This window comes from Haliotis rufescens, unplaced genomic scaffold (genome assembly GCF_023055435.1).
Source record: "Haliotis rufescens isolate VD_foot unplaced genomic scaffold, xgHalRufe1.0.p SCAF_7, whole genome shotgun sequence".
NCBI lineage: Eukaryota > Metazoa > Mollusca > Gastropoda > Lepetellida > Haliotidae > Haliotis > Haliotis rufescens.
Genome location: NW_025964361.1, coordinates 35,792,709 through 35,864,797, shown reverse-complemented (window position 1 = coordinate 35,864,797; position 72,089 = coordinate 35,792,709). Strand labels below are relative to the sequence as shown.

The window sequence follows — 72,089 nt, the reverse complement described above, 5'->3', positions numbered from 1 at the left end:
GGTACATTGATTTTCTCTTACACGAAGTTCGTTTCCATCATCGATAGCAATTTAAGACATCAAGATATGATTCATGAAATATGATTCACGATAAAAGCAATTATCTTTTTTTTAAAATCCAGATGTTCATGTGGTTATCAAGGACATTGCGATCGGTGACACCCGACGAAAGAGACAATTGATTATTCGACAGGTACCACCTTTATGGACAAGTTCACACTCAAATGAACCCATTTTTCTTGTACCTTTTCAACATGAAATTTGTTTACTTAGTTGTTTCCTAGCCACAAAATAACCCATACAAATATTTGAATTATTTTATTGGTGTTTTGCGTTAAAGCGTTTCATATTTTTCATATTTACCGAGAGTTCTATTAAAGTACACACCATGGCTGACGTTAAAAGGAGAGAGTTGAGTACAGCGTGTGAATGGTAGTGGCGTGAAACACATCCCATTAAGAATATGACACTATTGTTTAAGATGAATTTGCTGCTCAGGGTCAGTCACTTCCCACTCGAAACCGTCAATGTGTGATGTAAATATGAAATGTAGATTATGTAATGACTTTAATGAGACTGGCCAACACATTGTCGGTGGATGCCCATCTTTGGCAAAAACACAATATCTTAAGCGATATGATGGAGTGGCTCGATCCTTTTATTACCGTCTTCGCCATGCTTACGGTTTTAACACAGAGGTCCATCCATGGTACGACCCAGAATATGTAGAGAGCGTCATGGAAAATGATAAATACAAAATTCAAAGTCAAATAGGCCCGTATACAGCCTCAGACGTATCCAGGCCAACAAACCTGATCTTGTCCTTTTTGATAAATCCAATGAAATCATTTATATTATTGAATTTTCTGTCCCTTTTGACACTTATGTGATTGACGAGATTCAGGAAACACATGGAAAATATGCAGACCTTGTTTTAGAAATGTCCCGCTTGCATCCCAAGCACCAAGTTGTCCGGTTCCTCAGTGTTCTCGGTGCCTTATGTTTGGTACCTCCCAATCTGTTGACTGACATTGGTAATGCAGAGGGCTGCAGTGTTGGGGAGTCTTCACATTCCCCGAAAACGTTCAGGGTGGGTTCGACTATAAAGGCAGCGCTTCCTGGGAGAAGTCCAATTCGCTGTCTGGGCTGCGTGTAGAGGGGGCAAGGGCCCTGAGCTGATGATGAGCCTAACCAACCTGACTGTGCCAGGATCACCCAAACCCTCTTTGCTGCATGTATGCCTGTAAACAACTGAGTCTTGACCAGGCAATCCAGTGATAGTGAACCAGACAACCCCGTGATACGATAGCGTGTTTACTGATTTAGTTGAAACGATATGTTAAGTTTTAATCAAATGGTTTGCTACTCACAAAAGCTTTACTGCACTTCAGTCCATCACCGACTTCACAACCAAATTGACAGGCCATTCTTGTTAAGGAACTAACCGAGCTTCTGCTCAATCTCAAGATCGCACTACTCGTTTACTTACTTACATTGGGAATTTAACGTGCGCTTTCCGCGCACAGTACTCGTTTAACAACGACCGCCGTCATATAGCAACAACCATGACCAGTTCTTGTGACAGAGTTCGGGCATACGCCCCAAGAGATTCCATTTTGATTTGTCAGGAACATATCATACCATGATCTCTGATTGTTTTCTGGGATCGGATGGTTTAATGACCTGTCTGTGACTGGAGCCATCATCAACCGAATTCCTTTTCTCGTGAATGTTTGTCTCCAATCTTTCCTAATTCAGTAATCATACTTTACTGAAAAGCAAACCCACATCGAAACTATCGAGGTACCAGACCTTTTAGAACGCCATTTTGTGTGAACTTTCCAAGGTTGTTTAACGCATTTGTACCTTATACCTAGTCTGTCTTACAGACCCTGATACAAATATATATCAAATACATCCCATGAAAGTCTATAATGTTTGGCAAGTCCAGATCACTGCAGTATCTGAAAATGAAGAGAGTCACTGGGCTCCTTTTTATTATATTTTTATTAAGATAACTGAACAACTGGTATTTTCTGTACGATATGTTCATTTCAGAGACTAGATATTAGTCTACCTTACACCTTTCAACAGAAATTTTCTTTTATTTAAATAAATGTTTCCCGTTGTTTATTGGTAAATATTATCGTTTCGTTTTACTGGGGATAAACACACATATACGTTAGTCCACTATGCCAGTCAATATTTACCAGGACCAGATATCGTACAGACTGACTACAGAGGAAAATATTATATTTATCGAAACCTTCCTTAACATGATATAATTCGATTAAATCTTACCCCATGTATTCCATTTATGCAATGTCGTAATCATCAAATTCTGTCTTCGAAAACAATTAATGAAGTTAATTTTCATACAATATAATTTATGATATAATCTCAGTTTGGAACAAAATATAATGAGAACAAAAAAATAATTTGTTTAACCTTGACAAAACATTTGGTATGTACAATAGTAAAATAGCTTAGAAACTCTTTTTTAACCAAGTGAATAAGAAATTGTTTATTTTCTTATCGTTATGCTTTATGTAATATTAACAAATTACATTTAGATTGATGTACTTGACATATTCATAATGCGCCAAATTTACGCCCTAAAGTGTGCTTACGCACTATATCATTACCCCTGTCAGTGGATCAGTGTGCACTCGATTTTCATTCTCAGCTCCCTGGGAAGTATACAACCCAAGCTGCGTGTGAGGCATTAGACGTTTAACAGTCACATTACCATCTCATCCTATCGGGTACCCTTTCACTGCTGGGAGAACAGAGTATACCTCGCGTATACTCCAATAAGAAAGTGGAAGTAAAAAACAAATATATGAATATAAATCAATTGGGTACGAAATACGATGATGTTTTCTTTATAGCGAGATTTTTTTTAAATTTTGGTTTTAATGAAAATAACGAACATGTACAGACTTAAAACAGTAAGCTGAAATAAACTGGTAGCTAATATTAATAATTAAGCACAATCAACCTTTTAAGTATGTTTTTATTTTAACTAACTAGGGTTAAGCCGTTCAATATGGTACACCTGATTATATACACTGATGTGTTGTGGTTGATAAAACAGCTTTTACGATTAGGAATTGAATAACCTCAAATTGTCACATATTTCCAGCCCGTTTATCTAGACTGATTATGTATACACACACACATATACGCAATAGCTGGCACTGTCTCCTCCGACATAAGTAACCTGTGTATTCGAGCGTTGCATACGAGCATCCCCGTCAAGCCTCTAACAACCCGTTAAGGGTCTTAATTCATTCCGTCCACTGGCGTAACAAGCCTCATTATTCCTAAGCCGATAACAAACACTCCTTGGATAGGCCCCTGACACTGAGAGTTAATTCTCTGTGTCGACCCAATTGTTTTGACAAGATAATGGAAAAGATATATAAATTCCGACTGGACGCCGTTGCCTTACATCCCTCTCTTGAGCAACATAATCTAAGCAAATGCAAACAGTCCGCGATCTAAACATGCAGAGCAAGGCATTGAGTATTGACTATCTCCACATGACCAGCACACCTGTGAACGGGAAGACGAGGTTGAGAAGTGACATGGCGACACCGTCCGGAGCTGTACCCAACATGAGTAAGATCTGCGTTTCGTGTTGCGTTTTGAATTGTGCCGGGGATGATTCCAGCAGTGACGAGTGGGATTTCAGCCATGACAAATCGCCGGATCACGCAGTTCCAACTTTAACTTCGGTGTCAAAGAGGCCGGAATTTCCCAGTCGTCCGTTAGTGCGCATGCGCAGTGTGGAACAAATTGAAATGGGTGTTGTTGAAACTTTACGACGAGAAGAAGCAGACGTGATGAAAAGAAACGATGACCTTATTCGACGACTATGTGGCAGTCTACAGAATTGTTCCGAAATCCAAGAAGGCGGCTCCCCATCAAAGGTGAAGGACAGCCGATGGAAGAAAGTGAAGGTGAATTTGAAGAGCATCAGACGTATTTTGAAGAAAGAAACATCATCGACACAACATCGTTCCAAAGTTCCCGACATCAGCGAGCCCATCTCCATACCCGCAGGAACAGTGACACCGTCTAAAGTGCGGTTACTTCCCTTGGCGGTGGTGCCACACCCTGAGGAAACGCAAGACCAAGGAATGGACTCAGGATGTTTTGTGTCGCCGGATTTGGAGTTTCCAAGGACAGTTCTCAAAGACGGCAAACAGTGCACGTACTGTTGATATACTTCTGCTTTTAATTCAACGTGGGTGAATTCTAGGGCCATCTTGGGTTCAACATTTGTGCTAGATCTGTGATGTGTTATAAGATGATGTAAGTGACGAATTGTACATTAACACCATAATATTTATCAACATGTGCCAATCGCCCCTTAGAACAATTTAATATTCCCTATATAGATGATAACAATTTGCAGTGGGATAGAGTTTCCTTGTAGATAGCAGCAGTGTGCTCAACAACTTTTTTGTTTTATTTTCTACATGTTTTCAGCTTCTTGTTATCATCTAATTGCTTCATTCCCACTGTGTTATTTTAACCCAATGAGGTGTTGTTTTACTTAACTGTTGTTGCTACAAACGAACGGTTACCCCAATCAATAATTAACTGTTACTTCTCAAAACAATCATCTGTTTTACACCATCATACTGATCCAATCAACAATGTGCTTTGTTCAATCAACGACCGGTTTGAACCAATCAAGCTTTGTGCTTTTTCAATCAACTGTACATGTGATTGTTATTTGTAAATACATATGAATTGCTAGAACTCAGTTTCATGTTGTATATATATACTCTACAATCAATGTGTTTAATAAGGATGCTATATATAATTTGTAAATAAAGAAAATCGTAAACAAGCTGACTATTTGTTTTCGCTCCTGATAAGGTTTATTTGTTTGCCCAATGAGACGAATATGTCTTGTTCTCAATTTCGCAAAACATCCTTTTATGAAATATGTCGACACCGTCCACCTTAATTCATATCATACCTAGGGTATGATCGATTGAGCCACGCCACCAAGTACATTATATATGTACGTCCAGAGACCATATACCGATATATGGTCTCTGGTATGTCTCACACAATGTCGATGAAACGTTAGATTGTAGCGTCCATACATTCATTCCGTGACGCGTGTATTGTTTGAATACATGAAACATATATTTATTTATTGTTGTTTGTACGGAAATCGGTTACGATGTGAGTATCTATCGCACCTATGGCTCTCCCGACAAATGTGCGGGAATTTTATATAAAGCTTTTACAACTTATGGGTATTCAGTAATATAAGTGTATTCAGGGCATTGATCTGGTGTTATTCTACCAATCGATTCAACGTTATGGAACCTTTTTTTCATGTTTGCCCTTTTCCACTTCATTCTCAAGGGTCTGGGAGACAGACTACCGTTATTCTTGACAGTGTACATAAGCATGGGCGGATACAGCTTTTTTGAAAAGGGGGGTGCACAATTAAGATCTATTTATTGTCTTTGGTGGTAATTTATACAGAAATAAAGATATTTTTTTAAATAAAAGGGGGGGGGGGGGGGGGGGGCGCAAATATGGGAAATTGAAACTGGCTCCAGTCTATAGTAGACTGTCTGATGATGAGTATCATTGTGTGTTTCATAAATCAGCTGGTGTGACGCAGACAGGCTGACAGATGGATGTACAAGGTACGTGTTCTCCAGCCGGGATTACCCTGGTGACGGAGTACCGTCTCGGGGTATGACTACAGCACATTTTTATCAACATGACCGACTAAACCTCTTAGTGCTATCTGCTGTACCAACACGCCATGCACAAAGCTCTCAGTCGTATCGCTTTATCAACACACGTTGCAGAGACAGTTTGCATCAGAGCAGTGCTTGTCACCCGCTGTTTGCTTGAGTGATTATCATATCAAGGGAATTATGCAATAAGGTTTTCCTATAGATATTTGTTCTGTTTCCAGGAGCGACCGGCAATAGTGTTACCAGATTTGTGGCTTATTCATTTCTCTTTATTTGGGAACAACCATTTGATTTTCGGGGGACGGTGGAACTCGCACTGTAGGAAACATATACTGTTCCCTTTTCTTGAAGACAAGTGTCTGAAGTATACATTTCGTGTTTTTTTTAATTTTTTAATTTAAAAAAAAAATTTTTTAAATATTTTATTTGGTGTTATTTTAGTGTGTGTGTGTGTGGGGGTGGGGTGGGGTGGGGTGGGGTGGGGTGAGGGGGCTACCAGTTAAGGGGGAACTCGCACTGTAGGAAAAATATACTGTACCCTTTTCTTGAAGACAAGTGTCTGAAGTATACGTTTCGGTTTTTTATTATTATTTTTTTTAATAATTTTTGTTTTGTTTTTGTGTGTGTGTGTGTGTGTGGGGGGGGGGGTTGTGTATGGGCGGGGGTCCACCTAGTCGTATTGAGTTAAGAGTGGATTCATAATGTACAATGTCATCCCTCAAAAAAATAAAAAAATAAAATGAAGTGAACAGCTTTAAAACGGACGATGTGGTGCCATGTATTGTGTCAATGTATTGTTTTTTCACACACATATAACACAGACATTAATCATTCAATTTATGATAGCTCCTGACGGTGATCCTCCTTGTGGTGCCTTTGCTAGTAAGATTTCCCTTTTATTAGACTAAATTGACCACCAGTTTATGTTGCAAAACGCAATACAGCTCTCAAACCAAAATACCACTCGAAGTCAGTTTTCTGTATATAAGTGGGGTACCCATGTGCATCCACCTCCTCACCATAGAATTGAAGTAAATTGCAAGGCAAAATAAAGTATACACCCATGTCTGATGGTGATGGTGGCTAAACAAAGGTGATGTATTTGATCCGGGTATCATGGATGTGTTTTGGACCTTAAGGTTGCAGTGTTTCGGCGACTGTTTTCGGCCTGGTAACGTTTTGATGATGTTGGTAGATTTTTGGGCAAATGCAATTTTCAAGTGTATACTTTCTTTTTCCCCGGCAGTTTATGTCTCATTTATATATCCACAAGCACGTATAACTGCATAACTTTACACCATAACTTTTCTCTCACCAAAGTTGTAAACGTCTCACACGTGCATCAATTCAAACTTTCCTCCCATTTCAAGCTAACACGCCGTTATAAAACTGTAATGTTGTTCAAAGATCCGTAAAATCAAAGTCACACACTCACATTGTCGTTATTTTCATATATGTTTTCCAATTAGTTACCATGCTTGATAATAAACTTTAATAATTTATAACAGATATCGACTTCTCCACAGATCAGCTACATGGATGTTGGTTTGTCACAGGGGCACGGGTGGCCCAGTCGTCTTAGGCGCCGCAATTCGCTGTACAGAGTTACGTCCCTTGGGCACGCCTGAAACCTATGATAGTGGGTGCGAATCCCGGTTCGCCCCGATTATGTTTCTAGGTTTGTCAGCGTCACACCCGTGCTCGTTGGTTTCACCGAAGTGGTAAACGTCTGAGACGTACATCACTTCGGGCTTTCCTCCCACATCAAGCTGACACCGTGATATAACTGAAATACTGTTTAAAGCTGCGTTAAATCCAACTCACTCACTCACTGTTTAGTCACAATCGTATTTGGATACCATTCAGGTTTTATGTTTTTTGTTCAGCCGCGACAGCGGCCTGTAAATAGTCGAAATATTGATTTGGAACACTGTGTGCAGCGAGAGGGTCAGTCATGATCGAACAATATCTGTGGGGCTCCAACAATGCTTCGCGTGTGTCTCATGTGTAGGTTTTAACCACCTGCCTGCCCCACCTGACATCATGGATACTGTTACGTAGGCATTTTGGCATTTGTTTCCTGTTTTAAATGCCTCTAGTATGAACAGTATTTCGGTTATATCACGGTGGTCGGATGAGGTGAAGTGAAGTGTGGTTTATCTTCACGTTCAAGAATCTTTCACTTATATAGCGACGCGCATGCATGTGGTAGCCCGCTTATGCCGTTTTCACAGTGCTAGCCCACTGAGATCCCACGCCATTGCCTTACATATTTCTGTTTATTTCTCAAGGAATACTGCTATCCAAAAGGATCTTGTTTGGCAATAAAGCTGTCAACAGTTCATCAGTCAGGGGCTCACGACCAACATACATACCAATGTCCACTCCCCATGGCACAGGTCTCATCTTACTAAATTTATGAACAAACAACTCCAGCGTCAACACGCTGATTAGCCTTGCTCCAAGTCTATACTGAATTATACAGCCATGGATGTATAGTCACTCTATCTTTATAAAAGGCAAGTCTAGATAAGCTGACAGTACGCCGGTCTTTAATCAGGGGGCGGTCGGGTAGCCTTGTGGTTAAAGCGTTCGCTCGTCACGCCGAAGACCCGGGTTCGATTCCCGACATGGGTACATTGTGTGAAGCCCATTTCTTGTGTCCCCCGCCGTGATATTGCTGGAATATTGCTAAAAGCGGCATAAAACCATACTCACTCACATTAATCAGGACAACTTGTTCTTATCATTTCTATAATCTAGGAATTATGATTCGAGGCTTGTACATGTCTAGATGTTGAGCTGCCTCATGAAATGGAATAACCTTCATGTTAAAACTCAAAAAGTACAAAACATAACGTGACGTCACATATACCCCATATATGCTGAAATGGACAGATATTAATATGATAATGTGTTTCTAACAATTCCTTATTTTCTACCTTTTATTTGTTTCCAGAATGTTATTACATCAAACGTTTGTCAGTACAATTCTGTAGGTAGGTATTTTAAGAATGGACAAATAAGCTTCATACTTATATACTGGTTTTTCAAGATCTATGTTTCAAATTTACAAAAATGTAAACTTTGGTCACTCCACATCTGACGGTCAGCTGTTACCACCATGCACCCTTAAAAAGGGATAGGGGACCATGAAATATATATGTTAAAACCAAGTATTTGAACAAAGATATGTATTGACGACAAACATTTTATGCAAGATTGGGTGAGTGAGGTTTTACGCCCCGTTTAGCAATATCCCGGCGGGGGAACCAGAAATGGACTTAACACAGTGTATCCATGTATGGAATCGAACCCGGCTCTTCTGGTGTGTGATATTGCTGGAATGTCGCTAAAAGCGCCGTAAAACAATACCCACTAAAAATAAAGTTTTACTTGCAATGCCCAGTGTTAATGTTCACGTTCGCCTAAATCATAATGATAGACGTTTTGGGAATCATGTTATCTTCCTGATACAATAACCTCAACCAATATTACCGTAATCGACGCAATAAACGCCCAGGGCGCTCTCAAAATTAAGAATAGGGGGCTCTTATTAGAATATTATTTTGGTGTAGAAAAAACATAATGAATGATAAATTTCGTGGTTTATGCTGTTTATGTACGACAGATATATTTTTCCAGAATTAAATTCCCCATAATTAAGGGTGCATATAACACACGATTGTGTATTATACGCGAATAAATAAGTCTTGTATACATTGATCAATGGAAAGAGTGCTAATCGGGATTGTTCACTAGCCAATATATTAGCAAATATCGCCGTGGGCGCTTATTAGAGCGGGGTGCTTATTAATGTCGAATACGGTATATTAATATACACAGTCAAGCTTTCGGCCTCCCAGCCTTCATAAGGCATACTCTGCTCAACCTTGAAAAAGGATCTCTGATGAAGACTGATGAAGGCCGAAAGCTTGACTGTATATGTATGTGTTTAATTGAATTCCCCCGTGGGAAAGAACAGAAAGAAGCAATATGATATAATTTTCATTAATATACTGATCAACTTGCAATGAACAACGACCTAAATCACCTCTTGCTACGATGCTTGGAGAGATTGTCCGAGATGAAGAATGTTATTACAGTAACTCTCATAGACCCGCCCTGCAAGCATGTGTCTTTCTTGACTCTGATTAGTACAGTGACGTAGGTTGCGTTTTTCATCATCATAAGTTGAGCATGTAGAGCGTAGTCTCTGATGAATGGAGTGAGTGGTTTTGTATGTCTTCCGAGTTCTTGTTCAATTCATGGTTACTTAATCTTAGTTTGTAAAAAAATGCACTTGGTATTTGTTTGTTTCCTGTACATTAACATCTTGAAGAAATTTCCTGAAGGGGAGTTGGATTTATACTTTATTGTATCTTTGAATGTTGCTGATGCGAGTGTATAGAGTATATATGGTGTACCAAGCCTAATCGTTAATTTACCATAGACGTACTTTCATTAAAAGCGCTCTGAAGCATGCTGCCTTTTGAAGAACCAACATGATGATATAAATTCATTATTCTGTTATTAATACTGTTTAGATATGGGGGATAGAGCCCTAGTCCTACTCGACTTGCCCAGCTGTGCGCTGTTTTGCTTGTTACTATGTTTTACGGAATCAGAGCTGCAGTTCCTCGGGGATGAACTGAACAACGTTTCAGTAGCAGCAGCATCGATTCTAAACCCCAGATTTCACAATTTTAAAAGATTACTGGCTCGATTAATGTTTTCAATAATTAAACAGGTATATGAAGGTTACAAATGGTAGACTGGGGCTTGTGGTGGACTCCTAGTCATTCTTCCACGAGTGAGTGAGTGAGTTTAACGCCGCTTTTACGGTATTTCAGTTATATCACGGTGTCAGCTTGATGTGGGAGGAAAGCCCGAAGTGATGCACGTCTCAGACGTTTACCACTTTGGTGAAATCCACGAGCACGGGTATGGTGCTGACAAACCTAGGAACATAATTGGGGCGAACCGGGATTCGAACCCACAATCATAGGGTTCTGGCGTGCCCAAGGGACGCAACTCTGCACAGCGAATCGCGGCGCCTTAGACGACTGGACCATCCGTGCTCCCCTTTCTTCAGAAGAGGCTTAGCACAATTTGTACCGTACAACGTTTACCGTTTGCTTCAAATGTTATACCTAAATACTTATATCTCTCCGTAACTGGTTTGTTTTGTATCACCCATGCCCAACGCATACTTTTCTTTTACTTTACATGATTTGCCAAACAGAACATTGGTTTTGTCACTGTTAATCTTTAGGTTATTTTTTTACATGAAATACTCTTAGACCATCAAGTAACATTAAGCCTTTACTTTTCTTTGTCTGTAAATAGTACCGCGTCATCAGCAAACAACAAATGTGTGTGATTGAATATGGTTTTACGCTGCTTTTAGCAATATCACAACGAGGGAAATGGGCTTCACACATTGTACCCATGTGGGGAATCGAACCCGGGCATTCGGCGAGACGTGCGAACGCATTACCCACTTGGCTATCCCATCGCCCCTTAGGTACCGAGAAGCTGTAGATATGACAGCTGATTAAATTGCAAATCATTACTACTTTATTTTTACCTGCTACACAGTCGGATTCCTCAGGGTATCACTTACAACACTCTGCATCTTATATCCGTCGTCGTGTAAACTGGTGAAAATACTTGCATAGAGTTGCGCCCCCTGGCAACCAGGATCCAGTATTCTTGGTTTCGAATCACAGATTTGCGCTGATTATGATCCTTCGTTGTTGTTTTTTGTGTGTGTTATTTCCCAGCACCATACCTGTGCTCGTAGGTTTTACCACGACGGAAATCGTTCGTCACTTAACAAAACACGAACATTGTAATCGTACTTTTCAAAATTATTGGACATTTTAACATACTCAAAGAAATAAGTCCAGATATTCGTGCTTGGCAAAACTCCTTCATCCACACAAGATCTTTCGCCATATATATAAATTTTAATTTACGTTTAATATGTAATGTTTTACCCGCTCTCTCCAATTTGTAAATTGAACATTACAGTTAATGTTATCATATGTTTGATTTTCAGTTGAAACTATCTTAAGTTAGCGATATTAGTCAGCACTCAAAGTACTCTTCTACATGTTTTTATTTCTTTTAAATACAATTTGATTTATACTATTGTTGGATGCGTCGTCAAACAACAAATACTTCTTTTTTATTGTAATTGTGTGAGTGGCGAGTGCCCTTTTCGCGAACACCTGGTGTCATCACCGAACTGAACTCGAACTTAGGACACGCACTGCAAGCATGCAGCACGGCAACTTCAAAAGCTAACGAGGGGGCACCCGTAAAGAAAATTAAGCAAGCCTTGCAAAGGCTTCGTCCTACACCACACGCCACTATTATAATGTCATATATCGCTCATTTTGATGCAAAAGATGACGACACAGTCGTATCCAGAAAAGCGCCAAACAGCAAGCGAGCTCTCTGTTGTCCTCAAAACTTGAAATACATTCTCTTTCTAGAGTTCTATTGCCACACATCCTTTGAAAATTTGCATTTTGTAGCCCGTTTGTAGATATAATTATTTAAATATGCCTAATTGCAAAGACTGTAATGTACTGTTCTAAAACAATTTGCGTCCGCGGTAATGAGACACTCAAATCGGCTGTTTCAATCAGAGGGGTTTTATTGTGAGTTGCTAAGCTCTGATTGACCAATCAAAATCGAGTATTTTCCATATGCATGGTAGAGTAGATAATTTGACGAAAAAAAGAAGTAACTGTTCAAATGTTATGAACTCTTCCAGTGTCAGCCAACCGTCACATTCATCGAAATGCATAATTGGAAGATGCGTGCGTAAAATAAGACATTCGTGTGTACTGTGGAAGTTGGCTCCGGCAAATTGGCAGTTTTATAATTCAAGTGGTTAAAACGTCAATTATCTTGTCCACAGAATCACAGTTAATGATGCATATAAACTTTTAGTGATCTTCTTTAAATATACATAGGAACAATGTCTCCTTTTCACAAAGGGCGCTAATTGTAATATCTAGGCCTAAAATGAAAATAAGCACTTTAAGGTGCTAAATCTAACATTTGAAGCCTCATGCTGCGCGTTCGGTTCCAACTTAAATTTAGCGCAGTTAAATCTACATGTAACCTAGCTCTACATCAAAAACACATCATGTTCATCTCCTACTAAAATCTCTTCAAAAACTGAAGAAATCTAGATTTGCCTTACTTTGTATATTTTTTTAGTTCTGAGAGATTTGTAATAGAGAGAAACTGAAACCAAAACGAATTATATACATTAGCTGCAACCCTTCACTGGATCCTAAAATATCTGAGAGCAGTCTCACACTGGATCGAGGGGACTCCCTCAGCCCCTATGGCATGAACCCGTTCACGACAGGATAACCATGTATATACTGGTATGTGGCATGCTTTGAGTTACTCAAACAGTATACTAGTCTTTCCGGGGACCGTTCAACAAAGCGGTCTCGCTACGTCAATCCTATGTTCTGTTTTGTTTTTTATAATTATAATATTTTTACAGTTTTTTGTTTTTTGTTTTGTTTTGTTTTTATTATTATAATATTTGTACAGTTTCGGTACTTTTGTCATTGAGTAGTCATTAAGTAGTCCAGCAAGTAAGGTTCTCCGTAACCATGACAACCTGTCAGGAAGACTACTGGATGATGAGGGGCTTCAGTTAATATTGAAATATCGAAAATCGAAACAAAATAAGGAGTAAACGAATCAGCCAACACAACGCATTTTTTGCTTACATTATTGTTATAGCTTACATTATATTTCAGATTGGCGGGCATATTTGTAATATACCTTTCACTTTTTCAGCATCACATTCATACAGGTTGTCATCAAACGGCATATACACGTATGACCAAACTAAACACCACTTGTGTTTCAGATAACATGACCCAAACAAGTATGGGTCCATGGGTACGGGTGTTTTTGTTGTTTGACACTTTTAAATACTGATGTAAGCTGCAATGTTTGTTTTTTCTTCAAATTTGTTGGCCAACATATCTACAGCAACGATGATATGTGGAAATGTCCGATGTTAAATATGGGGTTCTTGGTGACTGTTTCCAGATGTCGGAAAGCATTAAAGTGAAACAAATTGGGTCCGTTGTGTTATCTAAAAAAAATATTTTTTGGCCTAAGTTAATAAACAGACGCCAAACTTCTCCGGTTGAAAACATGACAGTAATGAAGCGCACGTAAACTGCCCATTTGCTACATGAAGCACTTTCGTTGTCACCATTTCTCTGAATAACGCAAAGTGATATGTTTATTGAGCATCTTTCTTTCATTTCTTTCTTTCTTTGTTGTTTAAAACCGCACTCAGCAATATTCCAGCTATATGTTTCTGAAGGTTTGTGTTAATAAAGTTACACTCGTGTGTTTTCCACTTTCTTTCATAATTACGTTCAATTATTAAAGTTTTTCCATTCTGTCGCTGACGTGTGCACAATGACGTCGCATGACGACTAGCTGAGCTCCGTCTCTTATACCAGTTGACGACGCGCATAGATTACCAGAAACCATATTATCACAATGGTGACATCACACAAAGTGGGTAAGAATGACGTCACAATAATCAACGACACACAATATGATGACGTCACAGTTAGCTTCCATGATACGCGATCGGCGAAGTGAAGTGTGCAGTGACACTACGCACAACTGCTGCGTAAATATTTACGTTATAGGAGGTAACCAGGCTGAACCATAAACAATGCAGGGCCGTGCTGAGTAAGTATTAATCACCATACCGTTCAGGTATTTAAAGATCAAACGGATTATCTTTGAACCCTTATAATCTTAACCGGATACATCATTGTCAAATAATAAAGAAGTGCAATTTGATTAAACGATCTGGGTTTTTTACCGTGGTATGAAGAAATATATAAACGGGGAGTCAAAAACAGTTACACGGGGTTTCAATGTAATTAGATATTGAAAGAACTGTTTTTAAATTTGATGATGTCTATTTAACCATCACTCATTTCTGCAACAGTTTTTAAAACAATAGACCCGTGAAGATTCCGGGATAGAATAGGTCTTCAGCAACCCATACTTGCCGTAAAATGCGACTATGCTTGTCGTAAAAGGCGACTAACGGGATCGGGTGGTCAGGCTCGCTGCCTTGGTTGATACATGTCATCGATCCCAATTGCGTGGATCGATGCTCATGATGTCAATCACTGGATTTTCTGGTCGATTATTTTACAAATCGCCGTCGTATAGCTGGAATATTGCTGAGTGCGGCGTTAAACAAAAAACAAACAAACAAATTTAAAACAATATTTCTATGAGTAATTTTCAGTTAAAACAAAGTTAGTCAATGAAGACTGGGGTGAGAAATGAATTTGCAACCACATGACCCCTGCCATGTTTAAAATGTTATAAATGTTTGCCGAAAAAGGTAAATTTATTGATTTTATTGATAAGATGTCTTAGATACCCATCAGCACTTGTGTAATGTGCGACTTTTCTTTTTCTTAATTTATAACATTTTTAGATCAAGTTATATTTAAAAAAAACCAAAACATTCTTTGAGTGCTGACAGCGCCAAAGATATAACAAATTAAGATAATACTCATGTAATTTGTTGTTTTTGGCACTTGTAAAAAGTAACATTGATAAGGACCATGGAATTATATTTCAATTTAAAAAGAAATATATTGAACGAAATGTGTAGACAAGTACTCATGTTGATTCATCTGACAGGGCGGTCATGAAATGAGAACATTTTCTTATAAAAAAGAACCCTTTACCATATACGGTTGAATCTGTCTAAACCGGACTAAATGTGTTTCCCTGCTGAGATACCGATATTATTATCCAAACACGAAAAATCTTAATATAATGTTCAACCTGGTTCGTCATTGCCTTTTAAATAAAAAAAATCTGGTTAGTGTGTTATATAATTATACATAACATTAGCACAGTACACGTTTTCATACGAACAAAATCTAATTTTTATCTTGTTTATCACGTCTAAAAGGTATCAATACGGTTTGAACAAAAGCTCCCTTGTGCATGTTGAGTAAAGCTGTCAATTGCTGTGTCGCGTTGCATGTTTAATCGAGGGGAGATTGACATTCGCATGGACAACGCGCGGAATAATACGACACCCAACAGAAGATAGATCGCGTTTACCGTTACACATGCTTTTAATATTGCGGTATCACAGCAGCTATCCCCCGTAGGGTGTTTGATTATATAATAAACCTCCCTTTTGTGAACACACGGGATTGTGATATTAATTCAGTTGTTCGTGTTGGAACAGGCGCCGGTCTTCGGATTTGGGGAACATCGGGCGGAAGTTACACGGTCGCAGTTTGCTGAGCGGTGGGTTATGTGGGGAGGCCAGGAAACGATTCATTACCCCAGCTGAGGAAAAACTACTGGACGCGTTGGTGACAGCGGAAAACACAACCATGCCACAAAATCCGTCATCGAAAAAGAAAAAAATCAGACCGAGTTCGGCCGCGGCCAATCTTCAAAGCCATCCAAGCTTTACTTCGGGGTTATATGGGAGTTCGGCCCGACCGTCTACAGCCCTCGGACATGACCGGGGGTTGTTCGGCCAACGCCCTGCTACCCAGGCAGGGGGACCCCGACGACCGTGGCAGTTTAAAGGACAGACAGAGACCCAGCCCGAGAAAGAGGTGGTCAAGCACGGTCGCCGATTGACCCTTGGGGCAGTGGACGGCATCGCCGAGTCGGACAACGTTACGAGGCCAGGACAAATTCACGGGTCTATCGCACAGCAGCTTAAAAATAAGGTGAGAAACGGTGTAAAATGGATATTTTATGTGCAATATGTGTTTCGCTGGGTGGTATTTAATTCAACCGCGATGTTAAAAGGTATGTTATTATTGTTGACTTGATGCTATGGTGTGAGCATGCGTGCGTGTTGCTATCAACTCGTGTCGTCTGCTTCATGTGCTTTAGTTGTGTTGTGTTCTTTAAATTACACCGTTGTCGTGTTTTCATTTGACAGTCTATTTGGCTGAGTTGTTCACATTCCCCTGAGTGTTTTCCTGCCTCGTTCATTATTTATTAACCAAGCTGCGTGTTTTTTGTATGTCGCGTGCACAGCCGAAACTAGACCTTCGTTCCCTATTCAATATGGCGTTTGTTGTAGCAACTCGGCGTCTTGCCCACTTCCGTATTTTGCTGGCTTGTGTTCCCAATCGCTCAGCCGTCCACTTAGAATGATCCGACGCCTACGTTGTGTGGCTCCGGCGTCAAGAAATTGATCTGCTTAGAAACTTAATCAGCAGGTAGTCGACAGCCAGTATATTGCCATTACAAATATTAACGGTCCATTGCACATGATTTCCAGGTCATTTCTGAAACAAAATAAAATATATTTATCTTCTTGTAAAACTTTTAAAAAATGATGAAATTGGCTAACAAAAAGAGTCGAGACATTTTTTACCGAGGGATGATAGCTCAAGCCGTCATCAATGGATTATTTGTTTTCCTCTTTTCAGGAGTGCAACTGGATATTTTAATGTGTTCAGAACACAGTGACACTGCGTTACACAGCCTGCTTTGTTGGTTATGCATGTAAAAAACACTTGAGTTTTATTGCCATTTTAAATTATTGTGCAAAGCAACAACGTTTGACATCAAAGGTGAAATATCATTTGGGAAAAAAGCCTTTTGAATAATGGCAGTTATGACCTGAAATATTACCATTGTTGTTGAGAACAGTATATTCATAATCTATGCCCTATTTTACGTCAGCAAGTAAACTTAAATTACAAGAGGCAGTATATATGATCTCATAAATACCTACTCAATATGACTAGTCTTATACTCAACACCCATTATAAATCAGTACAAGTGATTCATATTTAGAGATGTACAATAAATTCTGTGCTTAACAGTGACAGTCTCCAATTTTCAAGGATATTAACTTGAGATATAATTATATTATCCTCAATCATGTTGATACATTACACTGTTAAATAGTTTGTGTATTTATAGCTTGGTGACAGATTTTGAGAATTTTTAAGGGTATGAACACTGTATTTCAAATTTTGACAACAGTAGGAGGTTGGTTCTATTCCTCATCACTGAATTAGGATGGGGAGTGTGATATGTTGTTTATGACACATGTTCCATTACTTACGTAGCAAAATTTCAACTTTGTATACCTACACACAGGAAATATTGACTGTACAAAGTAGCATTTTTGGCAACAATTTTACATCATCAACAATGTTGTAAAACTGGAAGTGTTGAATTACCTGCATCATAATATAGGGAGGCACAATTCACTACTAATACATTGATGCATCAATAATATTCTGAGTTTATACGCTACATGTTTCATGTATCGATTCATACTTGAATACCATATTATTTCACGTATGGACCAAGGCCTGTGAAGATCCGGGTTAGGTCTTCAGCAACCCATGCTTGTCTTACAAGGTGACTAATGGAATCGGGTGGTCAGGCTCACTGACTCGCTTGTGGCGTGGATTGATACCGGTACTTAATTGATATCAATAACCAGATTGCCTGGTCCAGACTTGATTATTTACAGACTGCTGTCATATAGCCTGATTATTGCTGAGTGTGGTGTTGAACAGCAAACAGTCAAACACTAGCATATTTCGTGAACAGAAAAATTTCCATTTTATTTAATAATAGAAAAATACTGTCCTTGTGTTAACACGCAATTTTTATCTGAAATAAAGTATTGATTAAATGAGACATTTTTATTTTTCAAATATGAGACCAGACATTCAGGAAGTTTCAAGCCTTTTAGATAGTGTTTATGCCCTATGAAATAAAACTTTTTTGCAAAATTGCTGCAAATTAAGTTTCGCAATACATATCATATCTTGAACAAAGTATTGTGATACATATTGTTTCTGGAGATAATCTTATGACGTCACTATCATGACATGAGTTTTTAAGTAATGTATATAGGTTTAATGACAATATTCTTTATAAGAACTGGAATAAAATCTAAATATTGTCTCATGCATCATGACCATGATGACAGTTAGAGCAGATATATAGACATTAATATCATAATTCAGGTAATAAAATGAATAATCATCTCTTAATTTTCCATCTCACAAAATAAACCTTTTTCTGTTTATTTTTTCAGTTCAAGTAAATTAACAATTTGCATAGTTGTCTTTTTACTCTAAAGATAAACGGCATCTTCATTGTTGGTCTAAAACAAATTTTGAGTAAAGCGGCGGTTAGTTTGGCGTATGTCAAAGAAGGTGGCAATCCCCTTTAGTACACTGGATGCTGAGCCATGATACGTGGTATTCTGGATGCCACAGTACGCTGAATACCTTTAAATGTACGCGATACCCATATTAAGTGTTAAAATTCTTTTTTACATATTTTTTCTTGCGAAGAGTGATAAAGCAATAAAATAATTATCCCTAAGCTTTTGAGGATGCATGGTCGTGCATTCTTTCTGAAAATCCCAGTCTAATTTACATATTGAGTTTGTTTGACCCTGTTGACTGGTGAGTTTTCTGGAAGGCCAGGTTTTTTAACTACCCCACTGGTTCTGTTTGCTGGTAGATTGGCCGTGGACCAATAAACTTGAAAATGATTGCATGTTTTTGTAAACTCATTGTCTTGTTTCATTTCCTGACACAGGGGATTTCCTCCCACACTAGAGAAGTGGGTATGCATGAATCATGGGATGTCTAAAAAGAGATCAGGAAGGCTTTCACAATTATTTTTGAATCATGTTTTTTAAGAAAATATCTCATTTGAAACAGTTGGTTGGAATGTAAGGGTGAGATGGTTGAAGTTTAAGTGTGAGTGAGTGAGTGAGTTGGGTTTAACGCCGCTTTGAACATATTCTAGTTATATCACAGTGTGTGAGCTTAATGTGGGAAGAAAGCCTGAAGTGATGCAGGTGTCTGACATTTACCACATTGGTTAAACCAATCAGCATGGGAATGCTACTAACAGACCAAGAAACATAATCAGGGTGAACCGGGATTCGAATCCATGATTGTAGTTACTCTTGTTCCCAAGGGATGCAAATCTGCACAGCGAATTGCTGTGCTTTAGACTTTGTCACCCGTTCCCCCTGAAGTTTAAGACCCGGAAGTAAACCTTACATTATGTAAGGCGTTGTCTGTATTCATGTAGAGATTATTGTGCATAATGTTAAGCAACACATGACTTTCCACAACAGTGAGTGAGTGAGTGAGTGAGTGAGTGAGTGAGTTGGGTTTAACGCCGCTTTTAACAGTAGTCCAGTTATATCACGGCGTGTCAGCTTAATGTAGGAGAAAGCCCGAAGTGGTGCAGGTCTCAGACGTTTACCACTTTGGTGAAACCCATGAGCACAGGTATGGTGCTGACAAACCTAGAAACATAATCGGGGCGAACCGGGATTCGAACCCACAATCATAGGTCTCTGGCGTGCCCAAGGGACGCAACTCTGCACAGCGACGCGGCGCCTTAGACGACTGGGCCACCCGTGCCCCCTTTCCACAACAAATAAAAAAAGAAATATATGACTTTTCAAAATTGAAATTATTGCTAGTTCTATTGATAAGTTCAAACATGTTAACAGGTTGTTATTATACAGATTTTACACGATAAGGAGAGGGCAATTTGACCCTGTGAGTATTCTGGTCCTCAGGAACGAATGCTGGTTGTAAGAGGCAACCAAATGGAATAGGTGGTCAGGCTTGGTGACCTTTGTTAACTGTGTGGGCTGGTACCCTGACAGCATGGATCATTGCTCACAATATCAATCACTGGATTATCTGGTCCAGACTTAGTTATTTAAGGGCCGCCATCATGTTGCTGCTGCTGAGTGCAGTGTTAAACAAACAAACTTGTTTTGTGGATTTGGACAGTAAACATGGTAAATGCATGAGGCAAGAATAGTTACTAAGGCTTGGAGAACAGTTACTAAGAAACAGACTTAGATACATGTATTTTATTGAGAAACTTAAGAATTCAGATTTTAAACTTTAGTTCGAAAAATGATGTTTGAAAGTTATGCATGCTATTAAGTATATTTTAATCAATGATAATGACTTTCAGTTTCGGATTGTGCAAATATAGGAACATGTCATCTCTGTAATACAGATTAGAATATGTTCATGTTAATAAAAAGGTTGTGTTTCCAGTCAAACAAGGTTGAAGAAAAGAGTTTGGTAAGTTGAGAAATTTTATAAGGCTTATAGTGATTATCATTATTATCACATTATCAGCTTCAGTTTCTCGTTACAGTGACAAATGCATGCTTTTATGAGTTTACAAGTTTATTTTATTTGTTTAATGTTGTTTAGTAGGTCACTGTGTTCATTCAAATTGACAAAAAGGAGGGGACATATGTGGCACACAAGGGGCAAAAAATGGAGGTGGAGGGGTCATTTTATTGTCGCTGAATTTGATTTCTTTTGTGCTTAATGCACTTTCAAAAGTCATTAACTTCCTTTTTCGGTCAAAAAGCTACCAAAGAAATAAAGCCAGCCTCTAATCATGAAATTTGGCTTGCTGATCTCCAAATTCATGAATGTGAGAGTAAGCCTTCAACTTCCCATTGCAAGCTTTGCCGTCTTCTCCCTTACTTTTTTTCGGGTAAAAACTTAATTGCATCTTTATACGCTTGACACCACTTCTATTTTGTTGATGTTTCAACATGCAGATTTCAGATTTGCAAACAAGCAAACAAAACACTCACTCACTCACTCACTCAAAACCCACCCACTCACTCACTCACCCACTCACTCCACCTCTTGTTACAAGGGGTGGCTACAAAGAAAGTTATTTGTGCCAATATCTGCTTGAATGGGTGACAGTCAGGAAAGACCACATTTTTATTCATTGACTTTAAGTTTACTTTTCGAAACGGTTCACAACAGGACAAAAATATATTTCCAATGCTTATTTCTTTTGCTTATTTGCTTCAAATATTTTTTCTTCGAGTCTAGTTTTGCCTGTCGAATTTACAGTTACCAGTCTTCCATCAACAGTTGTAGCACATGTATAGACAGTTTAGAACCAGCTTCTTTTATTATTCTTCATCATAGATCATAACTAGTGATTTTCATATCACCGCACCCTGATGGTTGATATTGCTCGGACTCAATTATGCGTTAGTTGCTGTGATACAACTGGAAAATTGCCGACAACAGCCTATAACATGAAATACACAAAATTGTATAACCACTGTTGTTCAGTTAGGCTTAAGAGATAACAACAATGGTGTCTGACTGATTCTCTGAGACTGCTGTATACAGGCATGGTCCTACAGCCATTGTTAAGGTTCTGATCAACATAATTACCTGACATTGACATTATTAGTTTAATTAAGACGTAAATGATTGATGTGTTTCCAACTGACAAACACATTGTCATTTTGGGGCTATTCCTTTGGTAACAGTGTTACTAATTCAATCTGTGGCTAATGATTTTTAACTTTTGGGTTACCCAGTTTAGGATAACTTGACCGTCCTTCCTAACTTTGGACACAAACAGTCAGTAGCAATTCCTGACTTACCAATGCAGGAAAAACATGCACAAATTCTTTGTGTTCTTGTTCGATTTCAGAATGGAAACTATTTTGCCAATTTTTTTTTTAACTTCCAATCGACCTATCATTTTTTTTGTTCCGATGGAGGACAAATTTAGGATTTTCCCCCTTGGAAATTGGAGTCTTTGTATGGTTGTTATATTCTTACATTCAGAGGTATTCAAACATCGGATTCAATGGAATAATGTCAAACCATGTAAAAAAGGCGAAGCCATTTACAGAGCTCCAGATAACTTTTTGAGCAATTGAGTTTTTACTCTTGGGTTTCTATTTTAATTGGGTTATTACATTTTTCATTGGGTAACCAATATTTTTTCACTCATCCATTCATCACGTTATTGGGTTTTTCCCAAAATAAGTGAACATTTTAAGATTTAAAAAAAAATGAAATAATGTTTTAGATATATGTGACGGTTCTAAATATATAGGCTTGACTCAGAAAGTAAATTAGCTCATAATTGTGTTTCGGAAATTAGCTAGGTTGTACGCATGCTGAAAAAGCTTGAATGGGTATTTACGAGTGCTGTTTTTAATGCATGTGTTTCTGTTCGCAAGATAATTGAAAGTAATTGGGTTTTGAATATTTTGGGGGAATATTTTATGCAAATAAGCAGCTTATCTGTAGCTCTGTATTTAAGAATGGACTTTGTGTTTATGGAGGTATAAACGTAAAAAGCGGTGTGCATACTGCAAAGTGCCAAATATCATCCTCTGTAAATGCATGCTGAAAGTATTTATGAGCACAAGAATTGAAATCTAGTGATATTTAAAAAAAATCTATTACAGTTTTCGTTACTGATTACTTGATTGCAACAAATACCAATCAACCATTGACAAGATACATACATGGAAACAACACTTTTGGAAATAAAAACTTTCGGGAAGCCCACATTTAGTTTGGTTATGGAGCTGACAAGAAAAGGGCAACAACTGTTCCTGGCTTACGACGGGGGCATATAACTCTGCATACTGAATTGTTTCGCCTTTGGACCACGTGGCCACCAATGACCCAGCCAATAACAACATGGCCATGACAGTTATGTTGAACATCAGGATAGTTCCAATATTACTGTAATATCCAGATGTTTTTACAATGTTGTTTTTAATTGTAGGCATCACATTATTCTCACTAATTGTGTTCAGTATTGGGGAAACACCTGCTATTAGACATGCATTTCTATGGTAGCGTGTCCATCTGTCACAATTTGTATAAAGTGAATGATGAAATTGTACATGTGCCATTGGGCTTCCTACAGAAATTAACTGTATGCCCACCTTGGTGATTTCACTGTAGTAACTGTAAATTAGATAACTTTATGTAACAAAAGATACTCACTTCAGTATTGTCTCCATCAGCATTTCTGTGTATATCTAGTTGACAAAGATGTCTTTCGAATTAAAATATTTGGAGACCCTCCATGACATCCACTCTGTTGTTTACCGCTGGGAAATGTGGTACCAAAGAGCAAGGTTATCTAATTTTCTCTCCGTGTCTGAAGAATCAATAGTGATTGGCTGCATCTTATTGTGTTGGAGATCAACTGTCATGTTAATTATTCATGTATCTCATCCTCTGATTCCACACATGAGACCTCATTATAACTTATACCCACTGACCACCGATTTCAATGACCAGGACCAATGGGGCCAACTGACACTAGTCATTGTGTAAGGACAGCTTGGTTTCAATGGGAATGGTGTCATTCGTGTCCATTTGGTTGCATAAGAGGATGATTCCGTATCGCAGCGTTATTTTGAAACTGTCCTGGTTAATTGATGATGGGTGCTAATATGCAGCTAATTGTACAAGATAAGCGATGTAGGTGTTAATTTTTGCTGTGGTCGCATGGTAACAAGCAGATGTAGCAAGTCACCTACCATCAGTTCACCATTGTGGTCAACCAAGTGTAGAAAGATGCTTGTGGGATTCGCTAGACTTTATTGATAGAACAAAAACTTTATCTTCTGTCTGGTATTGACTGATGATCGGTTGAGAGACTTCAAAAGACAGACTCAGAGACCTATGTCTCCAGATACTCTGATGGTCAGTGAAGTGGAGAAGATGTCTTTGGGTTCAGGAACACATCCATACTTCTACTGCTAGAGTACAGTGAATATGGATAAGGCACGATATTTAGGGCTTGCGGCTGATTTTGTGAATGATACACAGATCAAGAACTGGGAGTTTTCAACTGCACCCAAATCCTCCATTTATGAGAAGAATATATCTTTCTGTGGAGATGCGGAAGAGAGAGCTGCTCGTCTAGCACTAGCAGAACGGATAAGGCTGGGTAGGAAACTGAACAAACATAGAACCAAGCGATGGGTAAGTGGCAACTGACAACGCCGTTGAGCTATATGGGTTACTAGAAAGCCCCCGTATAGATTACTAAACAAGTCCCTGTTAGATATTGTTTTTTAAAGTATGAGTTAAAATCGATATCTATTATGGATGAGTGTAATAATTTGTATATTACTCACTTTTGGGTTACTAGAAAGTCCCCGTATAGATTACTAAACAAGTCCCTGTTAGATATTGTTTTTTAAAGTATGAGTTAAAAATCGATATCTATCATGGATGAGTGTAATAATTTGTATATTACTCACTTTTAAGCTCAATGTTTAAGAAAGACATTGTTTGTTCATGGGTGGCATATGAATACAACATTCGTAGTTGATGATTCGACCATAGACCATTCTCTCAAGGTGCAACCTGGCAATGAAGTGTGCAGCTTTCTCCAAGTTTGATTTCAAGAAACGATAAAGATGCAGATTTTGTTCATAATGCCAGCATTTATATACACAAACAATACCAATTTGGAAACATCTACATTTTATGGAAAATCCAGCTTCAACTCGGTAAAGTGTAGGTCACAGAGGGGCACCCACATGAGGGAAAGCTGCACAATCTGTTCAATTTTGGAGCATGAAATATTCACAACACAAGATTGCACCAGTTGACATGAGAATGACATTTCTAATGATGTCATCTTGGTCAAAGGGGCACTACTCTCATTTACAACATGAAGTTCAAGATCGTAAGTAGAAGTGAGGATGAATGTTGTGATGATCTTTCGACATCTTGTTTTGTTTATTAGTGATGCTCTGAACCTATATAAAGCCTTGATGCTTGCACTACAATACAACAGTGAGAGTCTGTATATATACACTCTATATCAAATGGGACAGTGAGGAAGCCTCATGGTTTATGCTATTCCTCATCATGACGAAGACCCAGGTGTGATTCTCCATGTGGGTACAATGTGGGAAGCACATTTTTTATGTCCCCTGCCATGATATTGCTGGAATATTGCTAAAAGAGGCGTAAAACCATACGCACTCACCATATCAAATGTATTTGTTTACGAGTGCTGTGATAGGCAAGTACAAACACACAGAGATAAAGTTTTGCGATAATGTCTGTGCACTACTGGTTCTGTTTGGGTTTTTAAAAAAAAAATAGTAGTGTCTATCCAGAGTAGATTATCTGTCTAGGAGTTGAGTAGATGTTGCAGAGCACAGATAATAAACACTGTTTAATAAAGGTGTATTGTTATTTAATGGTGATATCTTCACGGGGGGCGTAATAAATCCAAGTGTGCAGTCTTTGGACAGTGGTGCCTGTGTTCCAGTTAACTAGGCACAGATGGGTTAGTGGTTAAAGGTAATACATTTTCAGTGGAGAGTTGTGTCCCTTCCTGTACCAGGATCAAATGGTCATAGGATTTGCATCTATTATGACCATTCATCCCTCACCTCGATAACAATGACTGTGGTACATGTTGTCTACGTCACTGTAAGCTTTCTTTCTCCCACATTGAGGTGGAAAGCTATGATGTGAATGAAATGCTCTTCAAAAAGGTCTTAAGCACTAGTGAACTAACCCACTCCAGGTTAAGGATTTAATTGACCATGTTGACATCTAAGTTGTAGACTTTCAAGATTGTTTCATCAATATGGCTGTAACAAATCAGGTTATACAGGAATTTGGTTTGTAATATGAATGTTGTCTTGGCTGTTTGTCACAGTATTTGAATTTCTTATTAATGACAAAATAACCAAAAAACGTTCTAGGATTTATTGGCTATACTTCCTCAAAGTAATGGTCAGATCATAATGTTTAAAGTGATCCAAAAGACTGTGAACTAATCAACGTCCCAAGAGTTAAAAGTAAACAAACTGTTAAAAGGAGAATATTTTATTGTGGTAGCACTATATTATATATGGTTTCTTAATCCTTAAGTATATAAATGTATGATGTGGTACATTTGTTTTCTGTTCTCTGATCCCTAGGTCAGACAGTAAGTGGAACTATTCTGGTCCCTAGGAATTCGAGACAACAGTAACTAACTAAAACTAGTAACACCTAGAACCTATTCTAGGATATGTGTAATATTCAACCTAGAACCTATTCTAGGATATGTGTAATATTCAACCTAGAACCTATTCTAGGATATGTGTAATATTCAACCTAGAACCTATTCTAGGATATGTGTAATATTCAACCTAGAACCTATTCTAGGATATGTGTAATATTCAACCTAGAACCTATTCTAGGATATGTGTAATATTCTGCAAATAATCCAAGTTTGTGTCATTTTCTGTCAGCTTAAATGGTAACCTTAGATCACACAAATGAAATCATAGAAGATAAAAAAAGAAGATTTTGTCCTGCATGTTTGTCTAGAACCCAGTTCTTTAAATATTAAACGTCAATGCCAGGAAATAATAGTCTTGATTATCTGCCAAAACAGATTTCTTTGGACGTTAAAGGCAATATTGTGGTGAACATTATATGAATGAATCGGGTAAGCATTCCTTAGCTAGGGCTATGTTGGTCATAATGATACCCTCACTTGAGGGAACAGCACTCTGTTGACTCAGTATAATTTGTTTCTGTGTATGAATTAATACCAATCAATACACCATTGCAGACAACCAACTGAGGATTCAATCAAATTTATTTATACCAATAAGTAATGAGAGGGTCCGGATGGATCTTACTAACAAAAAGAAACTCAAATACACTTTTCTATTGGCCAAAATTTTATAGTAAGAAATTTATATTAAAAGAAGAGGAAACACCGCTTACCATAAAATAAGAATTTACTGCTTACTGCAAATGTAGAAAGCAAGTGACCAAAAATAGTCTTCTTGTCCCATCCATCAGGACCCTCAAATAACTCTTCTGTTACTGTCTACAGGGACCTGTTCCCTATCGACCGCATATTATGACAGTTGCTGTACAATATTTCTTTTTACATGTCTATTGCTTGTGACATGCTGCTGAAATTTCTGCATTCTAGATAAATCATATGTGATTGTACCCACTATAATGCATAACTGGTACATGTACTTAAAACCTGACCTTTCTAACAATGTGGCAAGGGTGAGCTGTTAAGTCAGTTTCTTGAGCTTGTTTCACTTATTCAAAGGAACAGATAGAAGGATACATGAGAAGATCCGTGTTAGAATTGGTCTTCAGCAACCCATGCTTATTATAAGAGGTGACTAACGGGATTGGGTGGTCAGGTTCGCTGACTTGGTTCATGCATGTCATTGTATTCCAAGGGCATAGTTCGGTGCTCTGATGATGTCGATATCTTGATTGTCTGTTCCAGACTCTGTTATATACAGACCACTGTCATATAGCTGGAATATTGCTGAATTAGGTCTATTAGACAAGTAACAAACAAACACACAAACAAGATAGAAGTATAACACTGATTAAGTGAGTGACTTGCTTCAGCGAAATAGCGATGAGAACAAATTATGAAATAATAAACATGTTATCCATACTTCAAAGTGTTATGCAAAAGCAATCTGTCAAACTCATCTTATAATGAAATGCTTTTTTGCTTCAAATTATCATTTTTTTAAAGTTTTTTTTGTTTGTATTTGTGTTAAGACTTTTCTTTTAATTGTTGTTTTAGGAAATTAACATCATTATAAGCAAGCCTGAAAACGTATCCCTGTCTCACATTTTGACCAAAGCTTCCAGAAAATGAGAACTATGGTTGTCCGGACCTAAACAAAAACCATAACATAAATCTGGGCGGCTTATTAAGATCAAGTTCCATCTTAAGTACAACAGTAATAAACACTCCAGAAAAGAGCAGGGCTTATAAGTTGAAGTTAGTGACTCACTGTGACATAAATCACTGTTTGATGTCAACAAAGGATATGTGAATATAGAATTTATACCATCTTTGTATAGATAAGAAGCTTATTGTAGCATCTAAGTGACTGATATGACAAGCACCTCAGTACGCGGGTAGTGTTCTTGAGTTATGTGTTGACTACAGCAGTGGGATCCAGGGTCATGTGCAGCTCGTTGAGAGCACTATGTTTGAAGTGATTGTACATAGCAATGAGGAGTATGTCATCTTCGAGTTCTCAGGATATTTTTTCAATGTAAGTTGTTTTTTGCTGCAAATGAAGAATTTTCCTACAGTCATGTTTTTTGTTACGAATGGGTTTGAAAATGTAAAATCTGTATGGCTCTTTGTTTTATGACTTTATTATTATAGATAAATGTCATTTCTTATGTAAGCTTACATATAAGTAATAGTTCTCACACTGCAGGAGAAATTTAACTTTTGTCCATTACTATGTATATTGGGTAGATTGCTTTACACATTCAGCCATATCTGTAGGGATATGTTCTTTTTATGACTGCTTGCCAGGATTCTGGGTTAGATCAGCAACCTATACTGGTTGTAAGAGGTAATAAAATGGATCAAATGGTTAGGCTTGGTGATCGTACCCTAATGATGACGACCGTTGCTCATTATATCAATCACTGGATTGCCTGGCCAAGACTTGATTATCTATATGCTACAAGATGAATATTTAGTTGGAATATTGCTAAGACAGACATATCCATGTGTGTAAGAACCTATGAAAATATCTAGACAAACATCTAGTCGTTGAAATGAAGATATTTTACGGGAAATACTGTTGCTAACATACCTTAATAAAATATAATAAACAGGAGTCTGAGGACTCTCTTAATGTTCCCTGAAACTGCAGTAATCTAGACTTGCAAACTATTATGGACTTGCATTAGCTCTTTTGGATAGATTTGTTCCAGGGTCCGTATGACAATTTGGGCTTTCCTCACATGCTGTGATGTAACTGAAATGCTTATACTATATCACTCAGTCACTTCATGTTGACCATTCCTGAACAGAAGCTAGTATGACCAATCATACCTTTTATGTTATGGCTGTTAATTTCTCAGTCTGACATTTCCATTCAGAGTTATTTGCCCTTTGCTGTCAGTTATTTCTTTTTGTCAGCTAGTTTTACAATAGCCATGAATCAAATTCCTTTAAAAACTATTAGGTTTCAGTATTTCAATTAGTTTCAAGTGAACACAAATGTCTGTGGGTTTACCTTCCCCGGTTGCCATTTTTAATGCAAACCATCAAACTCTTGAAAGGTGTATGGTTACCGAATCAGTATATCAAGGCAGCCATGTATTTGACTTGAGATTTAGACATTTTCAGAGGGCTATATCTGATGTCCTTCCCCACTACCTTGTACAATGTTGTACTCATAAGATCAATAATACTTTACATTTTTGATTCACGGTGTGCCTGATCTGGGAAACACTGTGGTGGTCCTTTGGTTGGTCCAGCCAGAAGTGGAATGTCTTGATCCATAGCCTAGATTGATCTTTAGATTTGGATTAGGGTTTATACAGAGATAGGTATGATAATCTTTTTCATGAACATTCTACAGTAACTAGTTTTAATCATGTGTTTAATTTTTTTAACGTAAAACACTGCATACTAGCTATGAGATTGTGGTGGTATGGGGTTTGTTAGGCTTTTAGCCACTTGGTCGAAGCAGAAATGTAGTGAAATAGTAGTTAAATTTATGAAATATATAAACTTAATTACTGTGAATGATACAAAAAGACAACATTTGGATGGTAGACTGTAAACCTTAGGGTGAAGCTTTTAATATGTTTTGGGGTTCCAAAGCATGAATATGGGAGTCACAGGCTGGTCACTTAATTTCAAAGAATACTACCAACGTGCTTGCTCAGAAGCCTGTGATGAATGTTGAGATTAATACAGACACCAAAAACTTCGAGTATTTCCTACCAGAAAAGAAATGTTATATGTAACATGCAATCTATAATTTTGATAAATTTATCGTTTCAACATGTTCAAAGAGCTGTACGTTTTTGTATCCCAGTAGGGCAGGACATGCCTAAAATACCCTTTTCACGAACTCTTGGTGTCATCACTGATTTTCAGTGTTCCATTCATATGATTTTCACCACAATTTTGCCTTTTACCTTTTATGCCGAATGGAATCTGTTTTGGAGATATATTTTATTTGTATAGGATGCACTATTTTGCGTCCTGTAAAACTCAGCAATTATGCATTGTTCCAGGTCTACTGTAAGATGTATGGAATTATCGGTATTGTAAAAGTACATACCATCTCTGCCCAATGCTGTGTATTAATCAACCATCTTACGTCAAACACTGCACTCCTTCAACTACGATTTCAGTTTCAAATAATAGTATCCATGGAAAATCAATGCACATAGTTGGCAACTTCAGTGTGTTGTTAAATTGTAAATAACGAATAGATATTCTGGTTGAGCGCACTCTATTCTTATCAGTAACAAAATCCATTACTCTATAACAAGCTAATTATGAGGTTAATTAGGGAGGTGGCAATTGCCATCCTGATGAATCAAGAGACCCGGCAATCAATTATTCTCACCGTGTCGAGGAATTGACAATTTTCATGCTGTGATAGATGATCCCCTTTGTGGTGGGGTCAAATGACTTGGCAACCCTGGGATACTTTATTATCGGAAATTTGAAGTCACTTCGAAGCAGGATGCAATCAAGTTGGGTTTGCTCAGGTAATAATATGCAAAAAGTCTAATGGTCTTCATCACCTTTTCCAATGATTACAATATATTTGATACAGATGTGTTTGCTAAATACGAAGATAGATCGATTGGTAAATGAAGTGTTTAAGATTGGTGTCATGAATCCTAGAATGGAGTGTTCATGACTGAAGCAGGTGCTTGCCATCCTATTCTACAGAATGGGCATCTCCCTAATGGACCCACGTCAGGGGAAAGAGGTAATACATGGTGTACAGTTGTAGGTTCTTGTTAGAGGTTGCAAGTCCCTAGAGGGGCCAGGTGGTCTTTATGGGCGTATGGATTTATTATCCATCTTCACGTCAGATGGAAAGTTCATTCTGAAATATGTGGCTGACCATTTCTGTAGTTGGGTCTTGGTTCTCAAGGATCAATACAGGGTGAATGCTCGGGATGTTGGATTGGAATTTTTGTGTGAATATGCATAAAAGATGGATGTTCCTGCTGTCCGAGTTTACTGACTCTTGACTGTGGATGTCAAATGTGACTTATTGATGGTCTTCACCATGGTTTGGATTGGTTGAATGCCCTGTCAGTTTGAAGTCCTATTTTTTAAAACTGGTCATAATGGCTTTTGGTGTTGTCATTCAAAGTTGAAGGACTTTTGAACAGTGTTATGAAATGATTCACTTTTTGGAGTCTTCTTCTGGGTGGTCACTTCATTCTGTTTTCATTTCTTCATTGAAAGAGTGTTCCTCAAAGTAGAACCTGGATACATTTTGAATATTTTGGCCCTCGATCTGAGAATTTGTGAAACTGCTATGCCAGATACAAGATCTGTTAAGTGTCAGTAGTATCTTAGTAGTATCTTAAACTGCAGTGATAACATGGATAAGTGTCTGTGACATTGGACACCACTTTTTAGCAAGCTTAGTGGTATTTCCACTTGTTTCGTGAGTCTTGCTGTTCATGATGGACTCCAGAAGCAGCACAACTGTGGGCATGAGCACATTTTTAACTGGAGATGGGATGCCTTTAATTGATGAGTCGTTGACCTCCATCAGACCTAAATCTGGCAGTTCACTGTCATCCCAGCATGTACTGCACAGTGCCAAGTTGTCCTCATCAATGCCAAGTCCTGGAGCTACTTTGTTCTCAGGCCAGGGAACAAGTAGGATGCCCATACATTTTGGAGGAATCTTCAAACCATGCAAGTTCAGCGACACAGCGGAGGTAGATTCTGTTACAGTTATACTTCATGAATTTATTATATTGAATAATATCTGTTTAAGGTAGGTTACTATGTGCAGCAAGAAATATTGATAATGACTACTCCATTTGTTCTGCAAATTATCACAAAGGGGGGGGATATTACAATCAGCCTGCCTGTCCGTCTGTCCATCCATTTTCTGTTTCTGGAGCAGAACTTCAAAACCATTGAATATTTCTTGATGAAACTTAATATGCAGATCAGTCTAGTTGTGAACTGATGATTGTGGATATTTTTTAAATATTCTTTTTACTTCGATGCTCATGATATTTATCACTGGATTGTCTGGTCCAGATTCGATTATTCAAAGACCGCCGTCATATAGCTGGAATATTGCTGAGCGCGGCGTTAAACAACAAACCAACCAACCAACCTGCTACATTGATAGATACACATACTGTAATATTAAAATCAAATAAGCAGACCGAGTGAGTTGTGAATGACAAATATCAAACTTGCAAGGATTGCTTATTTAGGGCCAGATGTTTGCCTGTACATATAGTAATGGAAGAGCTGTTGCATTTCTATATATCAAATGTACCACATTTATAGCTTAGCCTTGTGTACATTAGCTGTTGATGTGTTTCCAAGAACCATTTTATGGCCAGCTCCGACAAAAGGTTGTGATCCAAGGTCATAAGCTTTGACAGAATTCGACCTGTACATCATAAATGTCAGACATAAATCAGATCAAGAAGTGCTTTCACCTTAACAGCCATTGTTGACTGTGTGATGAATCTAGTTTCAATATTCGTTGTGGATACTCAGTTTTAAAGGGGCAGCAAGGGTGGGTCATGTTTATTAATGTTCCTATAGGTAAGACCTGAGTGCACTTAAGAAGTAATAGATATGATGTGTATATTTGGTAGAACTGCTCCACCTGGTTGTGAAAAGGAAAGGTCATACAGGTCATCACATACCAGTCCTCATGTGTCAATACGTATTGCAATTTGTTTTTTGGGTATTGCAATATGTATCGTATCAGAGAGGGCCCTCCAATATCCAGGCCTATAAGGTACACTGTAGAAGATTTGGATATTTTGGAGCCCACACTTTTAAGAATGCTGGATCCGACCTTGCTTGGAATATACCTTCAACAAATGTCACCTTGCCATTTTAAAGATCTGCAATTGAATTTGATGAGAAATATTTTTTCAATGGCCTAAAAATGCATAAAACCTTTCTGACTGACTCACTAGTAATGTTTATTGCTACTGTTTTAGTTTCCATTGGTGTGGCACATATTGTAAATTATACCCTCAATCCAAATATAAGCTGTCAGTATAGCCTTCTACACCCGTGAGACCTGGTATGATATAAATAATACTGTATAGATCCTCACAGTGAGTTGTGGAAGCCAAGTGAAGTAGAGTGTCTTAGTACACTGTTCTCTAGTGTCAGTGTTCCGATCCAGGTGATTTAACATGTATAACACAGGAGTTTCATTGCTTTCTTGTTTGTATATTTCACCTGGCAAATCCCTGGCATGGTGGCCCCTTAACTGGATTTTGAGTGCTGTTTTGGACGTATTTTACATGTTTAAAGCAATCAATGCTTACCTAACAGAATGAGTCAGTTGTCAACTTGTCATGTGTTATGTTTGTTTGTTTGTTTGTTTGTTTAACGCTGCACTTGACAATCTTCCAGCTATATGACAGCGGTCTGTAAATAATCGAGTCTGGACCAGACAATCCAGTGATTAACATTATGAGCATCGATCCACGCAATTTGGATACGATGACATGCATCAACCAAGTCAGCGAGTCTGACCACCCGATCCTGATAGTCGTCTCTTACAACCAGCATAGTCGCCTCTTATGACAAGCATGGGTTGCTGAAGACCAATCCTAACCTGGATCTTCAAGGGTCGTCATACATGTTATATCGGGAAGTGTTTTGATAGGAAAGTAATAAACTTGGTTGAAATGAGGCCCAAGTTCACCATGCACCTTGTCAGATTTTGATATTTAGGTAAACAAATTTTATTGATATTTGTATCTGCCATGCTGTTATTATTTCTAAGATAGGTGGGTAGCAGGACTGTTGATACGTGGTCTGTGGATTTAATAAAGTCTGTAGATTTAGCAGATACTATTTTTGATTTATTGATTCGACTAACTGGAGACAGAATATACATAAAAAAATTGTTTAAATTTAATTTTATTTCCTTTACTGCTATAACTTTGGCATGTTTGCTGGATTAGTAAAATAAAAAGATATAAACTAGATCTACACAAATTATAATTAACTATTAACTTTTAATAATAATTGATATATTGATGTATTTAAAGTATTCTCTGACCACTGAACATTTCTGATCAAGATGACAAAAGCTTTTTCATCAGAAATAAAGACCTATATATGTTACTGTAAAACATATTACAAACTTGTTTAAACACTAGAGCATTCATTTTTTTTCACCTAAACCAAGTGACTGACCAAAACAACTTCCTGCCAGATACAGTAAGGCTAGACTGGTTGATTTTGTTCTACGGGCTTTGATCGTTTCTGGTCATGCTCGCTTGTAAGTTTTCTGGTTATTTTGTGATTGTTATTTTATCCTGTTTATCATGTTTATTGTTCTACACATAAATAAAAGACAAGAACGCTGGCAATGTTTGAAAGTGTAAGAAACAAAGACATTTGATATCTTTCACTGCAGTGTCTGAATAATTAAAATTATCACACGAGAGATGACACTGTCTAATTAAATGATAAAATATGCATGTTTTGTTGTATGTTGTCGATATGTAAATGACTTACTGACTTAGGAAGATTATTTGGAGTTATCACACGGTTGGAAATTACTCAGATGTGAAAGTATCTCATAATGGAATCAGCAGCATCTTTATATTCTGAGAAGTCCGATCTCGGTTGTCTGCGGTTAATTGGAAATGCCCTCTCTGCGCGGTACCGGCGAGGACTTCAGGACTCCACTGTATGTTGATCGTATTACACGTCATGATATTATCACACTTGATTGGAACATGATACAGGCACCTTGCACAAGAAATTAGTCAAATACTTAGCGGTTAAACTCATTGTTGCAAGACACATCTCATTGTTCAGTATGCCAGTATTGTATGTATGTTTAAGACTGAGTCTGTGCCAAGAACTTTTGAATCAAGCCTGACTTGAATCTTGGCATTATTTCAGTAGACTTTAGTGCTATTATATTTTGAATCTACTAGCCTGACTTGAATCTTGGCATTATTTCAGTAGACTTTAGTGCTATTTTATTTTGAATCTACTAGCCTGACTTGAATCTTGGCATTATTTCAGTAGACTTTAGTGCTATTTTATTTTGAATCTACTAGCCTGACTTGAATCTTGGCATTATTTCAGTAGACTTTAGTGCTATTATGTAGACTATTTTACCTGAGCTCACTAGAATTTTACTTGACTTTGGCTTTGGTCTTGTGGCTAAAACCCAGGGTTTCAGATCAGTTCGTCTTCTTGGACATCGACTGATTGTCATTCCAAAAGTCTGACAGTGAAGAGCAAGATGCATGTTGCATCATTTGTACTTAATATATAGGGGGGCGGTGAGGTAGCCTAGTGGTTAAAGCGTTCGCTCGTCATGCCGAAGAACCGGGTTCAATTCCTGACATGGGTACAATGTGTGAAGCCTATTTCTGGTGTTCCCCGCCGTGATATTGCGGGAATATTTCTAAAAGCGGAGTAAAAACATACTCACTCACTCACTCAATATATGGCTGAAACAAGGCTGACATTAAATTTAGCTCACTCAGTCACTACTTAATGTGTAATTATACTGTGTGTACTGTTTTGAACATACCCATTTATTAAGTGAACTGTCTTCAAGTATGCACAAAATTCACCACTGATACACTTGAGAAAATCTTGGATCTCATGAATGCAAAGTACTTTTAGAAATTTTTAAGTTCCTTTCCTGTTTTACAGAAACACTGTACCATTAGCATGATTAGCAATTTATTTCAGTACTGACAACCAATGGGCATAATACATTCCTTCTTGAATAGCAAAATAGGAAATAGATGTGTATTTTAAATACTTGTTGTTCAATCTTTGTTCTGGACCATCATTTATTACGTTAATGAATCATGTGTATTTGGAATATTCTGGATTAAGGAAGCAATCTTATTGAAGAGGAAAGTAGTTTATTCTGAGGTTAAGAAACAAGGTAAGTAGAACATGGATATAACATGGATGAAGTGAAGAAACGGATATAACGAACTGTTACGAAATCCCTGATATATCTCCTCTATATTATCATATTCCATTTACGAAAATGTATACATTGTTGTATAACGAACAGCGTACATAACGAACTGATTTCTCGTGTCCCTTGTAGTTCCTAATATCCGTGTTCTACTGTAACATACACAGGGTAAACAATAATCTACACATTACCGTATTCGATGTAATAAGTGCCCCGCTCTAATAAGCGCCCACGGCGACATTTGCTAAGATATCGGCTAATGAACAATCCCAATCAGATCCCCTTCCGAGTGATCAATGTACACAAGACTTATTTATTCCTGTATAATATGCACTCGTATGTTTTATGCACCCTTAATTATGGGCATTTAATTCTGGAAAAATATATCTGTCGTACATAAACATTTCAGGCTGTCGGCATAAACCACGAAATTTATCTTTCAACTCTGTTTTTTTCACCAAATTAACATTCTAATAAGAGCCCCCTATTTCTTATTTTGAGAGCGCCCTGGGCGCTTATTACGTCGAATACGGTATCATGAGCTGAGACTTGAGAAAGAGTCAACAGATTTTTTAATCCCCAGGAGTTAAATTCTGTTGACAAATATAGCCTTGTCATTTGCTTTAGTATGTTCGAGTCCTTGTAAAAATTTTACATTGTAAGTTTTCATATGTTATTAGTTAGATTTTATTCTTTTTTTCTTAATATACCCGTACTACTCAACATTTGACAGCGATACTGGGATGTTTCATACTCTTACATAAGGACAGCAGTTGGTGTACTCAGATTGTGTACTTACTTTTATTATCCCCCGCTCAACAAAGTTAGTTAGTTAGTGGCAAACTCTTGTTAACTTTAAATGAAGCTCAACATGCTCCATTCGCATGGCAATTTGGGATACTATTTGTATGACACCATCTTCTTGGTCTCCAAGCAGCCAATCACACACATTGAGGTCCTGCACTCAGAATATCCCTATCAACTAATGAGTGATATATATGGTATGTTTTAAGAATATTACACAGCAAATAACAATTGTGGTTGCAGGTTTTTTTAAAGTTTATTGTTTGCTTGAATCTTTATGAGACAGTTTTGCATTGAAAAGCACTGGAGTTTGAGTATTATTCTACCTTGTTTCCAAGTGATTATTCCAGGCTGATTACCTGGTGGTTATCTTGTGTAGCCAGGCCTGTAATTGGGTACCTGCAGGTAACCTGACCCTTCAGCTGTCCTATGTCTCAAGTTTTCTGTAATGGTTTTACCGATGATTATCATTATCAGCAATCAAGGATTGGCAATTACCTGTGTTGGTGATGTGTTGGTGGACTGTAGTGTTAGTGTGGATTTATCTCTATATTACCTTCAACCATTAACATATGTACACTGGTAAGACTTGACAAAGCGATTTCATTACAATATATTCCGTATGAAGTGCCCTGAAACTCAGGAAATTGACAAAGTGTGATGCTTATTAAGGCCACACACAAGCAGTTAAAAACATATTCAGAGATCGAGCACGAGTGAGCAAACATTTCACTTCAAACATCGCTGAACCTAAGACGTTTTTTATCATAGTTTATCAAAAATATGCCCCTATAACACTGCTGTTTTCTGTAAAAAAATCTGTGAAAGAAAATATGGATTGTCATGTAATGAGAAGACAATCCTGGTAATGAAATGTTCCTTACAGACAAGGACAGGAAATATATTATGCTTTAAATCAACTTTCATCTTCTTCAATGAACTGGCTAAAGAGACCATTGTGCTACTTTGAAGGATTGACTCAATACAAAATGAATTACATTACAACAATGTTCTTTAAGAAATATCCTTTGATGTTATACTAACCTTATGTCACAACAAGACACCATTTCCCAGCCATTGAGCATCAGAAACATTGAAGACCTTAAAATCAGTCACATTGTCCTTTCTTGCTGCCTAAAACATTGCGCCGCATAAAACATTTGGCTATAGAATAGGTCTTCAACAACCCATGCTTGGCGTAAAAGGCGGCTATGTTTGTTGTAAGAGGCGATTAACGAGATTGGGTGGTCAGGCTCGCTGACTTGGTTGATGAATGTCATCATATCCCAATTGCATAGATCGATGGTAATGATGTCAATCAGTGGATTGTCTGGTCCACACTCTTTTATTTGCAGACCACTGTCATATAGCTAGCATATTTCTGAATGAGGCATGAGCAACAGTCACATTGTCCTCTACTAATACTGCATTTTCGACTTCGTTTGGTGATCACATGACAGGCCACACCAAAGGACAAAATGGCTACTGTCAAACTCATCGTCGAGAATATCATGGTGAAAAATCTACGTCCATCAATTATCAGTTGGTTACTGACAGAGAATTAGTGTCAAACAGTGAGTAGATGGGTTGTGATGTCTATGCTACCTTATTGAGGCCATGTTACAAGGAAAGCATGTCCTGCATCATGTGATTAGCAACAGTTACAGTTGCAGGAGATGTTGCAGACCGGGAAAAGGACTATTTTATTTAAGGAGGAATTTGTCCTTTCAACATATTCAACAATGAACAAATTCTCACTAAAAATATGATCCAACAAATATTTATGATTTGGTAACATATTTATCATATAGATATTATTGTAATTGTGATTGTTTTTCATTTTAGATAGAAGAAAAGATTAACATTGACACACTTGAAGAATTGAAGAGGGCGTTTCAGCTGGCTGATGTGAACCGAACAGGATGTCTAGAGCTGGACGAGTTCAAGGAACTACTGAAAAGTCAGTTGGCGCTCACAGCAAACAGGGTGCGTATTCTGGTCATATCTCCTGTCTTTTTTTCACAGAGTGGTAAACGTCTAAGACCTGCATCACTTCAGGTTTTCCTCACACATTTAGCTGACACACCGCGATATATCTGGAATACTGTTCAAAGTGGTGTTAAACCCAACTCACTCACTCACTCACTCACTCACTCACTCACTCACTCACTCACTCACTCACTCACTCACTCACTCACTCACTCACCCTCCTGTATTTTAGAATAGAGCCTTACTTTGAATGTTGGTAGAAGTTGAATATGAATTGTAATAGTGGTGAAATGACACAGCAAGGTCACGATACGATACATATAACGTTACATAGGTCACGATACATATCGTGATACGCAAATATTAATATTGTAGAGCAGGTGTAAAAGGGAAAAGCTATCTGTAGACACATGTTAGTAGCAGCTTTTGTAGTAGTAAATAATTTTTTTTAGGAAGTGTATCGTCTCGTATCGCTACAAAAAGAAAATGTATCGTGTACTGTATAAACACTGCCTCCTACCTGTGTATATACTTGTCAAACCATACTCTGTACATCACTTGCTTGATAACGGTGTTAGAACCTACACTGAAATGTCACTCCTAATTGTATTCATCCATAGATCTTATCCTTACTTAGTACTCCAACTTCTAAATCAGCCTCTCAAAGAAGTTATTCCATATCTATCAGAGAATGCTGGTTGACATTACATGGTGTAGTTAATCAAGCCATATTGGTTTGGGTATTGACTATGCATTGGCATTAATAGATAATCATTCACCAATATGCTAGGCATGCAATTAATTAACTTCTTCAGCATGATCAATGACAGCTGGAACTGCATGTCTTTAGCATGTTATTGAACTTACTTGAAATATGTTTTCATAAATTTCAAGAGAGCAGAGTGATTAATTACACTGATGTTATCAATCTTGTACAAGACAAGCTACATGTTCAATCTTTGTTTCACATTTATATTGCTACTGTATAAAATGAATATTTAGAGTAGCTGTGTCTAGACGACATCATGCTGATTGATGGGACTTCACATACTTACTTGTCGTGTCTCAAATGGAACATGTTTGCCATCTGAATTACCATGCAAAATCTGTCACATCAGCTCCCTAGGATGTATGAGGCGCTAGAAAGTTAACAGTCACATAATCATCTCATCCTAATGGGTACCCGATCGGGTGGTCAGGGTTGCTGACTTGGCTGATACATGTCATCGATCCCAAAAGCGTGGATCGATGCTCATGATATCAATCACTGGATTGTCTGGTCCAGACTCGATTATTTACAGACTGCCATCATATTGCTGGAATATTGATGAGTGCGGCGTTAAACAACAAACCAAACCAAAACCTTTTGGGTACCCATTCACTGCTGGCTGAACAGGGCATATTTCAAATGATTTCACTTGCCCAAGGAGACACCACATGTGCCACATGTGCTTCAGTGTGGGCCAGGACTGAAACCCTAGAAACTCTCAGCAGCCAAGCTGCTGCAGAAGGTCACCCATCAAACCATTCTCTGTGACCACTGTTGCTTAACTTTGCCTGCTTTGTGACCTGTGTGCTGTACACAGGACACATTCCAGCATTAAGATTTGTAACTTGCCAACTCTTAATGATCTGTTTGTTCCATGTCAATAGCAATTTGTGATGTAAGTTCATTTAGCTGGTAAAATCCTTTTCAACCCTCTTATGAACATGACTAAAAAATGTAACTCATTATATATCCCTAGTGACTTGGTTGAGTTTTGCATGTAATCGAACCCTGACAGAGTGGATAGTTGCTCATTATATCAATCACTGCTTCGTTCAGTCCAGCCTCAATTATTCACAAGCCGTGATCCAATAACTGGCATATTGCTGAGTTCTGCATTTTACAACAACAAAACAAAAGACATGGTATATCAATATCTATGTATTGCCTATTCAGGAACAACAAATAGATGCACTGTTTATGAAGATCGACTGGTCATCGGAGGGTTCGATCACGTGGGATGAGTTCTGTACGTACATGCAGTTGGAGTATGCGGAGAAGGAAGACTCCTACCACCGAACCAAAGAGGTGTCCTTCCACCTCCCTGCCAAGATTGAAAACATTCCCCATCGAGACCCCATCTTGAAGATAACAGATACCTCAGATGGAACTTTTGTAGCGTGCAGTCAGGTAAGAGATGTATTTCTTTATTAATTACCAGTGCCTCTTTCCACAAAGCAATCTTAGCACTTAGTCGATCGTAACTTCCATTCTTTGAACACTTACTTATGACAGTCGTAGTGCTAGATCGCTTGTGGAACATGGCCCTTGGCTCTTTGTTTATGATTCATTACAGGGGCAGTGGGGTAGCCTAGTGGTTAAAGCATTTGATGTCACACCGAAGACCCGGGTTCGATGTTTGAAGACCATTTCTGGTGTCCCCTGCCGTGATATTGCTGGAATATTGCTAAAATCGGCGAAAAACCATACTCACTCACTCACAATATTCAAGACACGTTTTAAGTACAAATTGAAATAGTTTATACGTAAGTTAGCAGATTAAGTTAACACATACCTCAGATGGAATTTCTGTTCCTTGTATTCAGGTAAGGTGATGTCAGGATTATTTTTGTATTAATTACCAGGGACGTTTTTTTTTATTATTAGTTAGTAAGTTTGACAACATTTAAATAAAAGTCAAAATTATCAATAATGAAGTTAACAGATTCCTCTTATTAGCAATGACCAGGACTTCCAACAGTTTTGACATCATGACAACATTCAAGCAAAAGTAAAAATTGTTTGTATGGCAAATCATGAAACATTTGTGAAAGGTCAATGAAATATTTCAAGGTCATAAAGAAACTTGTTAAAGAACTTGTATGCATTATTTGCATGTAGAGAACTCAGATTTTGGATGATATCTTCTGCTTTGTTTGATATGAACTGTAAATTAATCTGCTGCAAGTGCAAGTGAACTGGTTCCTCATGTACTGTGTGTCTTGTTTGCCTTCAAGAATTGTGACCTTGCATACTTTACACTGTATCAAGTAATGGGTAGCTGCAACAAATATTATTTTTCATAAAATTGTTACCATGGTTACTGTGCAGTAGGGCTGGGACGAGTCCGAATTTACTATCAAGTAATGGGTAGCTGCAACAAATATTATTTTTCATAAAATTGTTACCATGGTTACTGTGCAGTAGGGCTGGGACGAGTCCGAATTTACTACCCGGGTACCCACTGTAGGTCTCAAGAGATACAAAATGTCCGATTGGGAATTTGTTTTACTATAGCACTTGCAAAACGTATTTAGATACATGTATTAAACGATCTGGTCATGCATACACTGAAGTTGACTTAAGTTATATCTTTATTCAACCATATTAAAAGTCAGAAGGAATGGGTGCTTGGTCAGAAATTAATGCGAACATTAGTGACTTGTAGTCGAACCATATAGTTCTAGATAATTTTTGTCATTACACAATATATCATGTGACTAACCACAGGTCCGGGTAGTCCTATGGGTACCCAGGTCCTACTCAGTACCCACCCGACCCGGGTACCCGAGTTATCCGTCCAAGCCCTACAGTGCAGATTGAGATGTCTTTTTGCATTTTCAGGATGGTATTGTCTCCTTCTGGAACACAAATGCCGACATTCGAAGAACAAGAAGTGTTGTGGTGAGTGAGAGTGATAGTTCTATGCAGCCATCACTTGGTACGATGAGAACATCCTCCTGCTGATTAGTCCACATTGAATGTACTAATTGTTTGCCATATCATCCACCTTCTTTCATGAAACAAATCTCGCTTCTATTTTGCCCCAAATATACCAAGAAGAATTCACTCTAATTTCCCAGAAAGCTTGACATCATAAGTACTTTTTGTCATTTTTCTCCATACTAAATATTTGTTGTTATATACACAAACAAAAAGGAATCTTATAAATTTATTTTAGTCTGAGATGATTTAAAATGGAATTTTTGAGTGAATAAACATAATTCACAAATAATTCTATCAATATTCTCCTTCAAGATGTAAATATGTAATTTCTTTTAAGCACGAGAGATATATCTCATTTCTTTTAAGCACAGATGTATCTGCCCTTAAATATATAACCCCTCATAATGTATATTTCTTTTTTATTTGCAAGAACTCGGAACAGAACAACCGACAGAAGCCAAAATGGATAACAGATTTTGTCATCATGCCCCATTTCAACAAATTCATTGTCGGAACAGGGTTAGTAGTCATGACACTTCTTCTGTGTAAAGTTATCTACTTTGATTGGTGCCTGCCAATAAACATGGCAAAAGTCAAATTTGACTGATATCAGTGATTAATAAGGGAACTAGTTATGTACAAATAATAAAATATGCTCACGACTTCACAGTGTTATGTTTGTTTCATTACTTTACTGCAGGAGATTAATTAATTGATTAAATAATGTTTGGGAAATGAAAACATTATTTGTGCAATGATTTGGGATATGATGGACCTTGTAATGTACAAATAATATGATATCTTCATGATAGGATAGTGTTCTTTTGTTACTCTACTTCAGTAGATTGATTAATACTTGTTGAAAATGCAAAACTTTATATTTTGTTCTAGTGACCGAGAAATCCAGTTCTTTGAATTGTCATCATTCGAGCCCTACTGCCAAGTCAGTGGTCTAGAAACAGTGCCATTAAAGTTAGATTACAGGTGAGTGCTTTTTACCTGCACATTTTGCTGTGTTGTATTTATGTTCATGTGATCTGTATGTAAATTATATAAGCAATAGTAACCATGGTCAAGGTTGTTTTATTTCAAGTTGATTTATCAGCATAATTTACTATTCTCCATCTACAGTAAAGGCACATGTTAGAGTCCGATCAAGTATTACAGGGGTGGGTGGGTCAGAGATTTTTGATGCACTAATGTACTTAAATAATGACCCTCCCCTAATGCTTTACATATTTTTGGATAACCCAATATTATTGTACATTTGTTTCATGACACTACCCTAAAAGACAAAATGGTTAATATTATTTAAAAAAATAGATTCTTTTCATGACCCTCCCCCAAATCCCTCTGCCCCACCACCCCTATTATAAATGACCAGTCCCTTATTGTTTCATGATTGATTTCTTTGTGTACAGCTCTACAGGGTACGATGAGTGTCTCATCCTGTATGGAGACAGTCAGGGGTGTGTCAACATTCTGGTCATCAAATCAGCTGGTGAATGTCTCAGGTAAGGACCCCTCACATTTCCCCAGAGTTACAATACAGTCAACTCTGACTATATATGATATGTTGGATTGAATGATTGAAAGCATAGTAGAAACCCAGTTCTACTCCTCAACAAGGCTTGACTACATCCAGTTATCTCCTAAGCTTAAGCAGGATATGACACAGCTGAATATAGTCTCATCTATAACATACCTATTTTCTGATCCACCTTTATTGGTATTTTACACTGCTATGCTGAATAACAAACTAGCTGATAAGATTCAATAAACCAAATTTTCAGATTTGGAATTTGTTTTATCAAGAGGTGACTGTATAGAATTCTGAATCTTTTAAGTTTCTAGGAATAAGTTTGGCAATTAGGTAGAAATCTATCCTTGATCTAGAGCTCATGTTATTTTAGGCTAAAAGCATTAAAGGAATTGGTTCTCAGGCAATGACTTTTGAAAATATAGTGGGGGCAGGTGGTGGTTTCTATTTTTTTGCTTGTTGAAACTAGTATGTAACCAACTAAACAGTTGTGTACCATCAATCTGGGAAAGAGGCTCCATACATAAACAAGGAGACAAACTCCTATTGCAGCCATGACCATAATGTGCAGTAAAGCAGTGCACATGGAAAGGGAAGAAATTGCGTGCTAGATAGCATAGTTTTTAAGTATTTTAAGATTTTAAATTTTTTTAGAAATGCAAATCAAAACGAAACGTGCGTCAGACTTTATGATAATGCAGGCGGTGCTTGAGAACCAAGACTATTACTGTTTTCAGCCTCAGAATTGATGGTGACTTTTGATTTTATGAGTGTGTTAACGTAAAAACCAGTGTGTACACTGTAAGTGTGAGTAGTGTAGTTTATTCCCCAAAAGTGTGCTTATGGGTGATTACTTTTATACCTCCATAAATGCAAAATAATATTAAAGTCAATATTTATTAGTAATAAGTCAGTAATAACTTCACAGACTGCTTTCTTAATCATCAGCATAAAATAACTGTATATGAAACAAAATCGTTGAGATCAATCAGTGGAACTATGTAACACACACCCTGCCCACTCTGTTTTCAGCCAATCAGGAAACAGTAGTTTATATCGCCCATGTTAGGCAGGTCATATTTCTCACTTCCACTGACTAACTGCTGTGTGATATTACATGCATGTCTGTCTGTCCCCCCACCCCAGGACATGGAAGAAGATGCCACGACATGATGGCTTCATTGCCAGCATCAGCCTAGACTCTGTGGCGAGTGGCCCCAATGTCCAGTTCATCAGATGGCAGGTTCATGGAGACTGGGTGCAGCAGGTGAGCTGATGAGCACCTTCTGTATGTGTGATTATAGCTAAAATGGATAGAATTATCATTAAACCGCCTGCATGTTATCAGAAATGAGCAGGCCACTTAAACTTGATAATGCCCTCATATTGCTTTACGACGGGCCAATATCACGCCCGTTGTTAGGTGACGTCATAGGATACGGATAGGAGACGTCACGTTCAATAGTGACGTTATATGGTTTGTCCTATGATGTTTCCATATTTGTAAAAGTGGGTCAGTGACAATCGTGTTTATTGCTGTAAATGTTTCAAAACCGATATTGTTGTTTCTTTTTATTTAATAACAAATTCCATGGTAGGCTTATTGAAAAAAACATTTATGGGCCATTGCTTGGCCATTTTTGTACAAAATCTGATGAAATTCGGTATACATTTAGCTAGTTATTGGCTTCAACATAAGTTTTGTTTTTTGTCAATATTTTAAATTTTGACCTTGCTTTGACATTCATCTAAAATTCTCAAGGTGCATATGCCTTTTGTAAACATCTTCTCCTTTGAAATTGACAGACTCTCCTTATGATATCCTTTGTTGTTCACTTTTTAGAAGTAAGTGTTATTTTTTTGTATTAATGCAGAAAATATTTTAGATATATAAATGCTGACAGAAACTTTTGTTCCGTGGCTGTAATGTTTTTGAATTGTTAACGACATATTCAGGTGAGCTACGAGATACTTTAGTACCAGAGTACAATGCAAACAATGCAAACTGTCACACTGATCTCACAACAGCCAGCCATTGTCAGATGGCCATACAAGATACTTTGGGCTGGAATACAATACAAGGATTTATCAAGGATTCAGAACTAGGTGCCAGTGGCAGGCTTGTTAGGAAATTATTTATATTTTGTTCAAAATAGGGATCTGTTTGAGTTTTTTTTCTTTAATTCAGAGGTATTTTAACGTTGTATTTTAGCATTGCATTCAACATGTTCACTACAACAATGTAAAACAAAGCATTAAAGTTTCTTGCTTTATTGGTCCTGTTGTCAATGCAAAGTCATAACAGTTATAATATGAATTAAGATTTTTGCATTCCAATTTGGAAATATTTACTGACATAACCTGCAGGCTTGGGATTGAATATTGGCCTTTGAGCAAGTCTGAATAAATCTCTGAAATTGTTTATCTGTCCTCGCATGAACCACATGAAAGTTTTAACTTGCACATTAGGTACAATTTCTGTTGCTTAATTTATTTTTGAGGAGTGTATTAGTACTATTATTAAGTTATACTTAAATGAAGCAGTTATCACATATGTCATGAACTTCCTTTCTTCTCCAGCTGAAGTACTATCATGACATTGGTCAGGTGATCTCATGTTCCAACCATGCAAACACAGCATTAGTCATAGGTAAGTAGTACCTGAGTGGTTGGGTCATACATCCACTGCTCACTACAGCACACATATCTGATGCATTGAGATTGTTAACATGTATGAGTTAGTGAAAGGTAAAGATTTATTCAGTGTTAAATAAATAATGATTGGGAACTCACTGAGGTGATGTTGGAATGGGAGGTAATTCATATGTAAAGAAGTTAATGAAAAATTTCCATCAGGTAAATGCAAGGTTGGAGTAGGTTTTCTAATTTGATATTTGGTATTTGCTGTATTCGGCTCTTGTAAGTGCCCTCTGACCTACTATTAGAACAATCTGTAAGCAACCTTTATAAGCATCCTGTAGTAAGCCTGAAATGACAGTCTTCTTTTCTTGTTGGGGGCACGGTTGGCCCAGTCGTCTCATGCGACGCAATTCGCTGTGCAGAGTTGCGTCCCTTGGGCACACCAGAAACCTATGATTGTGGGTTCGAATCCCAGTTCGCCCCGATTATGTTTCTAGGTTTGTCAGCACCATACCCATGTTCGTGGGTTTCACCGAAGTGGTAATCGTCTGAGACCTTTATCACTTCTGGCTTTCCTCCCACATCAAGCTGACACGCCGTGACATAACTGGAATACTGTTAAAAGCAGCGTTAAACCCAACTCACTCACTCACTCTTTTCTTGAGTATGTGACAAATATTTACGCAGAAACTCAGCATTGTATAAGGGGCATATACGTTCCTCGTAGCTATTATCAAAACTGTTTTGTTCTCTGCTGCTGGCTCTCTCACAACAAATGTAAATCATCTAATGTTTTAATAATTTAAGTTGTAATCAGACAAAAAGGCTAGAATGAAACATCAAGTATTCACTTTCATCTTGGCAAAGTATACTGTATTTCAACTTCTGTACAGAGACATTTGACATGCAGATTTTCTGCAGGTACATATTAATTGCTAGCCTGAGCTTGATCAGTCGGTCAAAACATACAAAATGAATTGAATGCCAAACTTGAAACACTGTCATGCAGGCACAACTAGTTAAATTTGTGGTTTCTGTGACATCTATAGTTTCAATACATCTGAGAGACTACTTTGTGTCTGAGAAGCTGGTATGGGCTGCAGGGTGCTCTATCAGCAGTATTTGTGTCTGCAGGGTGCTCTATCATCAGTATTTGTATTCGCAATTTGCTCATTCATTAGTGCACCCTGCAGACATATTCCGCTGATACTGCACCCTGAAGACTATCAGCAGTATTTGTGTCTTCACTGGTAACACTATTAGCAGTAATCACTCCTACAGGGTGCATAATTAGTAGAATGTATGTCTGTTTGTGTCTGCAGGTTGCACTATTGGCAGTATCGGATGTCTGTGTCTGCTGGTTGCACTATTGGCAGTATAGAATGTCTGTGTCTTCTGGTTGCACTGTCAGTAGTATGGCTGTCTGCCTGTGTCTGCTGGTTGCTCTATTGGCAGTATAGAATGTCTGTGTCTTCTGGTTGCACTATCGACAGTATGTCTGTCTGTCCATGTCTACAAGTTGCACTGTCGGCAGTATGTCTCTGTCTGTGTCTACAGGTTGCAGTATTGGCAGTATGTCCCTCTTTCGGTGTCTACAGGTTGCACTATCGGCAGTATGTCTCTCTGTCTGTGTCTACTGGTTGCACTATCGACAGTATGTCTGTCTGTCCATGTCTACAAGTTGCACTGTCGGCAGTATGTCTCTGTCTGTGTCTACAGGTTGCAGTATTGGCAGTATGTCTCTCTTTCGGTGTCTACAGGTTGCACTATCGGCAGTATGTCTCTGTCTGTGTCTACAGGTTGCACTATTGGCAGTATGTCTCTCTGTCTGTGTCTACAGGTTGCACTATCGGCAGTATGTCTCTCTGTCTGTGTCTACAGGTTGCACTATTGGCAGTATGTCTCTCAGTCTGTGTCTACTGGTTGCACTATCGACAGTATGTCTCTCTGTCCATGTCTACAGGTTGCACTATCGACAGTATGTCTCTCTGTCTGTGTCTACTGGTTGCACTATCGACAGTATGTCTCTCTGTCCATGTCTACAGGTTGCACTATCGACAGTATGTCTCTCTGTCTGTGTCTACTGGTTGCACTATTGGCTGTATGTCTCTCTGTCTGTGTCTACAGGTTGCACTGTCGGCAGTATGTCTCTCTGTCTGTATCTACTGGTTGCACTATCGACAGTATGTCTCTCTGTCCATGTCTACAGGTTGCACTGTCGGCATTATGTCTCTCTGTCTGTGTCTACTGGTTGCACTATCGGCAGTATGTCTCTCTGTCTGTGTCTACAGGTTGCACTATTGGCAGTACGTCTCTCTGTCTGTCTACAGGTTGCACTATTGGCAGTATGTCTCTCTGTCTGTGTCTACTGGTTGCACTATCGGCAGTATGTCTCTCTGTCTGTGTCTACAGGTTGCACTATCGACAGTATATCTCTCTGTCTGTGTCTACAGGTTGTACTATTGGCTGTATGTCTCTCTGTCTGTGTTTACAGGTTGCACTATTGGCAGCACCCATGTGGAGCAGCAGCTGAAGGAGGTGAAGGACCCCGGTGCTGGCCAGGACAGGAACAAGGGCAAGGGCTTCTATGCCTACAACAACACTAAGACCAGGCTGGAGGCTGACCAGGCCATCTTCAGGGTGTACAAGGGTGTCAAGTGCTTCGACTTCTCAAAGGCAAAAAATATCATGATTACGGGGGGTGAGTGTATGTTTAACACTGACAGTGTTATGTTGGTCTACAGAGAATTGAATTTAGCTTCTTTTGGAAAGAGCAACACAAAGAATAGATATCCCTTCATGTTCAATACCAATAACATCAAAATAGCCCAGGGCTGGGACGGTTAACTCAGGTACTCTAGTCGGGTGGGTCCTGAGTTTGACCCGTGTACCCACAGTACTAGTCCATGGTCAGTCACGTGATATATTACTTAGTGACAATATCAGTGAAAGCCCATGGTAACACAACAAATCACATTTCTTTCTGAATATATATGCATGCATTTCTTCTGACTTTAAAATGTTTGAGTAAGGATAAAGCTTCTGTCAAAATCGGAGTATGCATGAGAGATTAGTTTATGAGTGTACAAGGTAGTTTCTGCCAGGGCTCCAGTATAACAATTCTCAATTGGACATTTTGTACCCAACTTGTGACAGGTCGATAATAGGGGGTTGGATACCTGGGTAGTAAATTTTGTCTCATCACAGACCTACCTGATACAATACTTACCGTATTCGACGTAGTAAGCGCCACGCTCTAATAAGCGCCCACGGCGATAATTGCTAACATATTGGCTAGTGAACAATCCCAATTAACACCCCTTCCGATTGATCAATGTACACAAGACTTATTTATTCGCGTATAATACGCATTCGTGTGTTATATGCACCCTTAATTATGGGCAATTAAATTCTGGAAAAATATATCTGTCGTACATAAACATTTCAGGCTGTCAGCATAAACCACGAAATTTATCTTTCAACTCTGTTTTTTCCACCAAAATAATATTCTAATAAGAGCCCCCTATTTCTAATTTGGAGAGCGCCCTGGGCGCTTATTACGTCGAATAAGGTATATTAGATCCCGCGTTTTCATTTGGGGAAGAGGTAAAGGGAAAATATGCATTTTGTGTTTCAATGTGTATTTTATACACCCAATAAATTATAATTTCTCTTCTGTAATACAAGATGGATGTCTCTCAGGATGTAGTTTTAAATATCAGTGAAAAGCTTGTGAACAAATGCACCAGAATCAAGCTGCCCTTTTCCAAGATTTGTTTTATCTTCATTTACAGTGTGAAAAAAGACAATGTTAAACAAAAGAACTAATAACCAACCTTGATTTCTTGCAGGCATGGATAGAATTATCAGATTATGGAATCCATATGTATCAGGGTAAGTTTGAAAAAATCTCCTTGCATGTATTAAAAAAATATGTCAAAGAACCTGTATCCTTAAATGTTAAAAGCAGACATGGATGGCCCAGTCATCTAAGGCAAACCTGGCATCTCGGCACACTCATGACACAACTGGTTTAGTGCACACTGTACTTTGATGTGCAGCAGTCAGCATCATACTCTTACTTGTGGGTTTCACCAATGTTGTCATTGGCAGAAACCTACATCATTTCAGGCTTTCCTCCCACATGAAGCTGACATGCCATGATATGACTGAAATGTTTTAAAATTGGGGTTAAACCAAACTCACACATTCATTCACTCCTTAGATGTGAGTAGGGCACAGGTAGTTCAGTATGTAGAAGCGATGCAACTCATAAGCCGTGAAGAGTTGTGTCCCTTAGTCATATCACTTAAGGCTGTCTCCCACACTCGGTTGACCTGCCATGATATAACATTAATACTGTTCACTTAAATCTATTGGAACAGCTTATTCAGATTAATAACTATGTATTGGTATGGACTTTTTAATATGACAACAATATAACAATTTCAAACCAAAGATAAACAAATGTTTTGCTTATGGTATTTAAGAAAATTGTTTGTACTTTGCCAGTGTGATTTTCCTCAGGCTTGTAGATTTTTACACGCATTGATCTGGACCTGCTCAGGGGTCGATATCAGGCCCCAAGTCTGCAGCAAATGTCAATAAAAATTCCCCAATTTGGAACTAAACATTTCCCACTTCATGTTACAATGTAATAATATATATGACTAATAACTAATTTTACGGCTTTGTAGAGGTTACCTGTATTCACTTATATCAAACCAATAAATTGGTACAGTTTTTAATGCTTTGTAATAATTGCATTAAATGCAATCTCAAAATACCTCTGAATTTTCAAAAAAAATAGGAACTTTTAAAAATTCCAGTTTTGAACGAAATAATGATTTTTCCCATTTTGCCTGCCAGGGGCTCTTAGTTATGAATCCTATATTATACCTGTGTTTATACTGGTTTATACCTGTGTTTATACTGGTGTATACCTGTGTTTATACTGGTTTATACCTGTGTTTATACTGGTTTATACCTTTGTATGATGACTTGTGTTCCAGGAAACCGACAGCCATGCTGAGAGGCCATAATGCCCCCATCTTCTACCTATTCATTGCTGAAGAAGACAACAGGATATTCAGCTTGTCCACAGATAGGTGTATAAAGGTGTGTCTCCAGATAGGTGTATGAAGGAATTTTTGCTATTATTTTTCAATCACTGCTTCAAGACATACAACATATTCTTTCAAATGAGCAGCCAATCATTTTTGGCGAGCCAGTCAGGATACCAATCATGTCCAGTGTATTAATTTTAAACCTGAGACCAAATTATTTTTTTCAAACCTATGTTGGTGTGATTTAATGGTGTACACTCTTGGATACTGAGAGGTGGTAGGGTAGCTTGGCGGTTAAAGCATTGACTCGTCATGCTGGTGGCCCAGGTTTGATTCTCCACAAGGGTACAATGTGTGATGCCTATTTGTGGTGTCCCCAATTGTGAACTTGCTGGAATATTGCTAAAAGTGGAGTAAACTATACTCACTAACCCTATGGGATACTGATATTACTATTGGTGTGTCAGATCTGGGACATCCAGGATCAGAACTGCCTGTTGACGGTGAGACCCAAGGGTCACAAGATCCGAGGTGACCTCCAGGCTGTCCACTACTCTCACACAGCCAAAGCCATCGCTGTCGCCACCGACCAGATGGCCTGTCTCAGTCTCAGGATGAAGTGAGTTGTCTTAAAGTGGCTGTCACAGCTGTTTAATAATCCTGTCTAAATCGTAATATAACTATATCTTAATGATTTAAATGAGTCAACTGTGAATGATAATTCAGTGTTCAAAAGATGAGGCAACAGCAAAAGTGCTAGTCTCTGTGATGTCACAGTTTCGAGCACTTCATAACAATACAATTTTGTAATTAATAAATTTTGAAATGACTACAATTTGAAGGTCATAATTAAAGATCACAAAAGTTCAGTGTCCTGCCATTATATATTAAAGAGTGCTGTACTGTGTCCAATATTCTCCTATCTTTTCAATCCACAATAAAGTTTTGTTATAATTCATATACATGTATGTTGAAAATTATGTACAATGACAAGATATATTCCACTAAGCATAAGAAAACCAATTGAGGTGTAGGTGTTTGTTGTGATGATGAGATCCATTCTTTATTACAGGCCTGTGCTTCATGCTGACATCGTAATAACCCACAAAGAACCAGTCACCTGCTGTAAATACAATCCTAGCTTTAAACAAGTTGTTACCTGTTCAGATGGGTCGGTGAGTGCATAAAAAAAAAACCCACTGAAAACGTTTTTGAAAAATTGACTTTGATTTATTTTGCCTTTATGAAGGTATAGACGTGAAAACCGGTGTTCACAGTGTGTACATATGTGACGTGGATTCTTGCAAAGTGTGCACACTGGTATTTATGTTAATAACACCATAGACACAAAAACATGTTGAAGTCAATTCTTATAAATGAATATACAGTAAACTACGGTTATAACAAACTCAAAGGGACCACCCGTTTTAGTCCGCAATAACCGTAGTTCGTTACAAGCATATATACAGCATATATGCAACACATGGCCGGGGGTAACAAGTAAGATCGTTATATCGGTCAGTTCGTTATAACCGTAATTTACTGTATCAACCATAATAACTTCACTGACTGCTGGGATACAGACTGAGAGTGTTGACTGTAGTAAAAAAGCATTCATTCATACATTCAAGTTTTGTTTGTTGTTAATGATGTGCAGAGTAATATTTGAGCTATGTGGCAATGGCCTGTACATAATCATGTGTGGACCATACTAACCAGTGATTGATATTATGAGCAATGTAAGGGTAGGATGACACAATATCAACCATGTCACCACCCAGTGTCTGAAATAAGCGCCTGCCCATAGGCCTGTGGCAGGTAGATCTCGTGTCAGGCCTGTAGTTTCACATTTGTGTAGCCACAGGCCTGTGGCAGGTAGATCTCGTGTCAGGCCTGTAGTTTCAAATTTGTGTAGATCCTTGTGCCCTGTGATAAATATTCCTCTCAATTTATTTGTCTCAATAATTTGCAGTTTTATAAATGAGGGCCTGAAGAGTTTAGTCGGGGCCTACAGCTCCTTAAGTCTGAGGGCCCTGATAGCAGCCTGGCAATTTGTTTTATTTCAAACACTGACACCACCTTGTCCATATGGTCGCACGGCATGACAAACGTAGGTTGCTGTGGACTGGGGGTGGGTGGGGAATATTATAGACACTGGCGGAGGAAATATACCCTGATCTGTGTTTATACTATTAGCTACGGGTTTGTCTGTCAACCCTGGTGTAGCTATAATAGCACTGACAGCTACGTACACAACGTCCACTCACTCACTCTCTGTTATGGGAAAAGGGTGGAAATAAATAAAATAACACAATGAGTTAGCCGATGAAGATTTAATCATAGTCTTGGTTCATTATCAATGTGTGAAGATGTAAACTTAATTGATTGGTAATATCAGTTGCATGGACATTGCAGGTAATCAAGCTGTGGGATTTTGAGACTGGGACTCCTATATTTGAGTACGGAGATGCACATGGCGACTCTGCAATCACCACCATGTCATTTGACAACACAGGAAGAAGGTAAACAAGGGTCTTCTCATATTGATACTTCATATATAGATAATAATTATGTGTGAGGTTTGAAATCAGTAGTTGATTTTATTTAAAATTCATATCTTATGAAGATATTCGCTGAAAAGTGATTTCTAAGAAGTCAACAGTTGTTAATAATATTAGTTATTCATAAAGAAAAGGTATTTTATTTTAAGTCAAGAAGAGACATTAGTTTAGGATTTACTGGGAAAGAAACAAGATTAATATGACGTATACATATAATTAAATGGCCTCATTCTGACTTCCTTCTGGTTGCAGGTTGATCACTGGTGGCCGAGATGGAATTCTGAGAATCTGGAACTACAACAATGGGCATTGTCTAAGAGTGCTGGAAAAGGGTGAGATATTCATGTTGTTATTTTGTTATTTCATGGAATGAAATGGTATCTTTAGAAGACAATTGTTTACAAGACAGCATACAGCTTGATTTATTGTTTCAGCAATTTGGTAATAATTTCCCATTGATCCCATTACAAGAACCAAAACATGGCTCTCAACCAGCACATCGATCAGAGTTACCTCCCCTTGAACCCGCATTTTCCTTCTCATTGAGCTTCCATGACACGTTTGCAAAACTGATTCGTAATCATTGGACTCAGAATTTTTTTTATTGTACAATTTTGTGATACTAAAATAATTAATATTATGGTTTTAATAAATGAGATAAATTAATTTTGCAAAAAGTGGATTAGCCTGCAGTTATCTCCCTTGATGTACTCATAGTTTCATCTTTTTTGTTGACTTGTGTACCTTTATATGTAGCTGTAAAATAATTGTATATGTTGGATATTTTCTGTCCTCATTTATATCTTTCTCTCTTCTCAATTTCAGAGGAAGAAAATGAAGAAATTTGTGATGTCACATATGTAGAGATGAATAAAAATAGGTATGTGTCTATTCGTGTACCGTGGTGTTCAGTGTCAACTTCAGCTTACCGGTATGTGAAAGAAACTAATATGTGTATGGCATTGAATACTGACATGTTACTCCCTCATGTATGGATTTGATTGAATCAAATCTGAAAACAAATATGTTGTTCCTGATCCTTAGAAATAGTAGCTACAAAAATAGATCATGAGATCATCTTGCCTAGCATGGGTACGTCAGAAGGCTAGCCTAGTGGTAAAGTGTTTACTTGTCACACCAAAGATACAGGTTCGATTCCCAACATGAATAATGTTTGATGGCCAATTGTGGATGTCCCGTATCTTGGAATGGTTTGAATATTGCTAAAAGAAGGGGAAAAAGAATGTTAACCCTTGTATCCCCTTTTCCCCAGTAACAGTGATGTAATACACAAGTAACTTTGTGTTCCAGATATGTAGTTTCTGTTGGCTGGGACCGCCGCATCAACATCTACTACGACTCCTTGTCCGACAGCAACATCCACCACGTACAACACCCTCTAGAATACTGGAATGATGACCTGGTAGGTAGCTGATCTCAGGCTCCTGACTACAGCAGTAGACAACATATATACACTCACTCTGTTGCCAGGGGCTAGACCTGACTAGTGGCAAATATTCAGCTCTAAGTTGGCAGCAATTGTCAGTAATTTATCATTTTTTCAATTCATGCTGTTATGTTTATGACTAATGTTATGACTTTGGTGACCTGTGTTCCACTCATAACAGGACCAATACGAAGAAAGAGGCTTTTTTTTAATGCTTAGTTTAATATTATTGCATTATGGAACCTCTGTCACAGATAGTTTTTGTGGACTGGTGAAAATAACATGTAATTTCTAACCCTGATCAAGTGTATTATAACTGTGAAATCTGTTCCCCAGAAAAACGGGCACAAGGAGGACATCCTGACCGTGGCTCAATGTCCCCCGAACCTGCTGGCGACGGCCAGCTATGATGGGGAGGTGATTGTGTGGAACATGGTGTCTGGACACATCTTCTGTCATCTCATACCTCCCTCTCCACCAAACTACAAGGACCAGTCACGTACGTACACATCTTCTGTCATCTCATTCCTCCCTCTCCACCAAACTACAAGGACCAGTCACGTACGTACACATCTTTTCTGTCATCTCATTCCTCCCTCTCCACCAAACTACAAGGACCAGTCACGTACGTACACATCTTCTGTCATCTCATTCCTCCCTCTTCACCAAACTACAAGGACCAGTCACGTACATACACATCTTCTGTCATCTCATACCTCCCTCTCCACCAAACTACAAGGACCAGTCACGTACGTACACATCTTCTGTCATCTCATTCCTCCCTCTCCACCAAACTACAAGGACCAGTCACGTACGTACACATCTTCTGTCATCTCATACCTCCCTCTCCACCAAACTACAAGGACCAGTCACGTACGTACACATCTTCTGTCATCTCATACCTCCCTCTCCACCAAACTACAAGGACCAGTCACGTACGTACACATCTTCTGTCATCTCATACCTCCCTCTCCACCAAACTACAAGGACCAGTCACGTACGTACACATCTTCTGTCATCTCATTCCTCCCTCTCCACCAAACTACAAGGACCAGTCACGTACGTACACATCTTCTGTCATCTCATTCCTCCCTCTCCACCAAACTACAAGGACCAGTCACGTACGTACACATCTTCTGTCATCTCATACCTCCCTCTCCACCAAACTACAAGGACCAGTCACGTACGTACACATCTTCTGTCATCTCATACCTCCCTCTCCACCAAACTACAAGGACCAGTCACGTACGTACTCATCTTCTGTCATCTCATTCCTCCCTCTCAACCAAACTACAAGGACCAGTCACGTACGTACACATCTTCTGTCATCTCATACCTCCCTCTCAACCAAACTACAAGGACCAGTCACATACATACCCATCTTCTGTCATCTCATTCCTCCCTTACCACAAAACTACCAGGACCAGTCACGTACGTACACATCTTCTGTCATCTCATACCTCCCTCTCAACCAAACTACAAGGACCAGTCACATACATACACATCTTCTGTCATCTCATTCCTCCCTTACCACAAAACTACCAGGACCAGTCACATACGTACACATCTTCTGTCATCTCATACCTCCCTCTCAACCAAACTACAAGGACCAGTCACATACATACCCATCTTCTGTCATCTCATTCCTCCCTTAACACAAAACTACCAGGACCAGTCACGTACATACCCATCTTCTGTCTCCCCACCAAACTACAAGGACCAGTAACGTACATACCCATCTTCTGTCTCCCCACCAAACTACAAGGACCAGTCACGTACATACCCATGTTCTGTCTCCCCACCAAACTACAAGGACCAGTAACGTACATACCCATCTTCTGTCTCCCCACCAAACTACAAGGACCAGTCACGTACATACCCATCTTCTGTCTCCCCACCAAACTACAAGGACCAGTCACGTACATACCCATCTTCTGTCTCCCCACCAAACTACAAGGACCAGTCACGTACATACCCATCTTCTGTCTCCCCACCAAACTACAAGTACCAGTCACGTACATACCCATCTTCTGTCTCCCCACCAAACTACAAGGACCAGTCACGTACATACCCATCTTCTGTCTCCCCACCAAACTACAAGGACCAGTCACGTACATACCCATCTTCTGTCTCCCCACCAAACTACAAGGACCAGTCACGTACATACCCATCTTCTGTCATCTCATACCTCCCTCTCCACCAAACTACAAGGACCAGTCACATACATACCCATCTTCTGTCTCCCCACCAAACTACAAGGACCAGTCACGTACATACCCATCTTCTGTCTTTCCACCAAACTACAAGGACCAGTCACGACATACCCATCTTCTGTCTTTCCACCAAACTGCAAGGACCAGTCACGTACATACCCATCTTCTGTCTCCCCACAAAACTACAAGGACCAGTCACATACATACCCATCTTCTGTCACCTCTTACCTCTCTCTCCACCAAACAAACTAACAGGACTAGTCACATACGTACACATTGCATTTATTCATAAAACAAAAATGATCAGTTTTTTCTTCACATTGTATTCACTGTATTAAGCACCAATAAGTGCCCCGACCAACTTCTGCATTTTTTGTGTGTATTTAATTTACATATTTTACAGAAAATCTAGCTTTGTAGAAGGGGCTGAATAAAACACCAGCAAGCTTTTTCCCAAGCAAAAACATTATTAGGGACCAATTCTAAAGTTAAATGAAATAAGAAGTTGATTCCTTAAGTTATGAGACACCCCCTAGGGCTATTAACCAAACATACCCTAAACCTATAACCATCCACAGTGGAACATTCTCACAACAACTAGCAGACCAGTGATTAGATTGCAGTCAAAACACATCGTTCATATCTGTGACAAAAACATCTTAGCCGAGCAACCACACCATTACAGAATTTCAACTAGAAGAAAATGGTGGACAAGGGTAATTTATGTCTGCCATTTTCTCTTGCCCTTAGGTTCAAGAAATTGTGCCAATTCACCATTAAAAGCACTGTTTCATGGAAACAAACAAAGTGTTTCAGTTACTGGTGCTTTATCTTCCACTAGAAGAAGTACACTTATCCATTGCAAATGGCTTTGTTTGTGAGGAATACAGCTTTCATTGTGATCAATCTTTTTCGTTTTTACTTTGCATAGTGAAATTCCTCACACACTATGAATGGTAATAGACAAGTTTTTCCTTATTTCACTCCGTCAGATTGGAAGGCCTGCTCATGATAATGGTAAGAGACAACTGATATAGGGATTGGGTTGTCTGACTGTGATGTGTCTGATTGCAAGTCGTCTTAGCCGTTTTGCTCATGACTTCAGTCACTGGTTTGCCTGGTGCAGGCTTTAGGATTGACTGATGTGCCTGGAGTATTGCTGACTGGTGTAAAGACAACTTTTACTTCCTCATTCACTTTATGTTTTGTATCCCTTGTGTTTAGTGGATGGGGACTTGAGCATCAACAAGCTGGTGTTTCTGCAGACCAGGGCCTACAAGAAAGATGCCGGGTCACTCGTGTCTAGCGGACCTCGCGCCCACATCCATATCTGGAATGTCTTCCAGGGGGGCAAACTCATGGCACAGTTCCCTGGGGTAAGTTTCACTTTCTTTGGTGGATCTAGGGATTTTGTGGACACAGTAAGTGTCACTGACATGGGTGGATCTGGGGAGTGGGTGGACACGTGGCACAGTTCCCTAGGGTAAGTGTCACTGACATGGGTGGATCTGGGGAGAGGGTGGACACGTGGCATAGTTCCCTGGGGTGAGCTTCACCTTCCTGGGTGGATCTAGGGGTAGGGATAGATTCCTGAAATGCTTTTGTGCAAACGTTGTTGTAGGTTTATGAGAGGCAGCAATATGCCTTTTTTTTATGAAGCCATATTTCCAGCATGAAGTTAGTTTCATTTGCCCCCCAACATGTATGTTTCAGTAGGTTAGAAACCTTTCATGTAGCAGAGATTGTGGAATAAAAATAATTTTAAGTAAATATGAACCATGACTGACGCTTTGCCCATGTTGATGCTCGATGTATGAAACTCTTCTTTGTGTTACACAGTCTAGAATGAAGGGAGCCATGGTCAGTACGATGATCACCAACAAGGCCAACACCTTACTGTTCACCGGTGACAGCATGGGCTTCATCTATGCATGGGACATCAACAACTACTGTCATGACACACCTGCAGATGCACCGCCTGAGTGTGAGTCGAATACTGAATTATGGATTTAACAACCTTTTTTTTTTTCATTGAAATAGAATCTGGTTTGGTAAAGTAAGATTACTGGATTTGAAACAGTATCAATAATCATCAATAATCAATAATCATTGAAGTTTGGTATGTTAGTGCTGGCATATGTTGAGATAGCAACAGAAATAATTTTGCATATATATTTCTTTTTTGAATCTAATCACTAAATTTTAAATCAAGCATTTATGGGTATTATATTCTTCAAAGTGATGGAACAATTGAGGATTGTATCATTGACTGTCACTTTGTGCCAATGAAAAATATTATTTTTGAGTTTTCCATATTCAAGTTTTTGAATTACAGTGTTTAAGACCTGGCGAGGCCATGTGGAGAGTATCACGGACTTTGACTTGATGGAAGAGCGCAAGATCCTGTTGTCTACTTCAATGGACTGTACTGTGCGGATGTGGACCACTGAGGGGCATTATGTTGGTCAGTATCTCGCTCCTTTGACATCTTGGCCCTGTTCCACTAAGCGATCTTAGCGCTAAGGTGATCATAACTCCCATACTTCAACATAGATTTACGACTGTTGTAGCTCTACGATCGCTTTGTGGAACAAGGCCCTGGTGTCACCTTATACCTGCAGCATTCTACCATGTCCCCTACTGTCATCTAGTTCTTGCATCTCCCTAATTTGGAATGGGCAATGTGTGAAGGATGACTATAAGTATGACTATTTTGAATGGGCAATGTGTGAAGGATGACTATAAGTATGACTATTTTGACTGGACAATGTGTGAAGGATGACTATAAGTATGACTATTTTGACTGGACAATGTGTGAAGGATGACTATAAGTATGACTATTTTGACGGGGCAATGTGTGAAGGATGACTATAAGTATGACTATTTTGACTGGACAATGTGTGAAGGATGACTATAAGTATGACTATTTTGACTGGACAATGTGTGAAGGATGACTATAAGTATGACTATTTTGACTGGGCATTGTGTGAAGGATGACTATAAGTATGACTATTTTGACTGGGCAATGTGTGAAGTATGACTATTTTGACTGGGCAATGTGTGACGTATGACTATTTTGACTGGGAAATGTGTGACGTATGACTATTTTGACTGGGAAATGTGTGAAGTATGACTATTTTGACTGGGTAATTTGTGAAGTATGACTATTTTGACTGGGTAATTTGTGAAGTATGACTATTTTGACTGGGAAATGTGTGAAGTATGACTATTTTGAATGGGCAGTGTGTGAAGTATGACTATTTTGATTGTGCAATGTGTAAAGTATTACTATTTTAAAAGGACAATGTGTGAAGTATGATTATGTTGAATGTATTGAACATATACATATATAGTAGCGCAATGTTATGTTCAGGAACGTTTGGTCAACCGGAGCCGTGGGACTTGTACAACCCTGCAACCTACCAGCACCCGATGGTTCCATACGATGTTCTGATTGACCCCATGAGTCTGCCATCCCATCCACTACTAGGGGAGAAACAGACGGCCCACCAGATCATACATGAAGACTCTACATATGGATCTGATGATGAGAAGGTTAGCTACTGGAGCAGTACAAATTGGTGGGGTAGCAGTGTTGATAAAGTGTTGGGTCATCACACCAAAGATCGGCCACTACATTTATCTGCCTTGCCCAGCTAGATCTATTGGGAACATCTCACTGGACACTTCCCTCTCTAAAATATATGACGTCATCAAGGTGTGAGCGCATGTTCAGATCTCCAGCAATGAGTGAAGTGACAAAAACCATTTCCATAATATCATAAGTTTCTGCTGTTAGCACAGTCTATTGTACAATTCCGAATTTCATGAGAATGTGTTTATCTCTCTCTCTCTCTCTCTCTCTCTCTCTCTCTCTCTCTCTCTCTCTCTCTCTCTCTCTCTCTCTCTCTCTCTCCATTACATTCGGAATATATATTGTAAGTGTGGAGTAAAACATCACTCTCTCCCTGAAATAAATGTACTCTACTGTGTTTCAGCCTCGACGGACTCCATCTCCGCCACCTCCTGTGTTCGGAAAGTCCACATTCTATGTAGATGACAAGACAATCGCAGAACAACTCAAGGAAAAGCCATTTGAGAAGGGAAAAGGCAAAAGGTGAGCCAAACAAGCATTTAATATGTTCATAAGAATGGCAAGTGTATCCAGGAGTCGCCATCGATTATATCTTCATTCTCTATCCTCCTCTGTCATTCTCACTTCACAATTCCAATATCTTTTATCAGTAACTTCCCACAGTGATTACAAATCACTTCTACTAAGCCATAACTTTGGTTATGACTAACTACCGATATATGGCATGAATTGGGGACATTTTATTTCTTATTCGAGAATTTTTACTGACATTTGCTGCAGATATTGGGCTGAATATCAGCCCCTGAGCAGGTTTAGATAAATACCTGTGTGATCATGTGATGTAAATAATTGATCAGAATTTTGGCCGAATTATCTTTATTCACGTTTTGGCCTGATTGTGGTTAGAAAGGTTGTAGCATAGCAAGAAACTAGACATGCTAGAATGTCCAGTCCCTTAATGAGTCCTGTTGTGATGCAAGACTTTGTCATAACCGTTGACTCTGGACAGGCTTCATTATTTACAGACTGCTGTATTATTGCTGGAATTTTGCTGACTGCATCATTGAACACCATTCCTTTGAATGAACCATGAAAACAAAATGTTAACCAATTGTTCATATCTCTGTGAGGACAAATGTGCCCAGTACCCCATACTTGTCATTAGTGAGTGAGTGAGTTAAGATTACCATTGTGTCAGTATTATCTCCACCATATGGCAAATCTCATACAAACTAACTAATGAGGATTGCCAATGTCTTGCCTTGCTGACTTTGTGTCACAGAATCCTGACTGGCTAGAATAAGTTGTCAGTAGCCCATGCTTGTTGAAATAGCTTACTTAAACTACTCAAAGTTAGGGACCACATTATTCTTTTAATCTGTCAGTGTAATCAGAAGTTAGGGACCACACAATCCTTGTTGGATTAACTATAGTTATATAAATAGGGTGGTCCTTAACTTCTTTTGAGTAGTATCATCGGCATCATGTGTTAAGGCTGTAGTAATTTGGCTGATTTTGTGACATCGTAACCCAATGGCTTGCTTAGCCTGGCCCAGATTTGATTATTTACAGGCCATCACAGTATGGCAAAATATTCTTTGCTGTTATGTACGATGATGATGTTAAGATCTCATTTATTGTATTCTTTAACCTGAGATTCTGACCACACTGTTTAGATTGCGCCATGAGAAGCTGAAACCGGTGAGAATTGATCGTGGCGGCCCCAGTGAGTACCAGATGTTACGAACCTACAACCTGGTGGACACTCCCCAGCCCAGCCCCCCATCTCTACACTACAACAAAGACGACCCATTCGACTCACTCTTCATTGACTGATCCTGCAGACCATATCAAACTGTCTGTATTGGGAGGTTATCTGCAATATCACCTAAACATAACTTTAACGAAACTGTCTCACTTTACTGTTCAAAGGAAAAACCTTTGTATCTGATGTATACTGAACAAAGAAAGTAGGGATCGTGACTATTTCTGGGGATATTTTTCTTGTGAAGACACGCAAAATTTCATGAAAATATCCCCTAAAATAGTCTTGTTCCCTAACTTAATTTGTTCAGTATATTTGAACTGAAAATGTTTTGAGTGCAAATATTTTTGTTACTTTGAAATAACTAATGCATATGTCATATATCAACATTGCTGTGAAATTCACAGAACAAGTTCAGATTACGTTAACTGAAGTCTGTTTTTACATGAACTTTAATATGTTTCTATAACAACTAATCTGGCAATCATGGTAATTTCTGAAAATTTTGCATAAATTCTTTTGTTAGAAAATAATCTACCCAAAGAGTTCAATGTTGCATTTTTCACATTGCAAAACAAGTGGTACCATCAAACAAAGAATGTATTTATTTATTTCACATTAAAATCTACGTTCATAAGTCTAAATTTGAGAAATGATTCTAATGAACATACAATGAATTAGCAAATATTATTATTTATTTGTCATTAATTAATGCGGCATATCCTTCCTTTCCTAAATAACTACCTTAATTTATGAGATTTCAGTGTGAATTAAAAATGTCTTTTTGATTTTTTTAATTCCCACCCAAATGATCATTTTTATGAGAATTATTCAACTGACCATAAAAAAGGACCAATTATGTGAATGACTCCTATGCATTATTCTAATTATCATAAATTAGTTTAAATATGAACCCCTCCAATATCAAAATCGTGTTTAATCATGTGCTATATCTTTGTTTGTATCTTTATCTGTTGAAATGCTGAGTGTGATTGCTGCTTCATGCTCCATGTTAAGTAATTGCTTGTGAGTGAGTGAGTGTATTTAACATGAGCTGTTTGATCTGATGGTGTGTGATGTGAGCTTACAAAACGGGTTTGTTTCTATATGATTGTTACCATATATTTGTTGCCATATACATTGCGTTACATTGTTGTGACTTGTGTGATTTATCAATGAGTGATACAAGCCGTTCAAGTCTATATCAGTATTGTTAATTTACAATCGTAAAATGAATTATTGTCTCAATTGTGAAATCATTCATTTAATGTTGAGAAAAAGTTGTAAGTATGTACACTGGCTGAGTCATGGTAAAAACAGATGCATTTGGTTCTCAGGCAATATCTTTTGAACATGCTTGTGGAATGGAAAATGTTAATACATGTGCTCTTGAAAGTCAGAAGTTTTGTTTCCTCCAAAAGCAAAAAACTATTGCTATCACCCAGTTATGTTTCAATGAGTGTCTCGGAAACCAATAACATTCTTGAACCAATTTACATATTAATCTCATATGTACATACTTGACAATTTTTATTGACATTTTACTAAAATGAAATTGTTATCTTTAAAATTACCTCCAAGAATACACTAAAAATCATAATAATAATACAAATAAAATGAATTATTATTTGATGACAAAGTATATCTAACTTGTAATTCTTAAATTTGATTGAAATTTATTTTCTGTAGAAATATATAATCTGTCCAAACAGGGTTATACTTATTTGGGTACAATGTTACATTATGTCATGTTGTTTTCTCCCATGGTTTTAATGTCAAAATATGATCTCATCTTCTCATGTGTACATATGCTTCGCTGTAATCATTCTGCTGTGATATTCATAATCACATTTATCTGTGATAGGAGTGATCATGTGTTTTATTTTATGCAAATCAGTATTTGTTTTTTTTTATCACAAATACACATTATTCACTCCGCAATCATGATATGTGAATTACACCAAGAAAGTCAGCATTATATACGAAGGGGGTATCACGAATTGTCTTTTTGATATGCCCACTTATCTCTTTTTAGAAGGGATAAAGTTTTCCAGAAATATACTGGATGATTATTTTTGAGAAATCAACTCTTGAGATACTGATGCTTTGTGATATTTTCACTTTCAACATTTACTGAGATGATCACTATTCTCTGTGTGTGTATACAGTTAAACCTCGTTATCTTGAACACCATTATCTTGAATATACCGATATCTCGAACCTGTTCTCCAGTCCCAACTGCCCTTCTATATACATGTTCATGCCTCGTTATCTCGAATGTCCGGATATCTTGAAGTTACAACATGGTCCCGCTAGCTTCGATATAATGAGGTTTGACTGTATATGTATACACATGTATATAGTGCAGATATGCCACATTCCCTCCAAATATTTAATGTCTTGTGTGCATGAATACCTTTCTGTCAGACAGAAATATTTCATGTCATATTTCTATATTCTCTCACATGTTCATGGAAAACAACTACATTGATCCTTGAACGTATCACATACAACCTTGCAAGTTGTTTCAGTTGCCACAATATACACGTATACAATGTGTTAAGGACTGCTCTGTGTTCTCATACTGGTATGCAAGATGCAATAAACATCTGTGTTTCTGATGTATATCTGCAGTTTGTTGTGTTATATAAGGTATTATGCATCATTAGGTTCAAATATCCTACAGAAAATAGCAGATTATGGATGGCACCATGGCACTGTAGCTCACCATTCCCAGTCTGTAGGGGGCACGGGTTGCCAAGTCGTCTAAGGCGCTGCGATTTGCTGTGCAGAGTTGCGTCCCTTGGGCACACCAGAAACCTATGATTGTGGGTTCGAATCTCTGTTCGCCCCGATTATGTTTCTAGGTTTGTCAGCACCATACCCGTGCTCGTGGGTTTCACCGAAGTGGTAAACGTCTGAGACCTGCATCACTTTGGGCTTTCCTCCCACATTAAGCTGACACGGCGTGATATAACTGGAATATTGTTAAAAGCGGCTTTAAACCCAACTCACTCACTCCCAGTCTGTAGACTCATGAAGTTCCGGGTTAGAATAGGTCTTCAGCAACCCGTGCTTGCTGTAAAAAGAGACTTGCATGTAAGAGGCGACTAATGGGATTGGGTGGTCAGGCTCACTGACTTGGCTGATCCATGTCATTCTGTCCCAATTGCAAGGATCGATGCTCATGATGTCAATCACTGGATTGTCTGGCCAAGACTCGATTATTTACAGACTGCCGTCATATACCTGGAATATTCCTGAGTGCAGCGTTAAACAACAAATAAACAAACAAACAAACCCAGTCTGTAATACAACAATGCTGACAGTTCACATATTTGATTTGAGGTTGTGTGTTCATGAAGAAGGAAAGGTTTGATGGTTGCAAGGGAATAGCTGCTGCCATCACGTAACTGTATACCAAGCACTTTTTTAAGGTGGAGGACAGAACTTTTACACAAATTCATTGTCGTAAAATGTTGGAAGATTCTTAGACAATATTGCATATTTTTAGATTCTCTATGTTACTGTAACTCTTTTACACAGTCAAAATATGCATGATGTGATTTTACACACCCAGGTACAAAATCAGCAGTTTATCATTTCACTCGTTGGCAAGTCATCATTAGATGGGATGAAGTATTCCAGAAATATATGATTATTTTTGTGAAATCAACTCTTTAGATTCAGATGCTCAGTGATTTGTGATTTTTTCACTTTCAACATTTACTGAGATGATCACTATTCTCTGTGTGAAGAGGAGTTATCCTCATTATCTCAAACACCGTTATCTTGAATAAACCAATATCTCGAACCTGTTCTCTGGTCCCGACTACCTTACTGTGTATGTGTTCGCAGTGTTTCTATTCCTTTGGCTTGTCTGTCTGCCCTATGTTAGGGCAGTAGGGTAGCCTAGTGCTTCAAGTGTATGCTCGTCACACGTTCGATTCCCCACCTAGATTCAATGTGTGAAGCCAATTTCTGGTGTTCCCAGTCGTGATATAACTGGAATATTGCTAAAAGCAGCATACACCAACACTCACTCACTGTAAATACATAGAGGAGGCTTTGGCTAAATTGCATTGCATTGTTGCTCTAACATATCATACTATCTTATTCATGGTATCCGTTACAGTCTATCGCATTCAGACTGTATTCAAATGAGATGAAAGTGCATGGTCCAATGACATTTCGAATATAAAATAAACTTTCACATTCACACGTTGTGACATCACAACGAATAAGTATAGACACACGAGGCCAAGCACATATACTGTGCTGACAAACCACAAACCCTCTGAGGTTTTAATTATGAAACGGATCCTGGCAGTGAAGCAATACAAAACATTGTGACTTCTTGGCCCACTGATTCATGGTGGTGAACTCCGTGAATATACAACGGATCCTGGCAGTGAAGCAATACAAAACATTGTGACTTCTTGGCCCACTGATTCAAGGTGGTGAACTCCGTGAATATACAACGGATCCTGGCAGTGAAGCAATACAAAGCATTGTGACTTCTTGGCCCACTGGTTCATGGTGGTGAACTCCGTGAATAAACATCAGATATTGGCAGTGAAGCAATACAAAGCATTGTGACTTCTTGGCCCACTGATTCAAGGTGGTGAACTCCGTGAATATACAACGGATCCTGGCAGTGAAGCAATACAAAGCATTGTGACTTCTTGGCCCACTGGTTCATGGTGGTGAACTCCGTGAATAAACATCGGATTTTGGCAGTGAAGCAATACAAAGCATTGTGACTTCTTGGCCCACTGGTTCATGGTGGTGAACTCCGTTAATAAACATCGGATATTGGCAGTGAAGCAATACAAAGCATTGTGACTTCTTGGCCCACTGGTTCATGGTGGTGAACTCCGTGAATAAACATCAGATATTGGCAGTGAAGCAATACAAAGCATTGTGACTTCTTGGCCCACTGATTCAAGGTGGTGAACTCCGTGAATATACAACGGATCCTGGCAGTGAAGCAATACAAAGCATTGTGACTTCTTGGCCCACTGGTTCATGGTGGTGAACTCCGTGAATAAACATCGGATCCTGGCAGTGAAGCAATACAAAGCATTGTGACTTCTTTGCCCACTGGTTCATGGTGGTGAACTCCGTGAATAAACATCGGATTTTGGCAGTGAAGCAATACAAAGCATTGTGACTTCTTGGCCCACTGGTTCATGGTGGTGAACTCCGTGAATAAACATCGGATTTTGGCAGTGAAGCAATACAAAGCATTGTGACTTCTTGGCCCACTGGTTCATGGTGGTGAACTCCGTGAATAAACATCAGATTTTGGCAGTGAAGCAATACAAAGCATTGTGACTTCTTGGCCCACTGATTCATGGTGGTGAACTCCGTGAATAAACATCGGATTTGGGCAGTGAAGCAATACAAAGCATTGTGACTCCTCGGCCCACTGGGTCATGGTGGTGAATTCCGTAAACAAACAAACAAAGTTTGATCTATACCCTGCCCAATCAAGTTATTGGAGATCGAAAACTTATCAGAACATACCTTTTTGCAGACCTCCTTTCGCTCTGGCGGTGACCATAACCGATGTTTCAGTCCGAAACACGACTAACTGTCTCTTGCTCCATGCTCAGTGATGGTTCAGAATCAGTTTTATTCAGAGCTTGTGTTACACAACTGATCTAAGAAACATTTTGAATACAGCTTTGTTAAAAACATATGTTAAGATTTAAATATGTGTATATAAAAATAGAATGATTCTAAATAGGTTTTGCAGATAATGCGACAATAGGCGTTGAGCAAAATTCTCCGTGTGAAAAGTTGTTCACAACGTGACATATCTAGTGTGTTACTCGTCAGTATGGTGCAGTCTCACATGGTGCAATAAAGTATTCAAGACAGCTGTCAACATTTGATGATTTTACTGTGCATGGTTTGTAGTTGACATTGTTGCAGAGGGTGATGACGTGAACAGGTGTAAGTGTATGATGCAGAGGATGACCTATAGTGACATGTTGAAGGTGCAGAGGATGGCCTAAAGCTTCATATAGATGATGCAGAGGATGGCCTACAGTGTCATGTGAATGATGCAGAGGATGGCCTACAGTGTCATGTGAATGATGCAGAGGGTGGCCTACAGAGTCATGTGAATGATGCAGAGGATGGCCTACAGTGTCCTGTGAATGATGCAGAGGATGGCCTAAAGCTTCATATAGATGATGCAGAGGATGGCCTACAGTGTCATGTGAATGATGCAGAGGATGGCCTACAGTGTCATGTGAATGATGCAGATGATGGCCTAAAGCTTCATATAGATGATGCAGAGGATGGCCTACAGTGTCATGTGAATGATGCAGAGGATGGCCTACAGTGTCATGTGAATGACGCAGAGGATGGCCTACAGTGTCATGTGAATGATGCAGAGGATGGCCTACAGTGTCATGTGAATGATGCAGAGGATGGCCTACAGTGTCATGTGAATGACGCAGAGGGTGGCCTACAGTGGCATGTGAATGATGCAGAGGTGGCCTACAGTGTCATGTGAATGATGCAGAGGGTGGCCTACAGTGTCATGTGAATGATGCAGAGGGTGGCCTACAGTGTCATGTGAATGATGCAGAGGATGGCCTAAAGCTTCATATAGATGATGCAGAGGATGGCCTACAGTGTCATGTGAATGATGCAGAGGATGGCCTTCAGTGTCATGTGAATGATGCAGAGGATGGCCTACAGTGTCATGTGAATGATGCAGAGGGTGGCCTACAGTGTCATGTGAATGATGCAGAGGATGGCCTACAGTGTCATGTGAATGATGCAGAGGTGGCCTACAGTGTCATGTGAATGATGCAGAGGATGGCCTTCAGTGTCATGTGAATGATGCAGAGGATGGCCTACAGTGTCATGTGAATGATGCAGAGGATGGCCTACAGTGTTCTGTGAATGATGCAGAGGATGGCCTACAGTGTCATGTGAATGATGCAGAGGATGGCCTCCAGTGTCATGTGAATGATGCAGAGGATGGCCTTCAGTGTCATGTGAATGATGCAGAGGATGGCCTACAGTGTCATGTGAATGATGCAGAGGATGGCCTACAGTGTCATGTGAATGATGCAGAGGATGGCCTACAGTGTCATGTGAATGATGCAGAGGATGCCCTACAGTGTCATGTGAATGATGCAGAGGATGGCCTACAGTGTTGTGTGAATGATGCAGAGGATGGCCTACAGTGTCATGTGAATGATGCAGAGGATGGCCTACAGTGTCATGTGAATGATGCAGAGGATGGCCTTCAGTGTCATGTGAATGATGCAGAGGATGGCCTCCAGTGTCATGTAAATGATGCAGAGGATGGCCTACAGTGTCATGTGAATGATGCAGAGGATGGCCTACAGTGTCATGTGAATGATGCAGAGGGTAGCCTACAGTGTTCTGTGAATGATGCAGAAGTTGTTCTATAGTATCATGTAGATGGTGCAGAGGATGGTCTATAGTATTATGTAGAATGATAAGTCAAATATATTCAAAACGCCATACCAGGCAAGTATCAGTATCAAATTATATCTACTAAAACAAAATAGAATGGAAATTAATATGATTGGATCACTGAAAATCATGACCACATGGCGCAAACATGTTGCTTTTGCCTGACTGTATGCATCGCGTCTATGTTTGTACATATAGTTAAGTTAACACTGGCCACGCTTATCGTGTATGACATGATATTAGCAATCATATGCTTCCTGACTTCGGAGTGGATCTTTAAATTTAATCATTATCATCCTAGTCTAGCCAGTCTTCTGTTTACATATTTTAATGACGGCAGATGTCATCTGGAGAACGTCTGACAACATAAGTAGGATCATTGGCAACATGACGACCAACATTGTGGCATAGCCGATACTTGTAGATGACATTCTACTGTCTGTTGCACTGGTTTTCTTGGTAATAGCGCTGGTGAGATTTGCTGTTTTAACTTGCAACTTCTTTTTGAGTTTTGTTTTCTGCTCAGATATTGCTTTGGTTGTCGCTGCCTCTAGGCGACCTTTAGATTTACAAAAGCATGTGCATATTTCTTTCACTGTTCTTACTGGTTGTCCGTTGTGGTCCAACTGAACCGTGGCCACCGTCGGA

General features: G+C 38.6%; 1 protein-coding gene across 3 annotated transcripts; it reads left to right on the top strand.

Moving 5' to 3' along the window:
• Nucleotides 1–14,396: 14,396 nt before the first annotated feature.
• Nucleotides 14,397–66,599, top strand: LOC124115028 (WD repeat-containing protein on Y chromosome-like). 3 transcript variants are annotated; one of them, XM_046475831.2, is made up of 27 exons: nucleotides 14,397–14,501; nucleotides 16,042–16,540; nucleotides 20,900–20,926; nucleotides 39,292–39,432; nucleotides 41,378–41,611; nucleotides 43,046–43,105; nucleotides 43,578–43,666; nucleotides 44,039–44,131; nucleotides 44,569–44,661; nucleotides 45,834–45,954; nucleotides 47,268–47,337; nucleotides 49,822–50,028; nucleotides 51,179–51,221; nucleotides 52,340–52,445; nucleotides 52,861–53,012; nucleotides 53,466–53,568; nucleotides 54,809–54,915; nucleotides 55,207–55,286; nucleotides 55,780–55,834; nucleotides 56,266–56,377; nucleotides 56,738–56,900; nucleotides 59,839–59,990; nucleotides 60,454–60,598; nucleotides 60,950–61,078; nucleotides 61,988–62,169; nucleotides 62,613–62,731; nucleotides 63,886–66,599. In XM_046475831.2, the coding sequence occupies exons 1-27, from the start codon at nucleotides 14,485–14,487 to the stop codon at nucleotides 64,043–64,045; spliced, it is 3,459 nt and encodes a 1,152-aa protein (XP_046331787.2). In that variant the 5' UTR covers nucleotides 14,397–14,484; the 3' UTR covers nucleotides 64,046–66,599. The 3 variants fall into 3 exon arrangements, with proteins under 3 accessions (XP_046331787.2, XP_046331788.2, XP_046331789.2); XM_046475832.2 differs by lacking the exon at nucleotides 20,900–20,926 and having other exon boundaries at nucleotides 14,398–14,501; XM_046475833.2 differs by lacking the exons at nucleotides 14,397–14,501; nucleotides 16,042–16,540; nucleotides 20,900–20,926 and adding an exon at nucleotides 24,301–24,634.
• The last annotated feature ends 5,490 nt before the right edge of the window (nucleotides 66,600–72,089 follow it).

Excerpts from the sequence above, each read along its gene's own strand:
- LOC124115028 (XM_046475831.2), top strand. Across the intron at positions 16,541-20,899 it reads CACAGCAGCTTAAAAATAAG|TCAAACAAGGTTGAAGAAAA; the intron begins GTGAGAAACGGT and ends TTGTGTTTCCAG. Across the intron at positions 47,338-49,821 it reads AAACACAGCATTAGTCATAG|GTTGCACTATTGGCAGCACC; the intron begins GTAAGTAGTACC and ends CTGTGTTTACAG.